Consider the following 72,089-nt stretch of genomic DNA (forward strand, 5'->3'; position numbering starts at 1 on the left):
GGAACTGTCATTCTTTCTTTTTTGGCCACTTGGGGGCAGCAGGGTTTCTAAGTGAGTGAGAGTTCCCTTCCTGTTCTTGAGTCCACTGAATTATCTTCAACTTTCACACCATTTCTACACTTTCATTTTTCCACCATCCAAGTTTCAATCCAAACACAGTAAACTTACCCACAGCAATAACTCAAAGTACACTGGAATACGTTTCAATTCCCACTGTTCAGGGGTCAGGTAAGAGCACGAGAAGAAAACAAAATAAAGGAAGATGATTTAAACGAAATTCTGAGACAAGTGGAAATTTAAAGTCATAAAAGCTTACATGAGGAAAGAGGAGGGAGACGTGATGTAACTTTACTTCTTCTTTTCGTTTTCCTCCTCGTCTTCTGCATACAAACATACTGTCACATGCCCAGAACCTTTGATCAATTCATCTGTATGAATATACATTTTCTTATCTAATTACATCTATGTATACATACCTGTTATATTGATGTTTCACAGAGAAAGAAAGTACACAAATGTATTATTTACATGTGAAATTATTTTGGACTCTAAAGACAATAAATTAAATGATAAGAAATTACGTTTAGTCGATGTCCCCACAGAGACAGTTACATCCCAGAAACCATTTTTTCCCATTGATACCCTTTGATTTTGAATTTGTTTTCCAGTCTATAAAAGCATAAATGATCCTTGATCATAATTGAACCACAACAGTGTTTGCATTTTGGCTCTAAATATTTTGGGTTGCCGCTCTTCCTTTCGGCCCTCTGCAGTCAGTGGTGGCATTGAAGAGGTTAAAAAATAGTATCTACTGCTAATATTCCAATAGGGCTAACCCTATTTATTTTGTAATGTTTCAAAAAGAGCTTAGCTTAAGTAATACTCCTGTAAATATTCCAGCTAATCATTGGCAGCATTATCATGAACAACTTTACCCTGAAACAGGCATGTTTGTTCCTGTTTAAATCTGCACACATTTCGATGGTAAGCTTCCTGTTTCTTTTACCAATAACTGCTGATTTCTTCTATTCTTACCCAACTGTTGCTCAGAGGGATCTTTGTTAAGAACAAAAGTTCAAAACATCAAAGACCATTCAGACATAAAGAGCAGTCCCCTCAGCCATTTGACTGTAACAAATCCAGCCTATGTGGCAGGCAATCCCTATTCTTTAAATGAAATTGCAGGAACTCAAGTTCAAGCTCATGTTCAGGTCAGACTCTGTGTATTGCTCTGCTTTGTGTGTGTACACACAATTATTTATATAACAATTCATTTTGTATGTGACTGACTCAACTTGCCGTGTTCTACTGTATTCTAGATTGTTACAGTATGAGATCCTGTCTAGTTCAGATACACTAGTGGACATGATGATGAAGCAAACAAAGTAACATAATATGCTTTGAGTGAGTCTTTGCTGAAAACTATAAATAAATAAATAAAACCAAAAACCAGGTTGTCTTTTAAGTATTTATTCTCTGTGCAGAGAAGGTTCAATCATCACAACAGAATGCGTACAGTCTCAGTGAGGAAGAACCAAGAACAAAGTGAACAAGCTTTCTTTATACAGAATGAGCAAAGGTGGGGGCCGATGGCCAATGTTACAGACATTTCAGTCTCAGACTTTTGGTCTCAGACTGATAGGAACATCAATGGAACATCAATGGAAATCGGCGAGCAACCAAAGCCAGTGGCCCAAAGGCCTTGGTGCTGGAACATTCTCATACAACACAGTTAGTTATCTTTGCGCGAGGCAAGGGAGAATTCTTCTTTTGCACAACAGAGACACAGTGAAGTTCAACAGAGTTCAGAACAAAATTACTTATGCATGAATACAATATACTGAGTAGAAATATATACTAAGTAGAAATATATACTATGTAGAAATTTGCTATTACAGTAACATTACAGTAAATAATATAGGGAACTTTATTTAATTTACTGATTTGCAAGGCCTTCTTGCATCCGTGGTTTGAGTAACAACTTCCTCATTCTACTCTACTGCATGGGTGAGCTGCTGAATTTTGGCCACCTCAGCTACAAATCAGATATAGTTACTTCCTCTCCTTCAATCCTTGAGTTCTTTCACAGGTTCTGTTGCAATCTGGGGTGAATTGTGTTTTCCCAACATCATGCACTGTGTGATATAAGAGTTCCTGAAGTAGGAAGTGAAGGTTATTCTGGACTCTAGAGAACATGGAGACATCAGTGGATCGGACAAGGGAGGGAGTCTCATTCACCCAGAGTAACCCGCTGTTTGACATGTCACACAGCAGGACTGATCTGTACAGTTTCCAGCCTGATGGTGAGTATCTCAAAACAAATAGATTGAGTTGCTATTGGCACTTGTGAGAGAAAACATGGTAACCCAATTCATAGGATTTTATTTCTAGGAACATGCAGACTTTAATTTACTACATGGACAGAACAACTCAATTCGCTGCACCATGTAGTTAGAACCTGATAGGTTGTAACTTGTGAATCATCTGCAGACGAGTATAACTCCTCAACAGGAGTATAATGAATTACAGTATGATGATGACACAAAAACATGGATTCATTTCTAAACACCAAATGATAAAATTGGTCTAATGTAATCTAGAAATGTTTAATTACCTTTTTTAAACTGGGTCTAATAATAAGAACATCTGGGTCTTATTCTATTTACATTTATATATATATGGTTACATGGTATGTGCCTTAAACTTGTCCACCAAATTAAGACATTTAGCCTCTCATACAAGTCAGGCATACATTAACTTAATTATATTGAGAAGGAGGAGAATATCCCATTCAAAAATATACTGTTTAGTTTCGTCCACATAAACGTGAAAAGAGATCTTAAAAGAAAGACTATTAAGATTATACATAGTGCATAAGATAGGGCGCTGAACTTATCCTTGAGGCACTCCATAGCCAATCAAAACAAAATCATTTGTTTCCTGTAAAGCTGTTTCAGTGCTTCCTCTTTTAGCCTTTCGATGATGCCAGCACCTGGGGCTCTGATTGGCCAGCTGCTTTATGCTGACAGGGCTCTGGCCAATCAGAGCTTTTAACACTGCTCTTTAGTATTTTGACAGTGACAAACATTGTTTATTTGTATTGATAAAACTTCAGTGTATGATAGTTGGCAGCAATTGACTTGCTTAAAGCTTCCAAACACAAGGCCTATGTTGTCAGTGGACTAACTGGTATAAACCATAAGTCCCACAGAACAATTTAGTAGATACGTTACTGTAAAGTAAGAAAAGGTTTCCAAATGTTTTCAACATCAAACAATATGTTAATTAAAAGCATCTCCCTCCATACAAAGAAAGTAATGAATTAGCAGGTGAGTTTAAATTCTCCTTCCACCTTCACAGCTTTTGGTATTTCTTTTTGGAAATGATACTTTGACAAACCAACCTTACAGCAAGTACAGCAGTGCAGCACTAAACAAACCTCTGTCACAGCAGATGTGTTAGTCGGTGGAACTAAGAAGATTAAACCTGCATTAACTGATTTGTTTGGCTACATGAGGTAGCATAGCAATAGACTTAAAGCTGACATATCAGCTCATGAAGCAAGCAGTTACCTATCCAGCAGACACAGACAAACATAAACATCTATTTGCAAATTGTCTGTTTGTGTCAACTTGATGAATTTAAGTCCAATATTGATGTTTTAGCTGCACCAACTCCTGAGAAACACCCACATTTAGCTCTCTTAATTGCTATGCTATACATTCACCAGCTACACTAACTTTGCATGGCATTAGGTGCTGGGCAGGTAGTGCGCAGTGGGTTTATTACAAATGGAACGGAGCAATAGTTAATATTATTATTAGTCAAGCCGGTGCTATTACTGTTTTGATAGGTCAACATGTCTGCTACAGAGTGAATTTTGCTCGCGGAGTGATGTAAAAGTGCTCGTGAAAGTTAAATACGCGCACGGCTGTTTGATTTTCGCGTGCGCATGGATCTCATTTGCGCTCTCGGATTTTGACAGTGATTTAGATAAGTACCAAAACCGGGAATTAAAAGGGCCCCAGTGCAAAATATTTAAAGACCGGAGTATTGATAAGCCGCAACCTTACTGGTGCTTTTTACTGATACTTTTTAATATTTTGGTGTCATTTATTATCACGTTGCAGCGTGCATCTCCTCTGCTCTCTCTGTCGGGGCAACACACACACACACACACACATAGACGCTAAAACACGCACATGGAGGTGAGCAGAGGTACAGTGCTGCGGTGGAGATATTAAAGTGAACCAGGTGAAGTGAAGATTATTGAAGTTGAAGACAACTATATTCACTGACACAAGCATGAACATGTTTACAAAAGTGAACGCTTGGAAAGGGAAAGGTGAGCGGATGGATGTGTTGTTGCTCGCTATCTGCAACCCCACCACTAGATGGCACTAAATCTCACACAATAAAAAGTTCAAAAGTGATCTTCAGGTTGAGCACAAAAAAGCTTGTCTCTATATTCCGTTCAATTCAATTAAATGTATTTCTATAGACCAATATCATAAATCACAAATTTGGCTCAGACGGCTTTATAAATTGTACAGCATATGACATCCTCTGTATGCATCAAAAACAGCTCTGCATAAAAGACACAAATATCTATATGATATAATACACATAGAACAATTTTTAACACATACAAACGCACTTGAAAAAACATAAGTAAACTAATAAGTAAACATCTTAAAAGTCTTTAAAAAGAAAGGTGGGTGCATGTGAAAATAAAATGTTAATAAGCACATTGTTTTAGTGGTGGTAAAGTGGTTGGCCGTGGTCATGGCGAAAAATACATGATATTGTGGTACATCTTCTTGTATATTATATTAGTTTGTGTATAATGTATTTGCAGTGTGTAAAATGTTTATGTTGCTCAGACTTTTTTCTTTAACTAATTAGCCTCTTGGACCCGAACGATGCCCAAAAGGTCTCCGTTCGGTTCAGAGGCTCGGTTCCAAATGTCATAGAATGGACTTTTCATAAAGAAATAAAAAAAAGTAATTCATTTATTTTAATTTATTTTTTCGAAAAAAGTCTCAGCAACTTAATCATGTAAACCATTTTAAACACTGCAAACGCCATTATAAACTATTATACTAAATAACGAAGAAGATCCGCCACAATATCATGTATTTTACGCCACAGCCGCCGGCGATCTAAGAACTCGGAGGATGTTTCCGAAATGCGGCTATTGCATCCCACCGGTCATATCACGCATCAGGAAGCATGAGAATTCGACACAGATTCCAGCGATAACATCCAAATTTCTCTCCGTCAAAGCATTCAAAAGTTACGTCCAAGAAGCCTCCACAAAGCACAACCCAACACTGCCAAGATTAGAACTGCAACATACCTTGAGACGGTTTTGAGGGCGAAAACGGAGAAATCCGAAATATATCAGAGATCTGTTCGTTTGCTCACTGTGAGTGTCTGGAACCTAAAATGGCGATTTTCCGTTCATCTGACACAAAATGGAGGTCAATATGCCGGCCGGCGAATCATATAGGGTCTTGGGGCTTGGGGGGGTTGAGCGGCACGGTTTTGGAGTTTTATTGGCTGAAAATTCTGTAAATCACTTCATGGAACATACGGGTGTGTTCGAAATAACCACCTGGTTCGAACGAGTGGTCACATGCTCAGATCCACCCACTATAGGCTTATCAAGGGCTCCATACACATAGACAGAGACAAGGAAATTGCATGGAGGAGAGATATGATGAACCCCAGAGAGGTCAAAATGGCTCAAAATGATGCCAAACAGCTCTGTTATGATAGATTGTACAATATGAGTGATAAACAAAGTGAAATATAGTGAAATATATAGTTATATAGTATATACAAGTACAATGGAACAGCTGCAACTCCTGGTTTGAAAATGAGAATTTGGCGTGTTTTTTGTACATAAACTTCTATAACTTATAACTTGGTTTGCTTCACTTTATTTACACCAAATCTTTTTGTGAGGCACCTGCACCGTTTTTGCTATGAATTGGGAATGTTTTTAGGCTAGCCAGGGCCTCATAAAAAAAAATATTAATAATAAAATTGCTTTTTTTTCAAGCGACCCTGACAATTTTCAATTTGAGCTGTGTGCCATCTTCATTTACTATTAATCAGTAACATATACACAATATTTACCCAGAACAGATCTCCCAAGTGTTTCTGTTATCAAAAAATATATTCAAACAGACCTTGTAGTTAGAGATTTACACTCTCTTGAGTATGGGTATGCAATTTTCGAGCAAAGGCCTACAAATAGGCCTAGGGTTCAAGAGGTGAGTATATAACATGTGTGTAACATCATTATATTCGTTTCTGAAAAGTGCTTTGTACGACACGCTGTACGCTAAACCTTTCTCGGTTAGGTATGGACAAGGTTAGGTTCTTCCATTGCCTTTTTTACATTTATATCTCGACTACACCTTTGAGCCACATGAGGGAGCCTAATTGTTCATAATGTTCTGGTAATTGTAGCCTACTTATAGGGTAGCATACATTCTGGTTGTATAACTGATGTGAGGAAATGAAAAGAATGAGATAGCCCGTTAACTCCGCCAAAATGCATTTAATGATGCGGAAATGGCAGTAAAAATGGCCAGGAATGTTCATTTCTACACAAATCTGCTCATCTCACAATTTATAGATAAGCCCAATGGTGAATTTTGTCAGGATGGTTTGCCATTTCTTAAATAGTGTGTCCCCAGATACAGGACAGTTGTTTACCTCTCACTCTTAATCCCTTTGGTTTTGTGTCACTTTCATGAAATTTCTGCCAACAAAAATAATTCTCACTAGGTTTTCATTGTGATTGATAGCTGACAATTTCCACTAGTTGTCCAAATATTTTATGCTCAGAGCGTAGCAAATTTATAAAAGCATTTGAACCAGCTGACACTTAAATGATCTTCCAAGGATACAAGTTTGCTGCAGGAGTTTGATCCCATTCTGGTGTGTTAAATGCAGTTTCCTGTATGTGTTTCAGATCTGAAGCCGGCAAGGCCCAGAAGACAGTGGTGTTTTATTATGATTGTTGTTTTCCTCATCTTGCAGACCGCCCTTAATGCTTTTCTCATTTATAAAGGTATGACTGCTTACAGATATTATTATTTGTTGACGCATATATTTAAATGTGATGTATTGAAGAGGAACAAGATTATTTCTATGGCAGTTTGTACTATGGATATTTTTTTCACTAACTTAAACTGATGTCATTATGTAGGCCTACTGATGAAACATGCTTGTTATTTTTTTCCTCTCTGTCCCAGTTATCATGTTGGAGTCTTCATTGTCTAATCCCAGGTTGGAAAAGCTGACATCCAATCCCATCCAATCTCTTGGTGAACAGGGTGATGACCACATTCAAACTCTCCTCTACAACAACAGTCAAGAAACCAAGACCCTGAAGGGCCATCTATGGGCCCTGAAGAGCCAGGTCCTCTTGCTGTTTATATGTAACATTTTACCGAACTTTTTACTTTTGTATATAGGTAGTATATGTTTAGTATATGTTTATTGTTTTATTTTGACTTTAACTGTTTATCCAGTTTTTCAATGTGATAACAAGTCTGTAGGCCTTGGAATAATTACCATGACTTACATCATTACAAATACTTCAAGCTCTCTTGGAGTATGCCCCAACACCCTGCAGAGGCTCCTCTCCCGTTGCGATGTAGGTTTGTGTGACGTCGTCATACGCTGCTTTGACAGAGCCACACCTTGCGAGTGGCTTCTGTAATGAACGAACAGCGGCTGCTTCCTTCTTATCTTTAACGTGTGTACAACATACTGAGATGAAGCAGAGTTGTGGGACACTTCTGCCTCATTCAGATAGTTACTCACTGTGAACTGCACAGAATTAGCAAGCGGCCTGCAGGATAAGTGCTAGCCCAACATCAACAGTGCTGAGGCATCTTTTGCAGCTCAGGTGAATGTCCGACATGGGACTGTAGCCCATCTGGCAGCCAGTACAAGGACGGACACCGCTAGACCTCTTCGTCTTCATTACTTCTTCTCCTGTGGACTGCTTGACGCTGAAGAAAAAATGTGAGCAGAATTATGGTTGCACGGCTGTTATATTTGCAGACGTAAGGGCTGCACAAGGGCACGGAAACATTCTTCACAACACCGCATGCGCAGGGGGAAAAACCCAATAGCAACAGCGTTGAGAAGGCGACGCCTGTTCGTTATCAGGGCTGCCTGTGGCTCAGTGGGTACAGTGCATCGTCCATTAATCACAAGGTTGGCAGTTCGTTGTGTATCTGTCACAGTTCAGCTCCACACCCTCCTCACTCTACTTGTCAGCCACTTCAATGCCAGACTTTCCAGCACTCTATCACAGACTGAATTCCTGTTATCGAACCTGTCTACTCCTGATCTACCCTTCCCGCCTGACTCCTGGTAAACCCACCAGCCTTCTGTTCCTGACTCGGATTAATTCTGCCCACTGTATCTGCCGCTCTGCCAAGGATTTTGTGTTAAGTTTATAATATAATAATATAAGCCAACGATTCCTGGAATCTTGTGTGCTGTATTTGGGTCCATATACAACCCGTCACAGTACTCAAAATTGTCCTTGAGTGAGACACCATGTTGCACCCCGGGGCGCTTCACAGCTGCCCACTGCTCCTAAATACTTAGGATGGGTTAAATACAGATTTCAAATTGTATGTATGATCATTGAAAAAAAGTTAGTTTCAACCAAAACGTGCTAACTGACTGTTTAGCCAGAGGTGCTGCACAGAAGTAGACTAATGGGCTGATGGATACACAGTGAATTGTCAAGAACAACGTCTGGCATCTAACTCCCCCAAAACTATAAATTGTTATTTTTCCATTTTTCCATTTGGGGCGAATTTAACAGGGTCAAATTTGTGTGATGACGCAAGAAAAAAAATATGTTTCGCTCTCTGTCTGAACACACTTTGTGGTGGTTAATGTATTTTGCAAATTTTCATTTAATTGATGAGATCATGGCTTACAGCATTAACATCACAGTCATGTTTCTGTTGGTTGCCATGATAACAGGTCAACAGCATGTGTGGAGAGGAGGGTCAGCTGGGTAGGCTGCTGTCTGACCTGAACTTGCTTAACACCAGCACCCACAACCTGGAGGGCAAACTGACAACCATCAGCCTCATACCAGGTATACACACATCTGTGTATGTATTGTATTGAATGTGTTGTAACTCTGTTATGTTGTTCATTCTGTACACATGACATCTATCACACTTCTGTCCATCCTGATAGAGGATCCTCCTCTGTTGCTCTCCCTAAGGTTTCTTCCTTTTTTGGAGGAAGTCTTTCCTGTTGTGATGTGAGGGTCCCGGGACAGAGGATGTCGCATGTGTACAGATTGTAAAGCCCTCTGAGGAAAATTTGTGATTTGTGATTTTGGGCTATACAAAAATAAATTTAATTTGATTGAATCTGTGTTTGTGTGCGAGAGTATATACTTGAAGTCACAATATCAGGAACATTTGCATTTTGTGGTTGTTCTCATATTGAGGATGGATTTTAGGTTTAAGGCTAACTGTTAAGGTTAAACTGCAAAGCATAAAACTGTAACAACCTGAACAGAATTGTAAGGGCAGAGTTTATCAACCTAACCATTATTTTGTGTGTGCCCTCAGGACCTCCTGGTATTCCGGGTACAGATGGGCATACAGGCACACCAGGAGAGAGGGGTTTCAAAGGTGAGTCAAGGAGAGAGGAGTTAAAGCTGAAGTTAAAATCATTTAAATATGAAAAGTGTGGTCAGCATTTCAAGAGAAATAAAATCTGTTAGAGCCTCTGAGCTAATAAAACCACACCAAACGAAAAGTTAATTTGGTTTTAGCTGATATAGCAAAGCTGTGTATATGTGTTCAGCAGGAATCATTAGCTTTCAGCTGCTATTCTGGCAATGATTCCGGCGTTGATGACCTGTCATCTCTTGTCAGACGTCTGATGAAAACTGGCTGATAAAGAGGCTGCAGCCATTATTTCGCACCCTCACAACCTAGTCAGTACGCTGACATTTACTATATGAAATCTCTATTAGGGCTGGACTTTAACCCTTGCTGACAAATTACCAAATATTTAGATAAATGAATAAAGATTCAGTATATCCCTACCAGATTGATTGTCTTGCAGTGTAGAGAAAGGTTTGCAATAATAGGCCATTTTGTGATTAACTTCCAGAAAATAAAATGAAACAGTTAACTGAATAACTAAAGGGTGTAGGGTTTGGTTTGCTTTGGGGGCACTGGAGTCATCACCGTATATTTCCAAAAATCCTGGCTATGGCCCTAGCTCTAGAAAAACTAGTATCAACCTTACTTTGTCCCCAAACTGCCTCAGATTGCCATGCACTTTATATATTTGTGATCCTCATACGATGAGTCTTAAGGATTTTGGAGACATCGCGACCTTTTCTTCTGCCATCAAGCCAAAATTCTATTGGTCTAAAAAACAGAATCTAAATCTAATCAGCAGATTTATTGAGCCACTTCCATACGGATAACTAATTTATCAATCTTTCCTCAAACCAAAGGGTAAAATGGGACTCAAAGGCCAAACTGGGGAGTAGGGAGTTGCTGGTGAAGTTGGTTGGTTTCATTATGATTATCTGTGGAATAATGTACTTGTTGTTATTATTAAAGCTGTAGATATGTTTTTTTGAAAAGGAGCTTAAAACCATCAGGATAAACCTTTCATTTCAGACTTTGAGAACAGCGTGTCAGTATAGTGGGATGTAATGAGCATTGTGGGCTCCAAGACCTAACATCGGAATTTTATTCTTTTACAATCTCGTTCAGCTGGATTTCCTAGGACGTGTGATTATTGTTATTCATATGTCGCACGTGTGTGTAGTCTAAAGAAGTTCACAAACTGTGGACTTGGGTAGTGACCCCTGACTGGTGTACAGCCTTATTCAACGTCACTATTTGTGAGCATGATTCAGCATGCTTCAGTAGTAGTGTTGAGCAGCAGAAGATACAGTCCATCAGTAGATCACATACCTGTAATTTTCTTTCAAGGTGACAGTGGTGTTGCTGGCCCTCCAGGACCAAAGGGTGAAATGGGACTCAAAGGCCAACCTGGGGCGCAGGGAGTTGCTGGTGAAGTTGGTTGGTTTCATTCCGATTATCTGTGGAATAATGTACTTGTTGTTATTATTACAGCTGTAGATATATTTTTTTGAAAAGTAGCTTAAAACACAAAATTAGGCTCCATCAGAAAAGGGTCTCCCATCCATAGTAAATGACATGCTGTAGGGCACTTCAGTGTCCACCAGAGCTGACACATGAAAAACAAGCTGCAACATCCAAACAAAGCTGGACTCACTTTAAAATCTGTTTAAGTCACCTGGACCCTAGTGGTATCTTTGGTTTATCACCACATACCTGCAAAACTAATGACTTTCCCATCACCACAGCTGTGCTTTGTGTTTTGTGTTAATTATCAAATGCTTTAATATTGCATTAAGGTTAGACTTACTCTTGCTAAAGATCTACATGTTAACAGCCACATTTATTGCCTAAGTTCGAGTTGTTTTGCTCTTATTGTCATCACCAGAGTGGCACGTTTCTCCGGTAAAAGCAGACCCAGTGAATAAAGATAGCATCGTGAGGAAAAGATAGGCGCATGAGATGCTGCATGGCAGTGAATTTTCTCCGGCAGCTGCTACGAGCAGAAATGTGATGCAGCCGAACACTGTTTACATTGGCCATTAGTCGTTTTTTTAATGAACATATTTGATGGATAAATACATTAAATAACAATTTTTTTAAAGTTCTCTTTCTATAAAAATAGCTTTATTATAACCAGGGCAGAGCTAAAGGGAAGAATGTGTGTTCAGGCAAAAAACCTTGAAAATATGTTCCAAATTACTTCACAGAGGCTCAGTTCCTCGATGGAAAATGTATCAGCAGATTGCAGTTATGAAATTATGAATTTCAGTTTCTCTTCCTCTTTTAACTTCTGGGTATCATCTGTTATATTGCTGACACAGCGCTGTTTCATGAAATGAATGAAACAATATGCACAGCTTGCATTTATGAAATATATTTGCACCAAAAAAACATAAATGTCAGTTCATAATCATATGTGTGTGTGTGTGTGTGTGTGTGTGTGTGTGTGTGTGTGTGTGTGTGTGTGTGTGTGTGTGTGTGTGTGTGTGTGCGTGTGCGTGTGTGAATACAGGTCCAAAGGGTTCACCTGGGCTCCCAGGGGCCCCTGGGAATCAAGGACCAGGTGCAAAGGGAGAGATGGGAGAACCCGTGGCCCAAGGTAAGGCTTTGGATATTTGTTAAAGAATTCACAGCACCACCGTGTAGTTTCTATCTACATGGTGGTGCTTGCCACTGAATAGGCATGGTGGGTCTCCCTCCATTCTGCTAACACAGAAATAAAACTACATGTATCCTGACATAATGAGCCAATATTTCCTCTTTATTCGGCCAGGAAGACCATGAGATTTGTCATGTGTGTGCGTGCATTCATGTGTGTGTGTGTGTCTGAGTGAGTGAGTGAGTGAGTTTGCAACTCTGAGTCTGTCCAAAGCTAATCCCTCGTTTTGGTTGTAGGCTTAAGGACCTCTCATGATTGCAGTGACAAACACTTTTATTGCCTGTTTTATCCTGCCATTGACTGCCTGCCTACTCTTCACTCACTGGCCCTGGCCGGTAGGGGCCACTAATGATAACATGGAGTGCATCTCCAGCTGCCCAATCTGATACTCTGTGCCCACAGTGTTCTTTGGTGACTGTGGCTGAGCCATCCTGTATTGCACGGGCGGAGGGGAAGGGCTGCTAAGTAGAGAGCCGAGATTCTGAAAGAATAAAACTTCAAATCACATTCTTGAGCCGCTTACTGGCAGGAGGAGAGCTCTGAGATTAAGCAACAGTGAGGGAACTGTATGTGTCTGGTTTTAAGTCATGTGACCGTGGTGTAGTTTCTTTATAGCCTAACATTAGCTTTTTACTTTTGGCGATTGCATTTATTTTTCAGAAATCATAGTGGTGCTAATTTGTAAAGATTGTGTTTCTTAACAAAACGTGTAAGTATCAATGTTTGTTTGCCACAGAGCTTTTTTACTGCAATAATCCAAATTGACAAGTAAGTAAGTAAGTAAGATTTATTCATAAAGCACTTTTTACAGACATAAGTCACAAAGTGCTTAACAGGGGCAGAATTACAAACATAAACAACACAATGTGAACATATAAGGGCCAATAATGTACATACACATAGAAAGAACAAATTAAAACATGGTTTAAAAGCAAAATTAAAACATGGTTTAAAAGCAGGCCTAGGACATGTGTTTTCAGTCAAATGCCAGTCTAAACAGATGTGTCTTGAGCTGATTCTGGAATGTGTTCACAGAATCTGTGAAACGTAGGGGTGCAGGCAGAGCATTCCATAACCTTAGTGCTACAGCCTCAAAAGCTCGGTCACCACAGGTTTTAAGGCGAGTGCGTGGGACAGACAGATAACCTAACACGTTTGACCTGAGAGCGCGGGCGGGTGAATAAAGGTGAAGTAAATCAGTCACATATGTAGGAGCCTGGCCGTGTAGTGCTCTGTAAGTGAGAGTGAGGATTTTGAAGTGGATCCTAAATGCTACAGGGAGCCAGTGGAGAGATCCGAGTACGGGGGTGATGTGAGAGCGTCGATTTGTCCTGGTGAGTAATCTGGCGGCAGCATTTTGGATTACCTGTCAACGGTTGAGAGCAGCTAACCTGAGTGATGAGAAAGGTGTGTTACAGTAGTCGATGCGTGAAGAGATAAAGGCGTCTATGATCATCTCTAGTTCAGCTGTTGATACTACCGATCTCAGTTTACTGATATTTCTTAGGTGGAAGAAACAGGATCTGGACAGCTGCTTAACATCGGGGTCAAACGACATGGATCGATCAAAAATAATCCCTAGATTGCGCAGGTTGAAGTGGGCAGCAGAGGAGAGTGGACCAATACTCTGCTTGATCAGAAGGACAAACTCATCTGGTGCAATAACCAGGACCTCCGTCTTGGTGTCGTTAACTTGTAAGCAGTTTTCTGCCGTCCACTCTCCAATAGCCACAGTCCAGGAGCGAAAGCCTCACTGGGTTTGAATGACAGATGGAGTTGGATATCATCTGCATATAAATGATAGGCAACATTATAACTTTTTATAATCGGTCCCAAAGGTAACAAATATAGGGAAAATAACAGAGGCCCCAGAACCGAGCCCTGTGGTACACCAAAAGACAGTGGAGAGGTGACAGACACAAAATCACCCACAGAGACATTAAAGCTTCTGTCAGCGAAGTAAGATGTAAACCAGTCTAATGCTATGCCAGATATGCCAACCCAATCACGTAGCCTCATAATCAAGATGTTATGGTCTACAGTGTCGAATGCAGAACTGAGGTCCAGAAGTACTAACACAGAGCAGTAACCTGCATCAGAGGACATGAGAATATGAATTTGAAACCCTCAGGAGAGCGGTTTCAATAGAGGGTTTTTTACAGAACCCAGACTGGAATTTGTCATACATGTTGTGCCTCTCCAGTGCAGCAGTAAGTTGGCCACCACTTTCTCTAAGATTTTTGAAAGGAAAGGTAGTTTTGATATGGGCTTATAGTTCATAGGCAATTCCGGATCTAAGTTGGGTTTCTTTAATATAGGCTGAATAGTGGCATGCTTAAAATAGGACGGGACAATTCCTGCAGACAATGAGGAATTAACAATAGATGTTACACTAGGGCCAATAATTGGCAGAACCTTCTGAAATGGAGAGGATGGTAAAACATCCAGAGGGCAAGATGATGGCTTTGTTTTGTTAATTAAGTGCATCAGGTCTTGAAGGCTGCTAGGCTCGAAAGTGTCCAGAACAGCAGGAGATTGAGAGGAGCTACATGTAGAAGAACAAATCCCAGGCTGAATACCAAACCTAATAGCTATTACCTTATCAATAAAATAGGTAAGGAACTTGTTACAATTGTCAACAGAAGAGCATGGTAATGTAGAGACAGACGGTGAAACAATTCTATTAATTGTGTCAAACTAAATCTTGGGATTTTTTTTTGAGGAAGAAATTAAGTTGGCAAAATAAGCAGTTCTAGCTTCCTTTACTCCAGCATTAAAAGAAACTCTGAGGTCTTTGAGATATGAGCGATGCACTTCGAGCCCAGTGGCTTTCCAGAGCCGCTCTGTCCGGCAACACTTCCGTCTCAGGCTGCAGACAGCGTCTGTCATCCACGGAGAAGTGTTGTAGGCAGCCCTAGTCCTTTCCTTAAGAGGTGACACTTTATCCAGCAAAGTGGTGCAATATTCATTAAAAGATTGTATTAAAAATTCGACATCATTGTGATTTTTTATCACAGCAAAAGTGCATTGAGAACTGATCAGCTGTACTCTGAGTACGAATGCGGGAGTTGACTGTTCGTCAGCATTTACAGAAAGATCAAAGAAAATACATTTATGATCACTGATCAGTAGGTCCTCACAACGGGTATGATCAATATCAAGACCCAGAGAGAACACAGGTCCAAGGTGTGACCACCCTTTCGAGTGGCGCCAGAAACATGTTGCGTGAAATTAAAAGATTCAGTAATATTAAGAAACTCAGTGGCTATACAATCTGTGGCATCATTGATATGCAGATTAAAATCACCATCCAGAAGCACTTTGTCTAGCTTGATAATAGAGGTCAGAAAGTCTGTGATCTCTGATAAAAACTGACCTGCTGGACCCGGAGGTCGGTAAATTAAAACACAGTAAAACGGCTTTAGCCGACCCACTTTAGTCAGCTGCAGTTCAAAAGTAGTATAGGATTCTGTGCTCCCCAATTGGCAGGAAAACTGATTCTTCCAGACCACGGCGAGACCTCCACTGCGGCCTGTCAAACGCGGAGTAACATCACTTGAGGATATTTATCATTATCTATGGAGACACTTAAGGCTTTATAGTACTCCTTTTGCGCCACATCACCTGTTAAACAGACTTTCATGTGTAAAATTGGTGGAGATCCCCTTCCAGGCACCTCACTGGTAGGGCTATGTGTTGTGCCTTCTAGCAGGTTACCAGCTGGATTAGATTTTTGAAAGCAGTTATTTTGTGTAAACTTTGAGTCAGCACAGTTATTAAACCAACCTGGCTGGTGCACATGGACATCACTCCAGTTTACTGAAGGAGATCCCTCGTTTTTAAGCCAAGATTTAAGAAAACCAACAAAAACTATAAACTAATCCGTCACATGCATTCATGTAAAAGGCTGATTTAGTTGTGTACCAGTTTGCCAGACTTTGTGATCTTTGCTGACTGATGAATATCAGGTCCTGTATAACAGTACCATATTCAGTATGGTGTTTGGCAGCTGTGTCTTAGTCATGATTCAAGTTTGATACATGATACAGTTCTGGGGTTGGTTTCATTCTCTAGTGAGCAACTTGCTGTTGTTCATATGTTGTTGGGTTTCATTTTCTGTTAGCCCACAGCTGATATATACTGTAGACCAGTGGCGGGCCGTGTGTTTTATACCTGGGCCTTCAGTGCTGTCCTACTACAGTTGAACCACCTCCTAATAACCTCATTATGACGCCACAGCTACGGTTATTATTTGTTTCTAGGGGTGTAACAATACACGTATTCATATTAAACTGTTTGGTACGAGGCTTACAAACTGAACAATACGTGAATAATACTAGTGCATTTGGAAAATGCAGAAGCTTAAATTGTGGGAAATATAATGTTTTCGGTGGAGCCACTACGCCCAACCTGGCAACCCCCATGACGTAACAGAAAGCTGTCTGACACTCCGACCCCGGAAGAAAAACATTCTACACGCGACGCTAAACTAGCTTAGCAGGAAAATAACAGCAGCACACAAGCTACATTCATTAACAGACAATGCATATAGTCAAAATCAACATAATTAAAACAATGACAAGAACAAACTCACAAAAACCAGTCACATATATTTATTTGACAACAAAGCATGACAAATCAATCCAGCAACAGCAAACACGTATTCCGCCACACACTGAAGAGCACGAGCCATTCAAATATTCACATCAGAGGGAACAATATTACCTATATCATAAAAACGACACCATAGACAAATTAACACAGTAGTAACGCTACTGTAGATGTAAAAACACAAAAGCAGTTCACTTACCAAAGCTTCACTTAAAGACAAAGTCCATCCTTCTTTCTTTGATTACAAAGAGTTTAATACCGCGGTTGTAAAGTACATCGGTGCGGTTCAGTTCCAGCCAGAGGTCCTGCGAACTTGTTCGTTGAGTTGTCGATCCACTCGGGTCTCAGCAAAAGTTTTCAAAATAACCGTAGCTTGTATGTGTCCCAACGCAAACGCATTCTTAGCCATAAAGTGTGCAACGCATCTCCGACGCTGTCAGCCAGAAATACAGTTCGTACAAATCCTTTTGCTGGCTAGGTCTGGACTACCTCGGTAGCTCTGGCACGTCAAAGAATACGCCCAACATGTCAAACTAAAGATTTGATTGGTTGAACACTATGACAATCAACACTATCGTCCCCATATACTTTAATCTGCAAAGTCTACCTAGAGGGCATCGGGCCTCTCTTCTTACCTAGAGACACAGAGGTGAAATCTGATTGGATAAAAGCTCTACTTAAAACAAGCTGCACTGAAGCAGAGCAATTGAGGAAGACAGTAGCTGTGCAATGAGAAAATAAGATAATGGGAAAAATAATTAGAATACATGTAGTGTATTTGTGAAAAATTATTAAATTATAAAATAGCTTTAACTTTGTGATTCTGTTTAGACCAGCAGAGAAGGCTTTGCTGGCCCTGACGGCCCACCACTGGTGTAGACTGATTTAACTGTCATGGACTCCGGGTGCTTAAGAGTGAAACTTTGTCCCATGATTAATTTGCTTCAAAGCTGCAGGGATTTCATTAAACTGTACATACTGAGTGTCATATGTTGTTAATCCATGCTTGTTGTGTTTTTATTGCAGTGTGCTTCAGTTGGCACCGACTCAACTGACGCAACTGCTGCAAGCATATGGACGTTATGGTCCAGTGATTAAAAAAATGTTTTGGTTGATATCAAAGCTGTAAACATGACTTAACTTTAAACTATAGACTTAATCTACTCACGTTTAGTTATTGGGTATATATCAGTGATGTCCAGCAAATGTCTTTAAAGAGATATCATTTTGTTGTCATCAGGTATAAGAGGACCCCCTGGTTTCAATGGAACTGAAGGTGAGTGTGTACTAACGTGACAGGTTTCTTCCATATGTGATTTATTGTGCAAAGCATTTGAAATTACAGAAAACATCAAATAACAACTAGGTGTAAAAAAAATGTTTCCTCCCAAACATCCACACACCAGGGGCCAGATGTATAAAATATATGTAAGCACAAAAACCATGCAGACGCCTAATACCCACACATGAACTAGTGTACTGTTTATAAAAGAAGATTGAGGTACACTTCAATACTTCAGTGCACATAGTTTTAGTGAAATGATATATATAAATGTCTGTGTTGTTAACGTATGTCTCATTCTGCAATGCTCCATCATAAGACTCAGACCTGCTGAATGTGCAGTGGGAGGCTGCTGGAACACTGTGGGCAGAAGGAGTCGCTGTCCAGTCCATTTTTGTTTCATTCCACAAATCGACACATTTTGGTGAAGCCGTTGTAAATTACATTTTTAAGTGTATCCAGAGATATACCAGACTTCAGTTTGACTCTTGGTATACTGTTGAACAAAACCTGGTCCCTTGAGCTTGATTAACCCGGCTAATTATGCTGAACCAACCAGCATACTGCAGCATACCTCAACTGGTGTGCTGCCAAAACCTTTCAGGTAAAACTCACGCTTCAGAATTTTGCGAGTAGTAGACATGGATAGCTGTTTATGTCCCAGGGTTAAACTACAACATAAGCATCAGAATCGGAAGGTCTGTGGTTCAACTCCAGGTTGCTCCAGTCCACATGTCGAAGCGTCCTTGGGCAAGATACTGAAAATAATGCGTATGAATATATTTCTCTCATGTACACACAGTTTTAGTGGTGAATCTATACAAACACCTAAGCATCTGGCCCCAGGTCTGTATTTCACTGTGAAAGAGGAATGAGTTAATTCACCAATTCCAAAAATCTTTTTTATGTTACAAGTTCACCTAGGTAACTAGTATTGCACCTGTAGAATAGATTAGAATAAATGTTGCCCGTTGAGTTACAGAAAATAAAGACAATGAGCCTTCTCGCCACCTCCTGCACTGAATCATTTAATAGTCCAGTTTGTTTTGTAGCCAGTTCTGTAATGTATAACATATTCAGGTGATGGATTAAGTTCATACCAGTTCATGTAAACCGTCAGTTTGGTTGGAAGATGTATTTGAACATTTTTCCTCCACAGGTCATCCTGGTCCCAAAGGAGACAAGGGAGACCAAGGAAATCCACCAGAGTGTAATTCATCACATGACTGACCTGAGAGCAGTGTTGAGAACAAGAGATATTTTCAAAAGCTACTACTAACGAAAACAAACTGCTAAAATTCCACTTTCAATATAGAATAACTTTGAGCTACCAGGAACTTTAAACAGCTGTAACTTTGTGTCACCACAGTAACTGTGCGTCTTGTGCCGGGGAGAAACCGAGGGCGAGTGGAGGTGAAGCACAATGGAGTCTGGGGCACCGTGTGTGATGACAGCTTTGATACTGTGGATGGCAAGGTGATCTGTAAAATGCTGGGCTTCCAAACTGCCATTTCCACCTTCACTGCCAGCCCGGGTAAGAAGTCTCCATCACATCATGTCAAATGAGGAGGGATCTGTTTCCCATAGCAGATATAGAAAGAGAACGATTATTACAAATAATGATGACAGCAGCAGTGATATAATATAATGACAATAATAGTGGTAATAGTAGCCGTTATAGTTGATGATAATAATACTAATAATATAATATAATAATAATACCCTACCCTAAATCCTTTGTTTCTGCATGAGCACACTGTGACGCTGACCCTCCCACTACTTTCTCTCATTTGTGGGCCAAACAAAACAAGACAAGTTGTAAACAATCCAGCAGTTTATCCAGACTACCTAAATCACTTTATTTGAATGAAAAAGTGAGAAAATGAGCGCACCTAAAATGTTGGTTATAACCCCTCATTGCAGAGGAGATTGGTTTTGCACTTTAGCTACAGTAAGTGAGGTGGATTGGGTTGAAATAGTTCTGCATAACAGCATCAGCAATGGTTGTTATTGAGCATCATGCCATGATTATTGTCCAATATATTGGGAAATGCGCTAATTATTTTTCAAAGAGTGAGATGAAAAGATAGGTACCAATCTCAATCTGTACACTGAAGGACAAGTTCACATTTTTTCAAATGAGCTTTCAAACAATAGTCAAAAGGCGATATGTACATTGAAAGAGTTATTAGTCTCTGTAAGCATTCCTCCTGTCTATACTGGCCATTGTGAGACCAAAACCAGTGCTCATCAATAGTACCTATGTGTGCTGCACAATGTAAGTACTGGACAGATGGATAAACTGCTGTTTAACTTTTCCTAAAATAACGTTTTTCAAACATTATTTATTGAGACAGATAACAGTACTATAGACTCTTTTACAGACAGCGTCGTCAAAAATATTTGTGTGCATTTTGGCAATGGAAGTGACAACCATTCAGACGAGTTAGCAGGCTTATGCTAAGTGAAAACTGTTACCAGCATTAAAATGTCTGGTTGCTGCATGTTTGGTTGTCAGAATCAAACAGCTCACTCAATTTCTACAGAATTCCCACAGAACTGTTTCAGAGCATCAGGTGTGTGACCTTCAGTCAAATCCATCCGTTGTTGCTCGTAACTGGTTGGTGTAGATAATAAACATAGATGAGTCTGTATTTTAAAAGGATTGAGGGCTTTTATGAGGACACCTTCATGTTCTGTTTGTGTTTTCAACGGCTCCCTTCACTACGTGCGACCACCAATGCATCCGGCTGAGTCAGCAGTTAACACCGTCGCTCGTTAAACCAATAACGGAGTTGGAAGTATATATATAAGTGACTTCTATGCTTGTAATTTTTCGCTGGGTGTAACATTACATGCTATGTTACTCCATCAAATACATGTATATATCTGGCCACTATATGGCCACTTGCTTGTGTATTCTACCCACTCACTAAAAGCATCACTGAAGGGTTCCTTTCATGATGTTTGGTGGTTAATGCCCTTGCGTAGCTTCATAAGCTATTGCACTCGTACTTCCGTTGCCAAACTGATATTTGTAAGTGTGCGCACACATTGTTTTGAACTTTAAAATGGTCTACACTGAGTTTAATATTAGTAAATAAGTAATTACAAAATAAAATATAAAAAGGATGAAAAAATAAAGAACACCTGTATGAAAATACAAAATATCAATAAACCAACAAATTATTATGTAATATATTAAATTAAGCTACCCAGCAGTATATACTCTCAGTATATATACCTTTACCAGTACTATCTTCTAGTTTTACTTACATAAGATTTTGAATGCAAGATTTAACTTTTAACAGTAACTGTACCTTGTGGTTTTACTATTTTTACTTAAGTAAAAGATCAAAGTACTTGCTCCACCACTGCTAACACCAAAGGAAAATGTAACCTTTGTTATTGCACTTTAATATAGAGAAAAGCATCTGATGAATACATGTTTTGTTCTCACTGCTGTCCTTCTGTAGGCTCTGGTAGGATCTGGCTGGATGAGCTCAAATGTTTAGGAACAGAGCCTGACATCTTTAGCTGCCGACACAAAGGAGTTGGTGTTAACAACTGCCAACACAATGAGGATGCCGGAGTGCACTGTGTCTAGACTGACACCACACCGAAGACCAACAAGAAAAATGTGTTTCAAGCGTTGTACACAGTTTAATAAGCATGATGTGACAAGTTTACTGGCAGGGATCAGAGACACATAAACACATACACACACACACACATACAAATATATACAGTGCCACTACTAATGATGTTCACAGCTGTATCTCATTACATATTCATAAAACAGCATAAAATTGCATTCAGTTCCAAGTTTCACAATATTACTGTCATAGAATATTTCTATGTTAATCGGGAGAAGAGAATGTTATTCGCAAATCAAAATAATACAATGATTTTCAAATCATTCAAAGTTGTCCTGTTCCATTTATTCTCTTGCAAGAGGGAGAATATCCAACACAGCTCTTCACACAGAGTCTGCTGGAAGCATTCTTCAACATCCGTTCAAATCTTCACAAACTATATACTAAAGCAGAAACAGTCTCCGCCTTTAGATAGGTCAAGGATGTCTTACGCTGGCTTATCTAGTCTTCCATTTTCCCTTGATCTCATTGCCAGATACATTTACGTGACCCTAAACATCCCCAGAATAGGAAGAACCCCCAGTGTGAACCCTTGCTCACCTTCCTGTGTCTGTCTTTATGGCCCTCTAAAGTAAAACAGTAACACTCAGTATATGGTCTGTTTCTAAACCATGTTTACACAGAGCTAAATGTCTCTAACTCTGTTCTTCTAAGCTGTAAAATGTTTCTAAACATTTCATGATACTGATATATATTTTTCACCATTACATTACTTAACACATTAGCCTAAATGACAGTGTACTGTAAACACAAAATCATGCTAATATAACTTAACTGGAATAAAATTTCCAGGCATCATTTCTTCACTAACATTTCCCAAATGAGCCTGCGCTGCCTCCGTGTTGCACTGTCCTCATTAATCCCCATCCTCCTCCACTAGGCCTCTCTTCCTTTCAGTGACATGTTTGCCATCACCTTCCATCCATCACGCAACACATGATTTTGCAAAGGTCAGCAAAGATGAAGAGGTCGGACAGGAGTCGTGCTGAGAAATGGTTTCTGACACAGCTCGTTCACGTTTTCCAAGATGTCTCAGGGAACATATTGATACTAATGTCGAGTTCACATCACAGATGATAGACTTAAAGTAGTAATCACTTGGATTGTTTAAGAAGTTACCTTTTATGTCTGATGTCACCTTTATCACTTTTATAAGGAAGCCCTGAGAGGCAAGTGAGAAAATATTCTGATCTAAATCATTTTCTCTCCTGTGTTTATGAAACAAAACAGCTGAAAAAAGATGTCATGCCATTTAAGTTTCTTATTTTTGGCTATATTTTGCCAGGTGAAATCTTTTTTTTGTTTCTGAGGATCATTTGTTGTTGTAAGTGTTGTTGTACTTGCCCATATTCTTAATGAGACTTAAAGATTAATGTTTTCTTTCATGTGGGTTTTAATTCCTCCATACACTCTAAACCAGGGGTCTCAAACTCAAGGCCCGCCACATCACTTTATGTGGCCCACGAATCCGCCAGCAAAAAAAAAGAAAAAATTAAAAGTTAGACTTGATAATAAAAATATCCCCATGGTCGAAGTTATGAGATAGAAAGTCAAAATGATGAGATACTTAAACACAGTCAGCTCTTTGGCTGGTTACTCTACATTTAAGATAAATGGATTGTGAGTACATTGAAGACTACTTTAACGTGTCTTTAAAACACATGAAATACTTCATGTGGGATTGTGCAAACGCACCCTTGAAAGGATTTTAAGCATTGAACAAAGTTATTGTAATAACTTGTTTGATATTTGTCTTTGCTATTTTCTTTAAACGTTTGATAGAGTAATGTGGGTTTCTTAACACTAAATTAAAAGGATTTAAGTTATAATAACAGAAATGTGCTTAAATGTATTTTTACATTTATATAACTGCATGTACAATATTTTTACACTTGAATAAACAATAATCAAATGCAGAGACAGTTATTTACCAATATGTTAGGAGTAGTTACATTTACACAGTCTAACATTTACAACCGGCCCTTTGAGGACGACCGTGATGCTGATGTGGCCCAGAGTGAAAATGAGTTTGACACCCCTGAGTTAGACAGTCAAATTGTGCAGGAGAGAGAGAGTTGATGGAGGACAGTGCTGATGTATTCTGACAGCCCAGTGAAAGTTGTGTCACCTCTGAGTCAAAGACCATACTATTCTTTTGCATTTTGGTTTGGTTTTAGCCAATTCTCAGTAGTGAATTGTTGGAAAATCATGCATTATTGAGCCTGACTTTTCATCTAGTTACACCAGCAGATTGATATTTGTGGTTCTGAAAAACCTTTGTGGCAACTATTGGATGTAAGACTCACATTTGTCTCCCCCACAGGATACACTGCAGTAACTTTAATAATAACTTTTAATTTGTCCTTTACTTTGGTTTAAAACCAAATACCTGCTAAATTAATGACATGACATTATTTTAGTAGAATTTACTTTCAATATATTTACCAAACTCTTATCGCTATTCATTTTTGCACTGGTGTCAGGATTACTTGTACTACAGTTAATTGTTCATATATGTTTATATTTTTCCTTTATTGTTTTTTTCTTATTTTTCTGCTGTAATCTTTGATCAAACTTCTTTACAGATTAATAAAGTTGTATCTTTTGTCATCCTATTTTATCTTACTTTACATCCATTGTAGAAATGGTGAGATTGTAAGATTGTTTCATCTCAATACGCTCTCATTTAATATAAAAAAGTCATATTTGTGGGAAGGTGGTTTGTTTGGGATTTTGAAAGGTTGAAAAGAAATTTCTCACGTCTCTCACATTTGTGTCTTAGCCCTTTTAGTTAATGAGAAATGAAATTGGAAACACTTTCCTGAATTCATCATATAATACTGGACAGGTAACCTTCCCTTTTTAAAAAACAAACATGGCAGTACTCCCTCAGATACCGTAGTGTAAAGATATGGAAGAGCAAAGTATTCTTAGAAAAATGTTAAAAGGAAATTGCCATCACATTTAATTCATGAAGACTAATTCTTTTTTGATGTCTGTGTGTGTCTGTGTATATTTTTTTCATGCATTTGTTTTTACTGGATTGTTGTTTTTCTGTGTATGTTGTGTGCTTCTTGTTGTCATTTTTTTTTCTTTTCTAAATTATTATTATTATTTTTTCATTTTGGGGATTTAAAGACATCTTATCTGTGAGCTAACAAAAAACCCGTTCCTAAAAACACATTTTGTATTTTTTAATCTTGATCCCCACCAGACTTTTATCAAGCATGGCATCATGTGTGTCGGAAGCATTCAAAATGTAAAAATGAGAAGATGAGTAGATGTAATTTCCTGTACTATGTTGCCTTTTAACAGGTAGTTTGATACTTTCTGGCTGTATTGGCATTACAAATATTGCCGATACATTTTGTAAATCCATCCAGAGGAAGTGGTTGGCCCCAGATCACATTGAAGATATTGAAAAGCTAAAAGTACAGAAATTATTTTTTTATTTAAAAGTGAGGATCTCTATGCTTGCATGCAATTGTAATTTCTGGTAAATTAATTTCTTCATTGAATCAATAAATATAGTGCAGAGGACAATTGTAGTCAAATTGCCCCGATGTAAATGAAACAGAACATAATTAGGTATAAACAAACACTATTTAGTGAATTTAATATTTTCCATACACATTAAATATGAGTGAATATTAACAATAACATGAATAATAAATTGTACAAATTATAAAATGAAGAACATAATAAAATATAAGAGCTTTAGATCTGCTGCCTGATAATTAGTCCAGTTCCCCATATACTAATATAGTCTATGGTTCATATTTTCTGAGCGATCTGGATCCATATTGCCCAGTATGCCCAGCTAATTAAACATTACATGTTTAATGGGCTGGTCCGCAAGATGCTGCTGCTGGACAGCCAGGTTTCATTTTGTGTATGTGCATATGAGTGCATGTTCACACGCGATGTGGTTATCCTTTCTGAGCTGCAGTTCATAAATATTGTGGCTTGTGAGCATTCATCAAATGTAATGAATAGTTATTACTCTCAGACACAAAGTTTCAGAACACACAGTGAGGGTATAGAGCCGCTCTCCTGTCTGTGTGCATATATGAACATCTGCCTGGGTGCGAGGCAGCAGTGAAAACATGGTGTGGAATTTTATTGATTTAGGCATTCTCTCAATAAGTAAGCGGAATTGATTTGATAATGATATTTTCTTGAGCCAGATGATTCAATGTTAATTTAAATTAACCTTCTGCTACTGTCGAGGGGAGAGCTTTTCAGGGGAGAGCCAGGCCACTAGACTTCTGCTGCTGCTAACTTTCTGAAGCGAAGTCACACCAAAAATGAACTGGATCCGGCTTACAATCAAAAAGTATTTAATTAACACGAGAAGCTAGAACAGTTGCAAACTGAATTACTCTATCGATATCAATATGTCCCTTGGGGCTGAGTCCTCACTTGCCCCACCTAATCGGCCAGCCCAGCTGGTCAACTCCAGAGTGGTAACGGCGCGAACAGAACCCAAAACTCTCTGGAACTCTCCTATATTTAAAAGTCTCTGTCCGAATGTTTAAATGTCCAGTATCAGCCTCTGTGATTGGCCGAAATACAATAAACCCCTAATGGCTTTGGCCAGTTATCAGCTCAGTGTTTGGTTGAAGTCGTCCGGACTCCTCCTGCTCTGTTGGTCATCTGTCCAGCTCCTCTGTGTCCATGGTGATGTCTCTGGTTCTTGACCTATTCCCTTATATGGTCGTGAAGAGCCTGTCCTCTGCATTCCTCACTGACCCTATCTCCCCTGATCTCTCTGCCTCATGGCTCAGAACCCCCTAACCTATGTGACTGTACTTTGGTTCAATACTTCCAATGATTATGTTTAAGACTCCGACAAGTAAACTTATTGCAAACATATAATATCTTCTATAAGTAAACATCCTGTAAACCTATATTACATTCCATAAGTAAATATATTGTGACTCTTAACATAATTTACATTCTTATCATTGTGACAATTTTATTCACCACTAGGGGTGTTATTAATTCTACTAAATAATGCGTCTAATACTTAATATTTCTTCACACTACCGACCGAGGACCATTTGGTCCTCCAGCGAGACAGTTTAGCGAAGAGTTTCGTAGAATGCACTTTTCAGAAAAGAATATAATGAATGCTACACACGTTATATACCGACTTAACCTCTTCCACTCCCCCCCTATTTTGGAGCAACAACACCTAAAATGACATACCCAAATTAAATTGGCTGTATCTTCTGAACCACTCTGACTATATGCATCAATGAGGTCTTTCTTGAAACCTGTAGGTCATACAGAAACAGAGCAGTGGGCCTTAGAAGTCAGTAAAAATTAAGATTTGTGTCCGCCTAAAATAAAAAAGTAGCTTTCAGTATAAATAACTGCCTTTGGCTGAATCTTTACCGGTAGAGGGCAGCATAGGGCTGTAACTACACTATCAGTAAACACCTGCCTCAAATTTGAAGAAGATTGGACAAAGTATGACCATTCTACAGTGTTCCTCCATGAAGAGATCCAGGCGGAGCTCTAAAGGATATTTGGAGATCCAAATGGACACATGATAACCAAATGATATTCTGACATACTAAAGGTGTTTTTTCCTTTACATTTCGCTATTATATTATTTCCCTTTTATTTTTAGCCATAGCAAATTGCAAAAACTAAGTATATATGGTGGAAGACGTGGTATGTAAGTAGCAGACTTGCTGTGCGTAATAGCCACGACCGAGCGCACGACCGAGTATGCGGGCAGCTCCGTTACGCGAGACTGTTTACACCCCCAGCACAGCTCAATGTGCACATGCAATACATGGTTAGAAAGCCTGAAGTCTCCTCTAGACGAAGGGCTTGACAAGCCTAAACGTATCGCTAGCTGTTACTCATGAAATGCAGTCAAACAAAAACGGAGCAAATCCACGTTTTCAGGGCAGGTAAAGATAGCTCGGTCTCCTGGCTTCAATACATTACTGTCAGTGAACACACAATGCTGAGCCAGATGCTAACATAGTGCAGTGTTGAAAACCGGCGTCATTATGATCGCCAAAGTCATTTTTAGACACAGACACACCATAATGAAGCATCAGAAAAGAGCCGAAAATAAAAAGTGAAAAGTAATGACTGCGTTGGCTGACTGCATGTATCAACAATGGGCTCGGTTTGTCTTATATATACCAGCGTCTTCTCCATCCGCTAGCTCCATGGTAGCATCCGCTAGCACATTTACTCGTAAAATCGGGTCTGTACTGTATCTTTCGCCGTCGAAATGCTGCAAGACCCGACTTGCAGCGGTCATGGCAACTTTGGACACTGTGTGTTTGGGCTCCTTTTGTGAAAAATCCGTCAGGAATAAAAGAAAATCGATGCTTTCTTCACAAAGATGAGAATCTTTTGCATGCTGGGATACTAAACACGGCCATGTTTTGTGACGTAATTTTCGTAAGCAAGCCGTAAGAACGGAAAGGCAGGGGATCGCGGACGCCGGCGTCCTCGCAGAGTTGAAGAGGTTTTAACGAAGATATTCTGGGTACAAATATCATCAAAGCCATTTACTCACTGCAAACACAATTATACACACACTAATATAATCCACTAGAAGATTTTTTTGGGGGGGGAGTTTTTCCTGTTCCGATGTGAGGGTCCTGGACTTGCACTTTTGAGCATCTACAATGACAACAATGGATTCGAGGGTGCAAAAAAAATAGTAATGTGAATGGTCCCTAAAGGTTGATCAGGCAGCTGCAGCTGATTCAAAATATGATCTTTACACAGTCTGCATTGTGCTAATGAATGTTTCCACCTACACTTACATTAGTCACAGCAGTGAATCCCTCTGTACGATTGATGAAGTTCTGTCTGTCAATTCAAATATGGATCCAATTATGTGCCAATATCACATTTGTTGCTGCCAATAAAGCTTCATATGTTTTTATTTTCTAGTTCACACCCTTATATTCTCATCTTTTCTTTCACTTGATTCTGTCAGTATTAAAGTTCAAAGAGTTTACTCACGCTATATAAATCTGATGTACTACTATAACTACCTTGTAACTCAGATCCTTTACTGCAGTAGGAGGATATTTCAGACCGTCGTTTTACAGTTAATTGTTCCCTTTTAATAAAGAAACAATTCTTTTAAACATTTTTGATTAGGTCATCATAAGATAAACAACTACCGATAAATAGTGGACTGACATAGGAGTGTGTAAGGAGGGACACTGGAACTAAGCAACTTTGTAAAAAAGTCTGAAGAACTCTCAGCTAGGAACTTTAAGCTTTGTTTAGACCTGTAAGATAGTTCCTTAAAATACCCTGGAAGATGAAGATATTCACCTAGCCACCATTCAATCCACTGTAAATCATTTCTGATCTCTGCATGACATGATGTAAATAATACAGACAGAATATGTGAAACTGGAACATAAATAAAATCCACCAAAATCAACACTGAAAGAGTAGAACAATTTAATATTGAAATGACAGGATTCTATGCAGATACACATGGTTAAAATAATTAATCAAAATATGATGGTACTCTGGTGGAGGCCAGTTCATGATCATACATCAGTGGTTATTCAGGCCAATGTAATCTCATCTGGACCACAAGTGCTCCACAAGACACACGTGTGCTGTATAAGGACACATTTGTTGGGTTTGAAGGCGTTTTACAGCATGAGGATTAGAGCCTACTGGTGGTGCCATTCATCCAGCAGTTTGGTCCTGTGAGGTTACATTCCATACTTCTCCTTCAACTGCTTCACCAGGTTGATGTACTCGTTCATGGCATCCTCTTTGCTCTTGCCTGATAGTAAATCAAAATGAATTTTAGGAAACACATGAATAAATGAATAAAGAAATGAGCACTATACCTACTTTAAACATTGACTTCATCCTTGTTGCATGCAATGTGTAGTCCTGAGGACACAGGACACATGAAGCTTAATCACTGGGTTTGATAATTAAATTGGATCTTCTAATCTGGCCTGGTCCTTGCAAATACTAGGTTTAGTGAGAGCAAATAACTTTAAGGATAATTGTGGATAGACAATACAAGTTTTAAAGAACATTTCTTGTTTCTTACTACTTGTATTGTATTTGTTTAGGTTTGGCTGTTTCTATGGGTAATACACTTGACAGAGTAAATACTAAAGGTTACATTGAAACAAGAGTAAGTGCAGAGATCTGCAAACAAAGTCTTGATAATCAGGGCTACAGCAGCTATGGAGACCACAAGAACCAGACTATAAGTGCAACCAGTTTACAGGACTTGTGACAACTGGTGGCTTATGGAGTCACAGGAGTGCCATAATGAAGAAAATATATGTAAAGGATCGTGAAAATAAATGTGGAAATATAAAGACGATTTATGAAAGAATGAATAAGAATAATATGGATATATAAGGAGAAACGAATAAAAGAAATATAAAGACAAATAAAAGAATAATTATGAGGATTTTCATTTATCTTACATTCACTTGTTGATTAATTTCTGTGTATATTTATATATATATTTATTTATTTAATTTGCATATAAAATTACAGAATTTCTTTGTTTTTATTTTTTTGAGTCATTTCTATTCTTAAATTTTTTCTTTCATTATTGCTTTTGCTTTTTCCTTGTTGCTATTCCTTGAAGGGCCAAGCTGCCAATCAATTGGCTTTGAGAAGGCCTCCTTGTCCAGGCTGAGTAGTCAATTCCTGCACATATGGGCTGAATGCTCTCTCAAGACACAGTTCAAGCATCGATTCATGTGTACAGGAATTGACTATTTAACCTGGACAGGAATTATTATTATTATTCATTTTATATGCAATAAAAAATAAACATATCTTTAAAAAAAATTGAAAATAGTATAAAATACAAAATGCATACTTGAATCAATGAACAAATACATGAAAATGCTTAGAATTATTCTTTATATTTTGTTAATTAGGGTCCGAGCACCGATGTCGGGCCGCGAGGTCCCTATTGAAACTGTAGGAATTATTATTCTCTCGAATGAAACGCCTTTTTGGGGGCTTTATCATGTCCCCAACCTCCCCATATTTGGCGAGCATATCAGGACTGCGGGAATAATTGATATTTTATGGGTCCTATGCTCGAGCAAGACAAAATTGCTCGCTAGCGCCCCCTAGAAGTTGGAAAGGCAAGCACCGATAGCCTGTATGTCCAAATGACATAACATTTTATGGACATGAGCAACTGAATGAGTTCTACAAAAAATCCTCTTGGAACCCTAAGCTCCGCCTACCAAAACTTTCCGCCATTTTTATTTTGTAATAAAAAAAAGAATTCACTTCTCCTAGACCCTGGGTCTGATTGGTACCAAATTCGCTGTGAATCATTATTGGATATATATCATCAAAAGTTATGAAAAGCTTGTTGATATCTTATTGCATCAAGAACATATGGACCAATGAATTTCATAGGGGCGTGGCCTTCTACAGCAATATATACAACTTCAAAACCATGTGGCTTATCATCACGAAATCTGTAGCATATGTTCACATTGTGTCCTATAACATAACCTCACATTTTTATTTCACACAACCGCTAGGGGGAGATGCAGTAATACTCCTATTTATTTGCATTTTTCAATGTTTTCAGGCATTGTACTTTGATGAACTCCTCCCACAGAATTTATACAATCAACTTCAAATTTGGTCAAGATGATCTAAAAGCATTAATGATGAAAAGTTGCTAAAATGGTGTACTGACATTGAATGACCTTCGTTTTATGTGGCGCCCATGTCACGCACATTTCGTGCCGTTCGCCATGAAAGAGGAAGTTATTGTAACTCCAAGGTACTTTATTCAATCTGCCCAAAACTTGTTATGCATGATGGTGGTCCAGGCCTGAGCACATGTCCATGCCAACATTTTCACAAAGTTATAGCACCACCTACTGGCAAAAGGAAATGACAAGTTTTATACTTGGATGTACTTCGACTAGGAAGTTCCCCAGATCAGTCTCAAATTTGGTAAGGTAAGCCGTAAGACAATGATGATGCTTCATCATGAATATTGTGAGTTGTCTTTAAACACTGTTGCCGTGGCAATGTGTCATTCGCCATGAAAAATGAAGCTTATTTTTCTGTGGCTTAGGATGCTCAACAGTCAGTATAATCTAAAGACCTTTGCTATTAAATGTTACTCAAAGTTTTATGTTTGACGGAATGGCGTAGCCATGGCCGCCATTTTATGTGATTCGCCGTTAAACAGCGACCTGATGTAACTCCACAAAACGCAGCCCCAGCACTACTTTTGACCTACATGTATGAAATTTGGTATGATCATGTATCACAAAGACTTAAAAAAAAGTGTCTTGGGACCATCCTCTAAAACTAACAAGAAGTTAGTCATTTAGTTTTTTTGGTCAATTTCCCTTTGATTTCTAGTCGCTATACTGTAACGAACTCCTCCTAGAGACTTTGTCAGATCCACTTCATATTTGGTCCGTACAATCTAAAGACCTTTACAATTAAAAGTTACTCAAAGCTTTACGTTTGATGGAATGGCAAAGCCGTGGCATGGTGGCCATTTTACGTGACTCACCGTTAAACAAGCTGATGTAACATTACATTACAGTCATTTAGCAGACGCTTTTATCCAAAGCGACTTACAATAAGTGTATTCAACATAGGTATTCAAGAGAACTACTAGTCACCAGAAGTCATAAGTGCATCTCCTTTTTTAAACAAGCATCTAAGAGCATAAACCAGAGCAAACGTACAGTGCAGAAACAAACTAATACAATAAGTGCTGAGTGGAAGGCTCAGGGTAGCACTTTTTGAAGAGGTGGGTTTTCAGCCTGTGCAGCAACTCCGCTGTCCTGACATCAGAAGGGAGTTCATTCCACCATTGTGGGGCCAGGACAGAAAAAAGCCGTGACCGGGTCGATCGGCTGCAGGGACCTCTGAGCAAGGGGGCAACCAATCGCCCCGTGGCAGGAGAGTGAAGTGGTCGGGCGGGGGTGTAGGGCTTGACCATGGCCTGGAGATAGGAAGGAGCTGTTCCTTTCACTGCCCTGTAGGCTAGCACCAGAGTCTTAAACTGGATGCAAGCTCTTACAGGTAGCCAGTGTAGAGCACGGAGAAGGGAAGTTGTGTGGGAGAACTTGGGGCGATTGAACACCAGGCGAGCTGCAGCTTTCTGGACAAGCTCCAGAGGTCTGATGGCCAACGCCAGGGCTCCGGCAGTAGAGAGTTGCAGTAGTCCATGCGGGAGATGACCAGAGCCTGGATTAGCACCTGCACCGTCTCCTCAGGGGGGAAGGGGCGAATCCTCCTGATGTTGTAGAGCAGGAATCTGCAGGAGCGTGTAACCAATGAGATGTTTGCTGAGAACGACAGTTGGTCATCCAGGGTCACACCCAGGTTCCTCGCAGTCCAAGTTGGCGTCACCACGGTATTGTCAATGGTGATGGACAGCTCTGGAACAGTAGCTCGGTTTTGTCCAGGTTGAGCTTGAGGTGGTGCGTCGTCATCCACTTCGAGATGTCAGCCAAGCACGCAGCTATGCGTACCTCCACTTGAGTGTCACCGGTGGGAAATGACAAGACCAACTGGGTGTCATCGGCATAACAATGGTAGGAGAAGTCATGCGTGCGAATAACAGAACCCAGAGATGTTGTGTAGAGCGAGAAGAGAAGGGGGCCCAGGACTGAACCTTGTGGAACCCCTGTAGTCAGCAAGCGTGGTTCCGACATGGCCCCCCCCTCCGTGTCACCTGGTAGGATCGACCTGTCAGGTAGGATGCAAACAGGGAGAGTGCAGAGCCTGAGACGCCCATCCCCTCGAGGGTGGAGAGGAGGATCTGATGGTTCACAGTGTCAAACGCTGCAGACAGGTCCAGGAGAATCAGGACAGAGGAGAGAGAGTTAGCTCTCGCGGCGTGAAGCGACTCCGTCACCGCAAGGAGGGCTGTCTCAGTCGAGTGACCCACTTTGAACCCGGACTGGTGGGGGTCCAAGAGGCTGTTCTGATCGAGATAGGAAGACAGTTGGTTAAAGACAGCACGTTCAAGTATTTTGGATAGAAAGGGTAGAAGAGAAACCGGTCTGAAGTTTTTGACATCAGAGGGGTCATGTGACGGTTTCTTGAGAAGGGGAGTGACTCTGGCAGTCTTGAAAGCTGTGGGAAAGCATCCTGAAACAAGAGATGTGTTGATGAGGTGGGTGGGGAAAGGAAGGAGTTCAGTCGCAATAGACTGAAGAAGAGGGGAGGGGATCGGGTCAAGAGAGCACATGGTTGGGAGGTTAGATGTAACAAGTTTGAGGACCTCGTTAGGGGAGAGGGGAGCAAGATAGGGTAAGATGGGGTATGGAGAAAGAGCTGTGGGGGAAGGGCTGAACAGGGTAGAGAGGGAGAGGGTGGATAGGGAGAGGGGGGCTGAGAGAAGGAGGATCTGATAGCGTTTACCTTCTTGTCAAAGAAATTGGCGAAATCGTCAGGGCGATCGTCAGGGGGTGGTGGTTGGAGGAGTGAAGAGAAAGTTTGGAAGAGTTTTTTAGGATTGGAAGCAGAGGTTAGGATTTTAGAGCGGAAGAAAGCAGCTTTAGCAGTAGATAGAGACGATGAAAAAGTGGAAAGAAGAGCTTGGAAGTTAAGAAGGTCCTCCGGGAGTTTGCCTTTTCTCCATTTACGCTCAGCCTCTCTTAGGCTCCGTCTATCAGTATGCACAGAGTCCGATAGCCATGGGGCAGGTGGAGTTGGCCGTGCAGGCCTGGAGGTGAAGGGACAGAGGTTGTCCAACAAAGAGGAAAGGGTGCTGAGGAGAAGATTAGTAGCATTATCAGGGGATAGGAGAGAGAAGGATTCAGGGTCAGGAAGAGCAGAGGTAACAGAAGAGGAAAGATCACCCGGGGAGAGGGATCGAAGATGACTACGGGTAGAGACCATGTGGGTAGGTGGCGGACGTAAGGGGGGAGAGGAGAGGGAATAGGCCATGAAGTAGTGGTCAGACAGCTGGAGAGGAGTGACGGAGAGGTTGGCAGTAGAACAGTGTCTAGTGAAGATAAGATCCAACTGGTTGCTGCCGGCCTTGTGGGTAGGAGGAGAAGAGGAGTGGTAAAGGTCAAAGGAGGAGAGGAAAGAAAGAAGAGGTTCTAACTTATCAGTTTGGATGTTGAAGTTGCCGAGCAGGATGAGTGCGGAGCCATCATCATGGAAGTGCGAGACTAATGTGTCAAGCTCCTCCAGGAACTCACCAAGAGGGCCTGGTGGGCGATACACAACAGCAATGGTGAGCTTGACTGGATAAGTGACAGTAACAGCATGACATTCGAAAGAGGACGGGGAGAACTGTGGAACGGACAAGTGAGTATTTCCATTTAGGGGAAATTAGCAGGCCAGTACCACCACCTCGCCTCGCAGCTCTGGGAGTGTGAGAGAAAGAGTACACATCTGACAGAGCTGCAGGTGTGGTGGTGTTTTCTGGTGTGATCCAGGTCTCAGTTAGAGCAAGAAAGTTGAGGGAGAGCAAGGAAGCATAGCCCGAGATGAACTCAGCTTTCGGAACTGCCGACTGGCAATTCCATAGCCCCCCCGCCACCACTTGCTCGCCATGAGCTGAGAGAGTAGGATAGATGAGGTTAGTGGGTTCACGGCACCTGGGAGTGACCCAATGTCTACGTGACCACCGAGCAGAGGAGTGGACAGAAATAGGATGCAAACACATGGTAGAGAAATAGAAACTCCCTAAGTACACGCTTGAGAAGTCTTAGCTTGACGAAGTCGGGCTTGAAAAAGTCGCTCTGTTGCCTTCGTTTGCCTGACGCTCGAAAGCTGACGCTTCCGGCCTACAGAAGTGCTTAAGGACAGCAATCTACTGATTGCTCATTGTCTGCCAGGAGTGTAGGCTCCTCCCCTTGCAATCAGCAAAGCTATTCAGCTGCTGAGACTAAATCACACCTCATCAGACAGCAGAAACTCACACAGCTCTCACAACTGAAGAAACCCTAAGTACAGATATAAAGACAACTAGTAAAAGCAAGAATAAGATACTTATTATGTTCCAAGTGAGTCAGAAGTTCAGTTGTTTCTCCAGAAGATGAATACACTCCACTGGACTGCTCAAATCTGTCCCAAACTTGCCATACTTGATAACAGTCATGGCCAGAGGATGTCTACAAGCCAATTTTCACTCATAGTCATAGCGCCATCTACTGGCAACAGGAAGACAGCGTCATGTGACAAACTGCATCCGATTTAGATGATGTGGTCTGCACTTGATGTAGAGCAAGACTATGTATGTTTGCACGTGTTCTCTAGCGCCACATAGTGGATACAGTAAGTTGTGTAATATTTGCACTACATAATTTCCAGCGTGACACAGTCCACGCTGGAAAAATACGTTGAACTCCGGGACGCGTTGTCCGATGGTCAAAGACATTCACGCCCGCATCTGCCAGCGTCCCGCCAGTACCCCCGAGACGCGGGAAGGTGTGAGGGCCCGTACATCACTGCTTGCAGCTTTAATTATCTTTATATTTCCACATTTATTTATTTCTCTTAATATTTCACATTATTTAAATTGACTTAATTATTCTTTTATTTATTCTTCTTTATATTTCCACAGTTATTTTTTAACTATGCCGATCCCAAACATTAAAAAGGACTTGGATCAGGGACATCCCTACCATAAACCAATGCTCACTCCTACATTTATGATAAAAAAAATCTGCTTGGTGTGCTGAACTTTTAACTGATGTGACAACATGCACACAAATGCATTGGAAGTCAGGAGCTTGGCTGTGGCTACATCAGCAAAGCTTTAGCTCTGCCTGATATAACCCTGAAATCTTTTCATTTAGGCTTTCAATCTGAAAATAAATGCAGTGTAATTGAGAAGAAGCAAAATCGTGTACAACAAACTCATTTGGTATACAGAAGTAATGGAAATTGTTTCAGAGAAGGTTTGCCGGGGTTGAGACATTAAAAATACACATTTTTCAGAGCGGTACCATCTACAGGAATGATGGTTTACCTTTCTGGTTATCCCAGGCATCCCATTTCGCTTTACCAGTGAAATCAAACATCCCTGGGCGACCTTCAGAGACAAGAAAGACATAAACAGATGTAAGTGAAGAGGTTAAAGGAAATCAAACAAGTAAGCAAAATAATATATTTGAGGTCAAAAGGCCTATAGTGAGCCACGTGGCTAGCCTGCTACTCTCCACAGTAGCCTACAAGTTAAAAGGGAAAGGCCTCTGGATGGCTTGTCACTCGATATATTTAAACCAGTGGTCCCAAAGTGGGTCGCTTAAGAAAAGGCAAACGGCACTGCAAACATTTTTTAATTTATTTTTCTATTACAGATGTGGTGCCCTTGATGCTGCAACAAAAACTGGTGCGAATAGCTCATGGTTGCCAGTTGTTATAGTAACACAATATGCTTTCTGGCACACACGTTATTCAGGAGCACAACCGTCAGAATTGGGGTCTGTCAGAGCACATGATGGAAGATTTGTCTAACCCTAACCCAGATATCAAGGATATGCTCTTACTATACTATGAATGAATGAATGAATGAATGAATGAATTACTATGAAAGGCTCTGTGGTTTCAAAAAGTTAAATAGTGACCACTGCTTTTGGGACCTTTTCACACCTACCTTGTTTGGTCGCCACTTTTAGGTTTGATCCAAACCAAAGTTCCAGGTGTGAAACCACCCCAAATCACAGACCAGACAGTAGAACTGTAGTCCAACAAAGGGAGGCAGTCTCGGTCCAGATCAAATTAAACCATGGTTTGGTTTGTTTCTTGTGTGAAAACATTTTTTTTTTTGGGACCTATTAGAGGAAGTTCGTCACAACCGGAAAGGGGAAAAACATCCCAGAGGAGACCAAATGTTTAACTGACAGTTTGTCCGACACCTTTATAGAGAGTCAGTTCATAAATTCTTCTCCATTCATTCAAACTAGGATAGAAGCCTATCAGGCAAATTGACAACATAATGACGTCAGATGCACATAGGGCTGTCCTAGACCAAAGAAATTCTTAGTCAATGAGCACTTGTCGGCTAATCGAATCGTTGATTTTCTCCGCGAAGATTTACACAAAAACACTTACCCGGGATGTGTTCTTAAGTTTCTTGGACATAAGTCATTCAGCATGAAAAAAGCATAAAGAATGGCTAATCAACCATAGAAATCAGTCGATTAAGATGGGGCAAGCCTATTATCCACAAAGAATCACACAAAGGTTGCACTTTAAATCTTATGTTTGCCAGAGATGTGCTCATAAGTTACTTGGCAATAAGGCTTTCAGCATGAAAAAAAGCATCAAAACGACTACAGATTCGTCGACTAATCCTTTTATGGAGGAGCAGCACTAGCGTTGAGTGCTGCAGTGCATCTATAGCATGAGGCAGAGAGTGCTTTCTCACCTGTGTTGACATCACCCACAGAGGCCTGCTTGAACAGTGAGTAGACCTGCAGCATTTCTTCATCCGCCGGCTTTGCCTTCAGTTGCTTCACCTCAGCTGCTGCATCATCAAATTTAGCCTACAGAGGAGAGGACACAAACTTCAAAACAATACCAATGTGATTAATTAACGAGCTGTTGATGATGATTCCCGTGGACGACAGTAGGTCAGAGATCAGGATCGCCTACACAGCAGCACCACTACTTTGCAATTACATGGATATAGTCCTTGTGAAGTTTTAAAACCTGGATCTGAAGAGCTGCATTAAGTGCTTGCTGTGTCTTGCCTCGCCCTTGGGAAAATCTAAAAATATTTAAAACTTACTTTGGCCTCTATTTTTTTGCTTTAATTTCATCAAAGCATTCTGATAGACAAATGCAAGATATGTGTTCCAGTGAATTGTCTGCATTTACGATCACATATGTGACGTGTTCTATTAAATTCAGTCAGATGTTGCAGCGGCTCACTAACTTGACTACCTTTTGTCTGTGCAACTTGTGATCACAGAAAAGAAAAGAACTATTCGTCCTCTACATACTTGCTGAGAAATTATACGTTATTTTGTAATTTGCCCTCATTTATGTACTTTCTTATGATTTTTTTTTCATCTCAAAAGGCTCAGGCACACACACACGCCGTTCTTCCATACATGGACTATATGATGTTTGCTGGCTTGTATCTCACTGTTCTTGTCGTCCTCTTGTTGTTATGTTTATGTATTGTCTCTTGTCTTGCAAGAACATTAAAAACAATAAGTATATTAAAAAAAAAAAGTGAAATGAAGGCACAGAAAATAAATGTAAGAGCCCAATATGACCAGAATCCTGATGTTAACAGAGAGGAATAAAGCTGAAACAAGAGGTTTTAATAACCACAGATAAAGTCCCTGCACACAAATTTCTCTTTTTAGATGAGAAGAATATAACATTGTGGCTTTTTTGATTCACATTATGTAACACCTGAATGTACTGAAGTCCTTGTCTTTGGAATTTTCTCAGTCCAAAGGTCATACATGTAAATGCGCCCACGTGCACTTGAGTGCCTTTGTTCCATGATTTGATGTGTGGCAGTGACAAAGATAACAGTACAGTTTGTGTGTGTATGTGTTTGGCTTAACGTGTCTTGATGAATTTGTTTCAGGGTTCATTTGAATAAATAACTAAAAATGTACTGCAAACTTTGAGGATCTTTTTCTCAAAATGATGGCTGTTTGACAGTCATTATGTAAAATGACGTATGTTGCTTGATATTTGAAGAACAGAAACGATACTGATATCATTAGAAAGCTAACAGTGTGTTTGAGGGTCAATGTGACTGATAATGATAGAGCACATCACATATGTGAACGGTAGCCTAACGTATGTAAACCAATGACGCATGTGATGACTTTGACAGTACTGAGGGGCTGCACTTTAGAGGAAACACTGTCACTGCGTTCCATATCGCATACTTCTTCCTTTTACTTTTAGTACATAATGTCGCTGCCCTTACAAAGGTTGCACTGTTGCATGCAGTATACATTCAATTGGGACACACTACTTCCTCATAACATTTCACTTTAAACTTTGACCCTCATGCTTATATATCCGCAGCGCAGAGGATTGTGGGTCAGACTGGCTAGAATATCATGTTGGCTTGCATACTGCAAAATGTGACTGGATGCAGTCGGACATTCTGGTATTTTTGTCATACTGCATTTGACATACTTAACCTTTTTCTGGCATACTAAAAAGAAGGGTACTATGGGTATTGGACTACACAGTGTGTTTCAGTCCCGCAGCTTGATTGTCACACTGGTTACACCTGAGGTAAAGCAAAGACAATCCAGTCATGTGATCACTGGTCTAAACCTTTGTATGGAACCAACTGTTTTCTAACAATGACATTATGCCATGTATATTTGTATGACATTTGTTCTTCCTGCCCAGGGAGTGCAGATGTTAATTAGCTAACTCTGGCTCAACAGTAATGAACTAATAAGTAAATGGAAAACTATCCTGACCAGGACCGGACTAGCCAGGTAAGACTGGCCAGACTTTTCTAAACCTGCGCCGTCCTGAATACATGCACATGCATATTAATGTTTTACATTAACAATATGATATGATATTTAAACCTGCATCAAGCTCAGCTGCTGCTGACTCTGTCAAAACTGCCAAACTGGAAAGAAAAGAATCGTAAACATACAGACAACCAACATCACAGGCTGACACTAGAACAGGAACACTATAGTATTACTGTTGTCCCTACAGCACCACACTAATGCATTCAGACTGTGAATCTGCAGATAAATGCAGTGTTACTGAAAATCTTACAAGTACAATGCATTGTACTTGTAAGATGTTGTGTATGGAGGGGTCCAACTGAATAAATAAGCACATGAGCTTACTTATTCATTTGGACCCCTCCATACACAACAAAAGCCCCACTAGCTGTCCACTCTGCGCTTGTCAGGATGTTGTCTGTGAAGAAATCTAGTAAATCTAGCAAAAAACTAAATGGAGCAAAGGTCGGGTTACTGGAACAATGTGAGCAGGTGTCTCTGGTCGGTCAAAGGTCAGGGAATAAGGTCTGAATGCATGCACATGTTCAACGCTCTCACAATCTCTTCTATTGGTCAGCTGACATGTATGATGCGAGGCAGGACACTGAAGTTTATGGACTTTCCTTTATATACATACGTTAAGTAATCCTAGCATGCAGAACTATGTATGTCCATTTTAAGTTTCCAATCTTACTAATCGATACACATGTTACAAGTTAAGATCTTCAGTATGGCCCGTTCAAAGTACCATCCAAGATATTACCAACAAAAGGCAGAAATGTTGGCAACACTTGGCAGAAACTGCAAAGACGTCCTAGCGGAGACAATTATAACGGTGAATTGCAAGTCCCATTATAGCCCACTGTCACGTCTTAATCAACGGCTAATGGAGACAGACAATCCAAAAGCCAACAGCTCACTCTGTTGCAATAATAATTGCAATGTCAGAGTGTCGGTTAGCGACGATACTCTTGTCTAATTAGCATAGGCTCGGAAGACAAGGAATCAAGCCCCGAGGCTCGCTATTGTTCTAGTTAATTAACTGTAATACCAGCCAACGGCTTCCTCTATCGCGCATTGCACTGGAGCAGCTCTAAAATGCTGCCATGTAGCGGACTAATTCCATACACACCTGGAGGTCAGCCATTGTTAGTTGAGAATCCGACTGCAGTCAACCAACTTGACGGATCGTCACAGCAAAGTCCACTGAAGCGGCCAGCATGCAACTACTGGCGCACCAGGCGACAGCGCTTCTTCTTCTTCTTCTTCTTCTTCTTCTAAAATGTATTGACGGACTACAAACCAACCTTAAACGTGCATGCCGCCACCTACTGTACCGGAGTGTGTAGCTATACGACTTTATGACAGTTTTGTCATTTAAAGACAACCGTATTATTATTATTATTATAAATAATAATTCTGACTTCATAAATAAGCTATATTTTGGATATTAAACCCATTTCCTAGTCAGGATTCGTAGTAGTGTATCTGGTATCTTAGTAGTTTGGAAGGGTGAGATGAAGCTGGAGTGATGAGGAGGAAGATTTTTGAAAATGAGGGATTCAAAGATAATATGAGATTTCAAGGGAGGACATAATATAATATAATATATATATATATATAATCGCAAGGACAAAAGAGAAAAAGCAATGACAGTTGAAATGGACAAAGCCAAGAAGACAAGTGGTGGGCCCTTTGTGAGAGGTGTTATATATATATATCCCAGAGGAGGAAATGGTGGAGAATTTGACATCAAGCATTAGAGGTAAAATGTTTATGTCACAAGCAAGAAGAGGAGGAGAGAGGGTTGATCGTTTACCATTGTTGCTGAATTTCCAAGAGAAGGTGTTGTTTGATAAAGTGATAGTGGTATATATAAGTTACACTGTAACTGTCCCACCGCCTTTGGTGTGTTTCAAATGCCAAAAATATAATATAGACATATGCAGCAAGGTGTGGGAGATGTGGAGGGAACATAAGTATGGGAAAGGTGAGGACGGGACTGAGCTGAAATGTGAAAATTGCACATGGTGGATGTGAAGTGAGAAACTTGTGACAAAGAGTTTGATGGGAGATAGAAATATATTTACATTGCTGATAAGGAGAGTTTTGTGTATTTCATGGCTGAAGTACACATTCCAAGCAAAGGGGAAAACTGAGAAGATTGAAATAATCGTAAAGTGTGCAGCAGCATGATATTTAATATTCATGGATTGACTGGAATGGCTGTTCAGGGAGAACAGTTAAAGAAAAAATCATGTTCACAAGATTAGTGTTACTCATGTTAATTCTGCAGTGCAATGCAAGGATTCTGCTGGCCAATCATTAAAGGGTGTCTTAATAGTTTAGAATATAAACTGGATAAAGTATGGGATGAAGAGACATGGCTCAAACCAAACTTAGATTTTGTGATTCAGGTGTACGTATGTGTGCACAGGAAGGGATAGAGAAGGTGGTAATGGGGGAGGATGTGCTACCTTTGGCCACTTACCACAAATGTATTCTTGCTGTTGTCCTATTTAAATGTAAATTCAATCATTTCAAAATTTGTAATGTAGCCGAGTGGAATTTACATAAAAGTATAAAAATGATATGACATATATGAACATTTTTATTTTTTATTTGTATTTATTATATTCAAGTATTCTAAACACAAACCTTAAAACAAAACAAATATCTGGAAGCTATCTGCCCAATGTAATTTTACAAGACATCCCAATAAATTCATTTCATGCATTTTTTTTAAATCCCTAAAAACTGATGATCAAAATGTGTTTTTGTGTCTCATAGTCATAAACTAACATGATTCATGTTGATGAATATGAATAAACAGTGACGACCATTATATTTCATTTTATTTGTATTTCTTTACTTTGAACAATACAAAAACAATACAAAATAAAATGACCAGTAAATATAGCAAACTATCAACAAACAAACTCTTAAGGTGTGTCCACACCAAACACGATGAACGCGGCGCGAATCGCGTTCATCGCGTCATTCGCGCCGCCGGTATCGCCGGGGACTATTTGTGTTCATTCGCTTGCATCGCGCTGGACGCGCCAGAGAGGGGGCGCGGCTTATCGGCCTGAAAGCCGTTCAACTGTCCGCCATCAACCGTAGAAAAATAACCTCTATTTCTGCTCAGTACGTGTTGTGGAAGTCCCAGATATCACGGGGAACTAAACGCCGTCATGTCTGGTTCATAACATAGTCCGGAGGAGCTCCGTGGATTTCATCGAGCTCACTGTGTCTAGCGAGCCACACGTCGGCTGTTTACTACAGCTGTATGAACACACTATAAACTGATTTGGCTGTGATTTAACGGCAATAAACCGACAAAAAGGGACTCCGAAATAACTACGTAATGATGTCGATTTGTACTTGTTTTCTCAATGGAGCTCGGATCGATCGGTGCTAGGCTATGCTAACATTATAGCAGCTCCATCAACACTCACGATAACGTCATATAGACGTAAATACGGCAGCGTCTATTTATTTCATTGTTTGTACCATATGGTTTACACACACACACACATGTATACACATAGTTTGGTCCGGTCTCTACTGATATGAGGTATCGTAGAGCTCTGGGTGAACATATGTTACAGCATTTATTTCCTGATTCAACAACAGCAGGACTTCACTGATGACAGGGGGAGCAACTCAACGCTGATTGGCTATCGCGCTGGAGCACCATCGCGTTCATCGCGTCTGTACATAGACTTTGTATGTAATCTCGCCGCGTTCATCGCGTTTGGTGTGAACACACCTTTATTCTCAATAACAAGAAGCATCAGTAAAAATAAAACAAGCTAGGCCTATGATAGATTATTAAACTGTTAAAAAGCTAAATATAACCGAACCGTTGAATCTACATTATTGAACAAAGGAAATATTGATATTGAACAGTTTCATTCAATATTGCACGAGTGAATTGTCAGTTTCTTCTGGACGCAGTGTTGATTGTTAAGTGTGACAGCAGCAGGAAGGAAGGAGCTCCAGTTTCTCTTCTTCACACCACATGTGAAGCAGCTTCTCACAAAAGAAGCTCTTTATATATTCTGCATGCAATAGTGTGATATATTTCATGGCGTCATGTATGGGTTGCACTTTTTGTCGTTGTAGTTTCGCCATGGTAAACCTATGTGAGTGACATCCGCCGTCGCATCCTACAGTGTCCTTGAGCAAGACACTTAACCCCAAAATTGCTCCCGTAGCTGTGCCTACAGTGTGTGAATGTGATAGAATCTGAATTGTAAATCGCTTTGGATAAAAGCGTCTGCTAAATGACTGTAATGTAATCCTAATTATGTATCTTAGTGAAAGAGGAGTTGATTTTTAAGTAATCATTTTTGGACTTTTCGACCACAGTCCTGGTCTTTGTTCCCCAACCTAAGTTATGGAACTTCCTTAGTTGTGATCATCAATAGTTTTTACATCACAGTATATTTTTTTATATCCACCAGTAACCATAATCATTGGTCCTTCTCACCCTGCAGCACTCCTGACATGAAGCTAATATATTACATATTCAGTATGATTACTTATATGATAAATATAAATAATAAGTATGAATATGGCAATATAATATACACTTAGCATGATTCTTTATTGTCATATTCGAAACATACCGTGTTGAGTTTTCACTCTTAACTCAGCACTCCTGACCTGCAGCATCAGTGATGCTCCTAAAGTAGGTTACTAATATACACTAACAAGATTCCCTACATAATAGAGTGACATGTTTATGATATATTATTTTCATAATACAGTAGTAGTACCTTTTCTATTTAGTATTATTCACCAGTTAGTTTAGTATGATTTATTTTTCAAACCTGCTGGCCTAAAGTCCTCCATCTTCCCTCTCCCATATCCATCAACAAATGATCAGCTGAGCAGCAACATAATGTAGACAGGTAATAGTCAACAGAATCACAAAAACTGAAATAATTCAACCCATAGGTCAGGATTTTGTTTAGTGTTTAGAAGTCTCAAATTTGCAATCTAAATCCATAGCAATAGCAGTTGGGAACAAAAAGGAGCGTGTTTGAGTTATCAGCATATATAACAAATATTGACATCAATAGAATTATTAATGTCAGTAAGATTAACAATTATAAATAACGAGGCACCACCCTACGAACAGGGACCAATAACCAAACTATAAACTAAGTCTCATAATTAGTGTTCACTCACAATGTTAATAGTCAAAGTACTATTCCACATTCAGAGTGAACAGTGAAGGTGTTGAGTACGAGCAAGAGACCACATATCCAGCTATTACCACAATACACATGCACAAAGTAATCACAGACTCTTTAAAGTATAACAGAGTTTATTAAGTTCTAATAATGATCTAATCAACTAATATCTAAAACTAACAACAAAACTATACATTCATGAACACGCTATCTAAAATCAAGAAACAATCTGTGGTTGGAGTGTGTGTGTGTTAGTGAAAGTGGATGAAAAAAAGAAAAGGGAGGGGCAGTTTCACTCAAAGCAGGGCAGAACCTCAATGCAGCCGTGGAAGACGGAAACTGTTATCAGAATCAGAATCAGCTTTATTGGCCACGTACGCATACAAGGAATTTGACTCCGGTTTTACATTGCTCTCCATGTACATACACAGAATTTACAAATAAACAGGAAAAAATAAAGTAAAATATAAAAAAACAAAAACAAAACAGGAACAGGGACAACAAAAAGCAAAAAAAAAAAAGTAGAACAGATGTAAGCATAAACATGTACAATATAAATATATATCCAAAAAGTGTATATATAAAAATATACATATATACAGTATATATGAACATACAACAGTGTCCATGGAATTAAGGTGATAGTGCAGAATGGAGGTAGTAGTGCAATATGACTGATTAATTGTTCATCAGAGTGACGGCCAGTGGAAAGAAGCTGTTCCTGTGTCTGGTGGTTTTGGGGTACAGAGCTCTGTAGCGCCTACCAGAGGGGAGGAGTTGGAACAGCTTGTGTCCAGGGTGTGATGGGTCTGCAGTGATCTTTCCTGCCTGTTTCCTGACTCTGGGAGGAGTACAAGTCCAGGATGGAGGGCAGGCTGGAACCAATGATTCTCTCTACAGACCTGATAATCCGTTATAGTCTGTTTCTGTCCTGTTTAGTGGCGGATCCAAACCACACAGTGATAGAGGAGAGAGAACAGACTGGATGATAGCCGAGTAAAACAACATCAGCAGCTCCTGGGGCATGTTGAACCTCCTGAGCTGGCGCAGGAAGTAAAACCATTGTGGATCCCAGAAACCTGAAGGTCTCCACCGCAGACACAGTGCTGTTGAGTATGGTGAGGGAGGGCAGTGTTGGGGGGCTCTTCCTGAAGTCCATTGTCATCTCCACATTTGAGCTTGTTCAGCTCCAGGTTGTTCTGACCACACAGCTGTTCAACCTCCCATCGATATGCAGACTCATCACCGTCCCTGATGAGGCCGATGATCATTGTGTCGTCTGTGAACTTCAGGAGTTTAACAGACTTCACAAGACAGAAAGAAGAGCAGTGGGGAGAGCACAGATCCCTGGGGGGCGCCACTGCTGATGGTCCGGGTGCTGGATGTTATTTTTCCCAGCCTCACCTGCTGCATCCTGTCTGTCAGGAAGTTTGTGATCCACTGACAGGTGGAGGCTGGCACAGTGAGCTGGGAGAGTTTAGGTTGAAGTACCTCTGGGATGACGTTGTTGAACGCGGAGCTAAAAGTCCACAAACAGAACCCTTGCATATGACCCTGGGGAGTCGAGGTGTTGCAGCATGTAGTGAAGTCCCATATTGACTGCATCATCCACCGACCTGTTTGCACGGTAGGCAAACTGCAGGGGGTCCAGCAGGGGCCCTGTGATGTCCTTCAGGTGGGTCAACACTAGTATCTCAAAGGATTTTATGACCACAGACATCAGGGCAACGGGCCTGTAGTCATTTAATCCTGTGATGGAGGATTTCTTGGGGACCGGGATGATTGTGGCGCGTTTGAAGCAGGAGGGGACCTCACACAGCTCCAGTGATCGGTTGAAGATCTGCGTGAAGATGGGGGCCAGTAGTTTGTAAGTACTTCCAGGCCTCTCCAAACTGACGAGGGGTCGTTGGCTGAACATTTTTTTTTCAGCTTTTCAGTGTACAGCTGGAAAAAAGGTTTATCACGCAGAACCCGGTAGTTCTGTTCTTTTAAATGATAGTCACAGTTATAACAATACAGTAACTTAGGCAAGGCAAGTTTATTTGTATTGCACATTTCAACAACAAGGCAATTCAAAGTGCTTCACATAAAACCATTAAAAGCGTCAAAACATAAGGCAAAAGAAAAGGAGATTTAAAAACAATTATGAACATTCAATAAAACACTAAAAAGCATTGTAGGACATCAAATACAGTAGTAAAATGCAGAAAATTGATTAATATCCTTGAATCTGGTTCAATGAATGGCAGCAGCAAACAGAAAAGTCTTCAATCTTGATTTAAAGGAGCCGAGGGTCTCAGCAAAACTGCGGTACTAAAACACGCCACACACTCAAGAGCACGGGCCATTCAAATATTATTCACATCAGAGGGTACAATATTAACCATATCATAAAAATGACACGATAGACGAATGAACACAGTAGTAACGCTACTGCAAATGTAAAACAAATGCAGTTCACTTACCAAAGCTGCTGTTCACGCGCTTGTACAGAACATCGGTGCGGTTCAGTTCCAGCTAGAGGTCCTCCTGCGAACATGTTCGTTGAGTTGTAGATCCACTCGGTTTTCAGCAAAAGTTTTTAAAAGCACCGTAGCTTGTAAGTGTTCCATCGTGCTATGGTGTCTTGTTGCTCTCATGGTTAGCAAATCTAGCGTAGCTCCAAACACCAAGACGCTCAGTCGAAAATAAAACTCATTCTTAGCCATAAAATGTGCAACGGTTCTAGGACGCTGTTAGCCAGGAATACCGTTTGTACAAATCCTTTTCCTGGCTGGGTCAGGGCCGCTAGCTGTGGGGTTGGTCGACCCTTTCTTACGATGTCCAGCTTTTCTGGAAATGTCCTCCTCCAGAAAGGCGTTGCAAGTAACTACCAAATCCATTTCTCCTCCTCATTCAGCCATTGAGTGTTAAAAAAACAAAGCTACACCAAGCAAAAAGCTAAAAATGTCATGTCAATGTCATAACTTCTTACATATCTTTCAACTTGAACCCTTACTACTAGCTAGCTTTCAGCTTCACAACAGTCATGCTAGCCTACTGACCAATCACGCTGCACGTTAATGCTGACGTACTTGGCTAGGCCACCTACACAGCTGACATGTCAAAGGATTCGCCCAACATGTCAAACGGAAAATCTGATTGGTTGAAGACTATGACAATCAACAATATCGTCCCCATTTACTTACACTGCAAAGGCTTCCTAGCAGGCATCGGGCCTCTCTTCTTACCTAGAGACATAGGGGCGAAATCTGATTGGATAAAAGCTCTACTTAAAACAAGCTGCACTGGAAGCAGAGCAACTGAGGAAGACAGTAGCTGTGCAATGAGAAAATAAGCTAATGGAAAAAAAAAATGTAATACATGTAGTGTATTTATGAAAAATTATAAAATAGCTTTAACTTTGTGATTCTGTTAAGGCCAGCAGAGCTTGACTCTCCTTCATTGTGTCTTTGTCACAGGGTGAAAGGACCAGACCAAAGTTGAAAATGTCACAGAGAAGTAGCCAGAAAGAAGGTGGTCCAGCTTTTTCCTATTGATGTCTAATTAGCAAATGTGAAGTTAACCCAATCCATAATTCTAGTTTAATATGTTTAAAAATGTTACTCCCTAACACCAGCCTAAATCAATTCAAAGGCAGGAAATGTAAGCTTTAAAGTCAGGATGAAGTGATGTCAACCAAAAAAAAAAAAAATGTTCTCATCTAAAAAGAGAAATTTGTGTGCAGGGACTTTTATCTGTGGTTATTACAATTTCTTGTTTCAGCTCTATTCCTCTGTTAACATCATTGTTGGACACTGAATTAGTGTGTTAGGATTCTTATCATATTGGGCTCTTAGATTGTTTATTATATGTGACTTCATTTCAGATGTGAGTGGGTATGTTTGCTCAAAAGAGTTGTGCTATGCTCGTAGTGGCGCTTCACATTATTGCTTTTAATAATCGTCACGGTCTCTGAACACATGAGACAAACTGTTTTTAAACTGCCCGTGGGAAGAATTATAAGAGTGTCCATTCTTGGTTAAAGACTCTGGTCCCTCCGACCACATTTCTCTTTTTGGAGAACGCCATGTGAAATAACTTCTCAGACTCACGTAATTCTCCTACTCTTCGTTCCCTTTCTCGTCTCTCCTGTGTGTGTAAATCTCACTCGAGTTGGGAAAGTTGTCAGAATACACATTTGATTGGCTGAGCAGCATCACGTGATGTGATTTACAACGCATGTAATTGGTCGGTGTGTTTTCTGGACCGCTGAACAAGTGCCGTAAAGGCTAGAAAAGCTGCCCTGGTTAAAATAGAAGCGCTCCTTCAAATATTTTATAATTCTCAATTATCTATCGGTTGTAGGTCCAGGGTCCGGATAAAACGAGTCCAGATTCGGTCCGCGGTCCACCTATTAGTGACCCCTGGCGTAGAACATTATGATGTATGACATTCCCGTGCTATATGTTTCAAGTACATTTTTGGATAGACACCTTTTGATACACAGATTTGGTACAAACCATTTTTGACAACTCAAGAATTTATATAAATGGCAAGAATCACTCATACCACATTAAAACAAGCTCTTGAAGAACACCATAGAAAGTGTTTTGGTAACACTTTACTCACTGAGTCAAAGTGGGGACAATTAACATGTATTTTGAAGTATAGTGCAGTACATTTTATTCTGTTAATTATAAGCAACATTCAAAAAACTTTGAAATGCATTTTCTTTTCTAAAAACAACACTGAAAATGAATGTCCATGATCGCAACTACCAGAAAAAAAGGCATACCAGTTTGGTGGATAATACACTTTGGTTTTTAAAAACAACCCCAGAAATTAAAACTGTGATGTTAACATTATGGTATAATTCTTGTTTACCTATTGTTTCTGGCATGCTAGATCTTAAGAACCCCCTCTATTTTAGTAAGTAAAAGTTAAGTAATTAAAATAGTGGTCACCAAGCAATTTTGGGATTTGCTTTATAGACACTGTAGTCTTCTTTCCTGAAGAAGGCCACTTCTGTTTCATTTGCTGAAAAAAAAACAACCCACAAATGTTAATAAAATAAAGTTGACAGCAGATCATCAGTATTGAGCACTTAATATTATTCATAGACATTGCTTAGAAATTATTCACACACACACACACACACACACACACACACACACCACACACACACACACACACACACACACACACACACACACACACACACACACACACACACACACACACACACACACACACACACACACACACACACACACACACACACACACACACACACACACACACACACACACACCTTCTGTGCTGTTCCAACAGACCCTGAAAAGGAGCCCAACATGTCTAAGGGATAGAACCGTATGAACGGACTAGGAGTCTCCTTCAAACAACTGGATGTATTCAAGTCTCTCACCAACACACAGGCATTTCACGAGATCACATGTAAAAATATCATAACGTTAACATTTACATTGGCTCAATACTCATTTTCACTGAAAAGAGCCTGAACACATCATATTGTAACTGAACGGAACCTTCGTTCGTTAGGGGTGCTACGATAGTTAGTAGCTCTCCTCCTGTTAATTTAAACACCTGTTAGTTGTTTACAATGCAACATTATCAGAGATTGGCGAACAGAAAAGCAAAAATGCCGATGTCCTGATCGCATATTTTACTGAATATTGGCGGATAACAATCGTCAGTCAAATTTCATTTCATATTGTGATGACTAATGTTAAACTGTTTAACTAATCCATGGTTCACATACATGCCAAACTGCGAGGGGGGAGGCATACGGATCACGGATCGACAGTGGTCCGTTACACCACTAATTTGAACACATCATGATAACGTTATAATTTACATTAGTCTACTACTAATTTTTACTGATTGAAGCTTGAATGCACCATAATGTACCTCAATGGAACGTCTTTATAGCTCTGTGCCGTACTTAACAACAGCTGTTGCTGTCAACGTTACTGACGTAACTAGCTGTCCTTTTAATTACAACACTAATTTCTTGTTCACAGTTTATCATTATCAGACGAGCGACTAGAAAGCATCAATGCTGATTGGTAGTAAAACATTTCTGTTTTTATACTATGGTGGTTAACTGTGTAATTAATCAGATGTTCACATGAATCCTTGGTCATTTCCTATATCCAAAATGCTCGCACACTGCAGATTTAATACTATTTTTGGCAAATACAAGGCTGGAGGGTTGGTTCCCTCAGAATTGTTTAAAGCAAGCATTCAAGTGAGTGTCGAGACTCTCAAACACACAAAACAAATACATGTTATGTGACTCACTCAAGAGGAGATTTCACCGCCCACACACATCAGGACACCATCGATATCGTAGCTTTTTCAATTCTTATGGTTATGAAGCCGTGTCTTATATGACCGCAGTTACAGCCAAATCGGTTACTCCCGACATCCCCAATTGCAATATTTAAACCCTAGCCCAATTTTTTAGGCCTCTACTCAAAAATGACATACCCATATGCAAAAGAGTGTATCTCTCTAACTACAAGGTCTATTTGAATAATTTGTATGTCATAATAACAGAAACACTTGTGAGATTTGTTCAGATGTGTAAATATCCGTGTATATCTTACTGGTTAATACTAAATGAAGTTTAACTGCCATCAAGTTATTTATGTCATTGTTTGGTATGTTTGTTTACATGTTTGCATAAAGCAAACTGTGTTTTTATGTAATGTAAATGTCTGATTGTTTTGTATGTCTAAATGTAATTTAAACAGTTTGACGGTGGACGGAGAAGTTGGAGGAGGAATAAACCCATCAGTAGAAAGAACTAAAGGTGTTGTGTATTTCCTGGAGGGAGTGATAGTCGAACTCAGATCTGCATGAATTTCCCGGACCTGCTCGTGCCTGACAGCTCGTTAAGACGGAATCACAGATAAGACACTGTTGAGCGTTAAAGGACACACAAGTTCATCTGTTTTTTCATGAAGACGTCCATAAGTCAGACACTTAAGTTTGTGTTCTGAAAGGTGACATAAGGATCGAAAAAAATAAAAGGACTATAAGGGGCTGTGTGTAGCCTATTAACATAACAGTGTTCCATAAGATATTAAGAGGCATTAATGTAAGTGATTTATTGTTACTGTTGATCATTTAAAAAAGAGGTAATTAATTTACTTAAGAAAAAGAAGGGTTTGTGTATGTGAATATAAGAAACCTAGCATTAGGAGAGAAGGTTTCTGTTAATGGTTTAATATCTTTCAATGCAAACTCATTTAAGTGTTGCACTAAGGACCTTTACAATTCCTACTTTATTTTAAGGGGTCTATTTAAGAGAAAGTGACTTAATATCCTCTTGAGTGCTTTTTGTAAAATGTTTTTGTGAACTACACTACTTATTTGGGACAACTTTATCTGTGTACAGTTCATGTTAAAATAATTTAAAATGTCACAAACAAGTAAAGGGAGTCAGTATGTAGGTGCACTCATAGAACAATTGGCAGAAACCGAGCAGGTAGATGAGTCTAGTGTTGTAGCACAGACCGCACAGCCTGAAGAGCCTCGACGAAGTGAGAGAGTCCGCATAATTAACAGAAAAAGGAAAAGAATTTCAGAAGACGATGCAGAAGGGAATCAAAAGCAGCTCACTTGACAGTGATGAGGACCTGGACAACGCTACAAAAGACCTGCTCAAGACAAAAGAGCTACTACTTCACTTTGACAGCATCTACGAACGCTGGAAAGCTTTAACTAAAGTGGCTAAACAATCTTTAACTAAACGGGATCCCAGTAACATCCTACAAGAACACACGAGTACTATTCAAAGAGAGTTATCTGAACTGAATAGTGTTTATGATGAACATCGAAGGATTGCCAGCCCAGCTCACGAAATGCGCCGCAAGCTGGACAAATGCATATCAGTCACCAAGATTGTTGAGCGTTATGCTCAGTCTCAAATTCAAGGAACAGAGGAGGAGCTGATTTGGCCAGATGCAAGTTCTGTATTTGCATCTACGATTTCCAGTGTTTCATTTCCAGACTCCAAGTGTTCTAAGGTTATTTCCACTCGCTCTTGTATGTATCCTCAGTTAAAAGACAAGAAGCTGCAGCCGAGTATGCAGCCACCAAAGCTGTGTTGAAGATTATGGCTGAGCAAGAGTGCCACCAAGAGAACCTGCAAAGACTTGAAGTTGAGAACAAGCGGATAGTTGCAGACCAAGAAGCAGCTGCATTAACTTGCCGTCTTCAAGGAGAAAGGGAAGAGACTGAGCGTAGGATAGAAAAGGAGAGACAAGAAGCTACTCTCTTAAGGAAACAGCAAGAAGAAAATGCTGCAAGAAAAAAAGTCTGAAGAGGACTTGAAAAGAGAGCTTGTGCGTTTGGAAGAGCTAAAAAGACTGAATGCAGCCAGAGCAAGGCTTCACGTCTATGATGAAGAAGACTTCTTTCCAGACCAAAGGCTTACACCACATAAGTCTGAGCTGCCTCCGCTTGAGAAAGCAAGTAATCAGGTGAACCCTGTGTATCAGTACCCACAACCACTAAGAGATGTGTCCCCAAGAGGTGTGCTTCAAAACAACATGCAAGAGCTTGTGAAAGTACTGGCTGAGGCTATATCAGCAAATAGGCTGCCCATTCCAGAGCCTACGCTCTTCAGTGGGGATCCACTCAAGTTTAATCATTGGAAGTCTTCCTTCCAGACACTAATTGAGAGGAAAAACATTCCAACGTCAGAGAAAATCTTCTTCCTTCAGAAGTACGTGGGAGGAGCAGCTAAAAAGGCCATAGAAGGTCATTTTCTGATTGATTTAGAAGATTCATATCACACAGCATGGGACCTGCTCAATGAACGATATGGCGAGCCTTTCGAAATTGCCAAAGCCTTCCGAGACAAATTACATGCTTGGCCAAAGATAGCCTCTAGGGAAGAAAGAGGGCTATTCTAAGAGGGCTATTCTCCTCTAAGAAGATCACAGTGCCAACGACCTGCAAATAAGAGGGCTATTCTCCTCTAAGAAGATCACAGTGCCAACAACTTACACTCGTGAATTTATCCCTGCTAATCGGACACATATTCCAACTCCAGAGACCGCTAAGGCATGGCCTCATTTGGAGCATCTTGCAGAACAAATTGCGCAGCCAAAAGAGTGTGACATTGGTCTGCTGATTGGGTACAATTGCCCACAAGCAATAATGCCACGAGAAGTTGTGTGTGGGGAAGAAAACCAACCCTTTGCTCAGAAAACGGATCTAGGTTGGAGCATCGTGAGTTATGGTGAACCACAAGAGCACTACAGCGATGCAATTGGAGTAAGTCACCGCATCATTGTAAGGCAAGTAACGCCTGAACCCAAACCAACAGTCAAGCTTAAAAGTGAAGTTCACTATGTTTGCAAGACCCAGATCAAAGAAATGATCAGTCCTGATGATGTAATTAAGGTGTTAGAATCTGATTTCAGTGAAAGAGTTGAAGAGTTGAAGAAGAGGCAACCCAGAGAGGGTTCCAGAAGAAGAACTCAACAATCAACCAGTCTGGTATATTCCCCACCACGGGGTGTACCACCCTCAAAAGCCGGGGAAGATACGTGTCGTCTTCGATTGTTCAGCAAGGTTCCGAGACACATCACTGAATGACCACCTTCTTACTGGGCCAGAGCTCACAAACACCTTGGTGGGAGTTCTTTGTAGGTTTCGCAAGGGCCCGATTGCTATTATGTGTGATGTGGAGCGAATGTTCCATCAGTTCCATGCAAGGCCTGAAGACCAAGACTACCTGAGGTTCTTATGGTGGGAGAACGGTGTACCCTAGCACTGATGGAAGAGTCAGAAAGGTGAAACTCTTAATGAGTGACTCAACCTTAGATAACCAGGGTGTTGTAAATTGTTTTATTAATGTGATTTACTTTGACTGATTGTACTGAAACAGGAAGTGCTTTTATATTGAAACCGGAAGTGCTTTTACTTTGAAGCCAGGAAGTTGTTTTGATACGAGTTTCTTGATGCTAATGAAACAATGATAGTGTAAAAAACGTGGTTATGTCGAGTTCTGTTCACTTCCAACAGTTGTTATACTGCAGAGACAATTAAAGTGTCCCGTTCGAATCGCAGATGTGTCTCGGTCATCTTTAGAAGCTCCACTTCACTACATTTTGGTGCCGAAACCCGGGAAGTCAAGACTGTGAGACTTTAAACTTCGACGAAGTTGGAAGCTAACGCTGGCTAACGCTAACGCTGTCGCTAGCTGGAGAGATGGCGACACAATTCGAACGGATGAAAAAGAAGCGTAAAACAATACGCACCTCGACAACGAAGCTGTTAACTCACATTGAAGAAGAGGTGAGCGAAGATGTGCCAGACTGTGAGAGACTCCGTGAGCTGTTATCACTATTGTCGACAAGAGAAGAAAGTTTATTCGACTTAGACAAAGGCATTGAAGACGGAACGGAGACGGATGTGCTTGAGTCAGAGATTGCAACCGCTCAGGAATACCAGGACCGCATCCTCACACTGAAAACCCGCGCCAAAAGATCCATTCAGAGGGCAGAGGAAGCTGTGAGTGTGCGGGTGAGCGATGCAAATTCAAGTACAGTCGGATCGCTAAATAAGCGGACGGTCAAACTGCCTAAATTGGTGATAGAAAAATACAGTGGAGAAATAAGCCAGTGGCAAGAATTCTGGTCACAATATGAAACAGCTATCCACGACAACGACACACTGTGTAAAAGGGAAAGGTTCACTTACCTGAGATCCTATCTGACTGGAGCTGCTGCAAGATCTGTGGCAGGACTAACTATGACTGATGATAATTATGATGCAGCAGTGCAACTGCTGCAGAGCCGTTTTGGAAGAAAGGACATTGTAATAAGCGCACATATGTCCAGACTGCTAAACTTGGCTCCTGTGAAAAGATCATCAGATGTTGTAGCTCTCAGGCACCTGTACGATGAATGTGAAATACAGATCCGAAGTCTAGAATCCTTAGGGGTTCACAGCGACATATATGGCTGCCTGCTATGCCCAGTACTGCTACAGCTCATACCAGAAGATATTGCACTAGACTACACCCGCAAGTCAGACTCCAGTGGTGAATGGAAAGTGCTTGAGCTTGTCCAGTTCCTGCAAAAGGAAGTCCAAAGCAGAGAGAGAGCTCTTCATCTCACCAGACCAGGTAACACACAAAGAGACTTTCCACCAAATAACAGATCATTTGGTAAGCCAGACCCTGTTTATAAAAACAAACCTAAAAGATGGAACGTGCCTTCAGCAACAGCTTTGCACACAGCAAGTAATGTTTGTCAGACCTGTGTGTATTGTGACGGTGCCAACCATAAACCTGAAAACTGTCCAGACAGTTCTGTGGCTGCTCGCAAGGAGAAACTGAGAAAACTGGGAAGATGCTACGTGTGCCTTGGTCCAAAACACATAGCAAAATTCTGCAGAGTCAAGGGTGTTTCGTGTGCCTTGTGCCATCGCAGACATCACCAGTCAGTTTGTGATCAAAGTGAAGCTAAGCCAGATGCTGACAGTGGTGGTACGGATGCTGTGGTATCCTCTGTGTCCAGCACAGTGAAACCGAGAGCTGACGTTCAGAACACAGTGTTGCTCCAGACAGCCAAGGCGTGGGCAGTAGCCCCAGTGGGGAGGAAAATGGTAAGCTGCTTGTTAGATGGAGGTAGCCAGAAAAGCTTCATTCACGAAGATGTAGTTAAAGTACTAAAACTGCCAGTGGTCAGACAAGAGACGCTGAACATCCACACCTTTGGGTCCACTTCTCCTGTCACTGCACGTCGCAACATCGTGAGAGTGTCACTGGAAAACGTGTGGAATACACAGCAAAAAATTGAGATTGAAGCAGTGGAAACCCCTCAAGTGTGCACGGCTGTGATAAAGGTCCCCAGCGAACCGATCCAAGAGGAGTTAAAGAGAAAAGGTCTTCAACTTGCTGATTTTCCACCAGAGGGCACTGAGGATCCAGAAGTGTCAGTGTTAATAGGAGCAGACTATTACTGGCGAATAGTGACTGGCAAAGTTCAGAGGATAACAGAATCACTAGTAGCCATTGAAAGCAGCTTCGGGTGGGTTCTGCAGGGTCCAGTTACCACCTCCAGTGTCACCGATGCCACTTGCATGCACATCTGCCTAGAGGAGGACACTCAAATAGCCAAACAACTACATGCTTTCTGGGAAGCAGAGTCACTGGGCATTGTTCATGAAAAAACCCAGAGCCCAGAAGAAACAGAAGCTCTTCAGAACTTTGAGAAGACTATAAAGTACAAGGATGGCCGCTACAGAGTTGAGTTGCCGTGGCAACCTGACAGACCAGATCTCCCAAACAACTTCAGAGTTGCAAGGAGACGATTTGAAGGTCTCAAGAGGAGACTGAACATGGATGCAACGCGGTACACAAGGTACAATGATATCATACAAGATTATCTGCAGCAAGGCATCTGCGAGGATGTACCAGAGCACACCTCAGCGGCAGAGCAAACTGAGGCTGTGACGTACTACATGCCACATCATGCTGTTCTTCGAGAAGATAAGGCGACAACTAAACTGAGGGTTGTATTTGATGCATCATCACACGAAGAGAGTTGCCCCTCCCTTAATGACTGTTTACTGACTGGGCCCAACCTGAACCCAAATCTGTTAGATGTGCTGATAAAATTCAGACTCCACCAGATAGCCTATACGGCAGACATCACCAAGGCTTTCTTGCAGATAGAACTAGCTGAAAGAGACAAGGATGCTGTGAGGTTCCTGTGGCTACATGGACCTCCAACCAAAGACTGTGAAAATGAGCTGCGCATCATGAGAATGAGTAGAGTGGTTTTTGGAGTGTCACCTAGCCCGTTCCTGTTAGCTGCAACAATAAGAAAACATATTAAGCAGTATGAAGCGGAACAGCCTAAGACAGTGGAGGCACTGAGAGAGTCCCTCTACGTGGATGATTTTATCTCCAGCTCATGTGATGTGGATGAAGCACTTCTAGTTACCACAACAGCAAAGGAGATTCTGTCTCACGCCGGCATGAACCTGTGCAAATGGGTGACAAATTCACCAGACCTGAGCGAAAAGTGGACAGACAGGGGAGTGGAGCACACAACAGACACAGCCATTTGTGGAAATGTACTGAAGGTGTTGGGGTTGGTATGGAGATCAGAGAAGGACAGTTTCGTTTTTGATTTAAAGGGATTACTGGACATTGTAAAGGACAAAGAAAACACAAAGAGAAGTGTGCTAAAGACATCAGCCAGAGTCTTCGACCCCATCGGGTTCCTCACTCCATTCACTATTCGAGTTAAATGTTTGTTTTAAGAACTATGGGAGAGGGGAATTGGTTGGGATGAGCAGCTTCCACCAGACTTGACTGAAAAATGGGATCAGTGGTGTGCAGAGCTGCCACAGCTCCACCTTGTGGACATTCCAAGATGGTACCAGATCGAGATTCGACCAGACTCGCGGATCAAACTGCACGTCTTCTGCGACGCCAGTGAGAAGGCATACAGTGCTGTTGCCTATCTACAAGGACAGAACAAGGAAGGAGATGTTGTAACAAGCTTTGTGGCCTCCAAGTCAAAGGTAGCCCCACTAAAGAAAATGACTTTACCACGCTTGGAACTCATGGGTGCACTGATTGGAGCAAGCACAGCACAAAGGTGGAAGCCATTTGTGGCCAACAGAGTGACTGAAATACAAGGACTCACAAATCCAGATTTGTGGTGTCACTGCAATGGCAAAACTAATCCTGCGGATTTACCTACCAGAGGCCAGAGCGTCGAAAACCTCATCCAAAGCCAGCTGTGGTGGAGCGGACCTGCTTCACTGTTATCAACTGATGGGGGAAAAGGACATGGATGAGGACTGTGTTGAAGATGAGGTGAATACTGAGCTTAGGTCTAAGTTTCAGGTTGTAGTACAGCTGACCAGCACTGAACAAGCTGAGCCACTTTTGGACCTGGAGAAGTACAGTAGGTTAAAAACTGCATTAAGAATAACTGCATGGGTGAAAAGATTCATAGCTAATGCCCGTTGTAGTCAAAGGATTCAGGGAGAGCTAACTTCAGAGGAGCTCACTGCAGCAGAAGTGTATTGGGTGAAGATGACCCAAGAGCAGAGCTTCAGCCAAGAAATTGTCCAGCTGAAGTCTGGACAGGACATCAAGAGAGATTCAAGAATCAAAGACTTGAAACCATTCTTAGATGAGAATAGCCTTATTAGTGTAGGAGGCAGGCTACAGTACTCTGATTTCAGTTTTAGACAGCAACACCCATGGGTGCTACCTAGAAATCACAGATACTCTGAGTTACTTGTTCAGGACTGTCATGAGAGAGTGATGCATTCTGGAGTCAGAGACACACTAGTACAAGTGAGAGAGAGGTATTGGATTCCAAAGGGGAGACAGCTAGTCAAGAAGATGGTGTCACATTGCTACATCTGCAGGAGATTGAAGGTGAAACCAGCACAGCAGTCCACGGCTCCATTACCCAGAGACAGAGTGACCGAGTCCCCTCCCTTTGAAGTTATTGGGGTGGATTTTGCAGGGCCATTATATGTGAAGGCTAGTGGTCAGTCTAAGAAGGCATATATTGCACTTTTCACTTGCGCTGTCACCAGAGCAGTGCATTTAGAGCTGGTTTCTGATCAGACTACAGAAAACCTTCTGTTGGCTTTAAAGAGGTTTATCGCAAGGCGAGGACTGTGCAAGGTTGTTTATTCAGACAATGCCAAAACGTTCAAAAGAGCAGAACAAGATCTAAAGGAACTATGGAAGTCATTCAGAGGATCAGAGCTCACAGAGTTTTTCACTGACAAGGGGATCACCTGGAAGTTTATTGCAGAGCGAGCTGCTTGGTGGGGTGGCTTCTGGGAAAGACTTGTGAGATCCGTGAAAACCTGCTTAAAGAGGGTTCTGGGGAAGGCATCACTGAACTTTGAGGAGCTGACAACCATGCTCACAGAGATAGAGGCTGTGTTGAACTCAAGACCGCTAACTTATGTACACGAGGATGCATCAGAGCCACAACCACTCACACCCTCTCATTTCTTGGTTGGGAAAAGACAAACTTCTCTACCACCAAAGACTATGCTGCCACCGTCTCAGGCAACTAACGTGAGCAGAGAGGACATGGGCCGGAGATGGAGGTACCGGCAGAGACTGTTAACCAGCTTTTGGAACCGCTGGAGAAAAGACTACCTGATGGACTTGAAATCAGCTCACAAGTGTGAGACACCCACACCCACTGTGCTGAAGGTGGGAGATGTCATTCTGATTGGAGAGGACAACACGCCCAGGCAGAACTGGAAGATGGGCAGGATAAAAGAACTGTTCCCTGGAAGGGATGGACTCATTCGTTCCTGTACTGTTCATACCTCTACAGGCAGTTTGCTGAGGAGACCTGTTCAGTTGATACATCCTTTAGAGATAAGTTAAAGTAATGGGCTGAGTAGTAATGAACAACTGTTCATCGGGCGGGAGAATGTTGTAAATTGTTTTATTAATGTGATTTGCTTTGACTGATTGTAATGAAACAGGAAGTGCTTTTATATTGAAACCGGAAGTGCTTTTACTTTGAAGCCAGGAAGTTGTTTTGATACGAGTTTCTTGATGCTAATGAAACAATGATAGTGTAAAAAACGTGGTTATGTCGAGTTCTGTTCACTTCCAACAGTTGTTATACTGCAGAGACAATTAAAGTGTCCCGTTCGAATCGCAGATGTGTCTCGGTCATCTTTAGAAGCTCCACTTCACTACACAGGGTAAACGCACCACTAAGCCAGTCTATCTTCATAGACCTGTACAAAAGATAGTTTACTATTTGAAGCAGAATAGATTTGATAGTTATTTTGTGAGGTTAAATCCCAAAAAGAATTGTGATTTGGTGGGAGTTTAACTGCCATAAAGTTATTTATGTCATTGTTTGGTACGTTTGTTTACATGTTGTCATTTGTAAGGTTTGTTTTTAATGCAAATGGGTTTTTTGTTTTGTATAAAAAGGGGGGGGGGGGGGGGGGGACGGACGGACTATTGTTGCGGGCTGTGTTCTACTGGGACGTGTTTGACCGTGGCACAGTGACAGCAGGAGCGCGGGAAGCGCCATAAGTCAGTCAGTAAATGAAGTCAAAGTAAAGTAAGTTAACCAAGTTTTCGGTTCAAGTTTCAAGTGATCATCTTTGATCGTGTTTCAAGTGGACTCATTTCCCTCTCGGTTGTGTGCAGCCAGTGTGGTTCGTTATTCATGTACATTCGCCATTGCGTATATTCGCACGCAAACTGTGTTTTTATGTAATGTAAACGTCTGATTGTTTTGTATGTCTAAATGTAATTTAAACAGTTCGAAGGTGGACGGAGAAGTTGAAGGAGGAATAAATCCATCAGTAGAAAGAACTAAAGGTGTTGTGTATTTCCTGGAGGGAGTGATATGAAGAGTATTAACTTAAATTGAACATTTTCAGGTTCGCCTGTCTTTGAAATAATTTAGGAATTTGCCTAAAAATACTTCACAATCATAGCACATGTCAGAAGTCTCTACACATTTTTTTACTTTGATAAAGTGAAGCACGCCAAAGTTATAGAGGCTTCAGTACGGAGAGGTCATGCAGAGTCAAGCCAAATTCTCATTTTGGAACCAGATGTTGCAGTTGTTCTATTCTAATTTTATATACTATATAACTATATATTTCACTTTTTTTTATCACTAATAGTGTTCAATCTATCCTAATACAGCAGTTTGGCATCATTTCTGAGCCATTTTGAGGTCTCTGGGGGTGCTCATATCTCTCCTCCATGGAATTTTCTCGTCTGTGTTTATGTAGACCTTTCTAAGCCTATGATTGGCGGATTTCAGCATATGACACCTTGTTCGAGTCGGAAGAGTCTCAGGAATGCAGTAGGAGGTCCTTGAGTTGATTGACAGAATTTTTAGTCACTAAAAATCCAAAACCGTGCCGCGCCACCCCTAAGCGTAAAATGATTCGCCAAACAGTAAAATGACGACCATCTCGTCATACTTGCACCCAAAAGCACAATTTTTTCACAGACACACAGACACGGCGAGCACATGTCTGAAACGGATTACTGTCAATTGCCAGCGTTTTTCTTCCAGAAAATCATCTCAAGGTACGATGCTTTCAATCTTCTTTTTTTTTTGCTGTGGAGCGGTTTGTTGTTCGGTGGCTTTCTGGCTGTAACTTTAATGGTTTCAAAGAGAGAAATTTGGAAGATATGGATGGATTCTGTGTCGAATCCTCGTGCTTTCTGATCTATGGGTCGGCCATGATAGCATTTAGCTTTGTGATTTTATCTCCAAACGGGAGTACGTAGCTCGCCGTGTCCTGGCGAAAAATACGTGATATTTTGATACATCTTCTAGTTTATTGTATTAGTTTGTGTATAACTGTGTTTTGAGTGAGTAAAATGGCTTCCATGGTATTTTCTCCCAGAATCTCTTCGTTACGTAGGTATATGATATATCATAAAATATCATTTTATTCATTTCTCAGAAGTGAATTGTATTACGTGTGTACTCTGTCGCCAACCCCTAGCCCCCTCCAAAGGGGTAAAGAGGTTAAATGTAATAAAAGATAGATACTTGCCATTTGTGTATCCATACAATATTGCCACCCAAAACATCGCAATACTATGCCGTATCAATTCTTTCCTCCACCCATACTGTTCATATTCAGGAATGACTTGTCCACAGTCTGCATGGGTGATAGGTGATGTTAGCTCTGCAGCAGGTGAGGCAATGGGGGCAGACTGAGCAGGATGCCAGTTCAGTGGTTGAAGTGCATGTGAATGACTCCGCTGTGTCTGTTTGTATGTAAACGGAAACACATATCACCTAATTGCCTGCAACCATAGAGGTGTGTTGCGTTGCATCTACAGCGGTCAAAGGGACAGTCATTTTTGGTATGTTTTGTTTCTTGTTTATATTCAATTATCCAGTCATAATGATCAATTTCCAGAGCCCACCTTGCCCTGCGACCTGTAGAATCACAACCCAGAGCCATCTCCCTCAAGAAATGTGTGATCTGTGATGATGCAAATGGGATGGCCGGTCAAATACTGGCGAAAGTGGCGGATGGCCCATATGATAGCCCACAGTTCCCTATCATTTGGAGGCCAACTCTTCTCTGTTTTTGTCAAACTGTGGCCGCCATAAGCAAAGACATTTTCCAGTTAGAGAACACATCCTTTGGTGTTACTGGATGCATCTGTGAAGCGCAGAAACTCATAGAACAGGATGGGTGTGTCACAGAGCATGACTGAGGCTTTGAAATGCACTCCATTCAACCGCATTCCATAAAAATGTATTTCCTTTTTGAGTGAGAGCATATAGGGCAGGGGTATTCAATTAAAATTACGAAAGGTCCAGATTGAGAAAATCTCGTCGTGCAAAGGTCCGGAACATTACAATAATATCTAACTTGCGCTATTTAGTGCAATATATATATTCAAGAAGCGTAGTAGTAACATAGTCTCTGTGTTTTCTTTATTTGATTTGACAACTGTCAAATCAAATAAAGAAAGTACACATCAATTATATTTTAATATATAATTACGTTTTCAAATTTAACTGGATGATTATAAATAATACATAGAAATACAAAAATAAATGTTCTTCTCTCATTTCAAGTAAAATAAGGGCTCCATCTAAAAATAAAATACACAGAAATGAATCTTTGAAAAGCTTGCATCTTAAAAGAAATTGCTTGATTTTTGAAAAATGTATGAAAAGGTAAAAAGGAAAGCGTAGCTGGAGTGAACTGTTTTCTTCTCTTTGTTAAATCCATTTCACATCATAACTGTCTCAGTCAACTTTATAATAAACAATCTCTACACATTTCAACATCTTGCCCTCAGTTCAGACTGGAGTGTTTGGTCTAAAGATGTGTGTTTGGTCTCGTAGTGGCGTTTCACATTGGCGCATTTAATAATGGCCACGGTATCTGAACATACGAGTCGTTTAGTAGCGCCAGCAGGAAGAATGAACAAATAAGAGTTCGTCCATTCTTTGTTAAAAGCTCTGTTTTCGTGGTCCACTTCTCTTTTTAGAGCACGCCATGTAAAATTATCCGACTTACTTCTCCCACTGCTCTCTCTCCGTCTCCCGTGTCTGTGTGCAAATCTCACTCTGCTCACGAACGATGCGTTTCAGAATACAGATATTCGATTGGCTGAGTAGCATCACGTGAGATGATTTACAACGTATGTGATTGGTCGGTGTATTTCCTGGACTGCTGAACGAGTGCCGTAAAAGCTGGAAAAGCTGTGCAGGTTAAAATAGAAGCGCTGCACCAAAATGTATAATTCTCAATTATCCATCAGTTATAAGTCCGGGTCCGGATCCGGACCGCGGTCCGCCTATTGGTGACCCCTGATATAGGGGCTCTGACATTTTATTATTCTTTATTTTAATCATCAAAGTGTGAAATACAATTTTACTGCCGCTCATACGTCTTTAAATATCTATGCAGAGTTGCAGTGAAAAGATATAAAGCAGTAGTGTGTTCACATGAACGGAGCGGGTTAAAAGCATTTGACGGTGAAAGTCTTGGCAAGCGGAGGAACTTCAGAAGTCCCCGGCAGACAGACAGAGGGTGGTGATGCTGGTCTGAATGTAACTCTCACGAGACGGTGCGAGATCCAAGATGGCGGCCCCCAATTGCTAGACTACTGTTGAAACAAACTTTTCTCATCGGACTTAAAACCTTTTATATTCCCCTTCACCGATTATCTATTTCCCTCAAAACTGGACTACAATATCAATCGAACTGGACCATCTGGAAGAATATATTGACGAGTGCTTCAACCGAATCTGCATCATGGACAAGAACAATACAGGAGACACTGAAAAGACCTCCACTCCATACAGCAAAAGATCCGGTCCTGATTCACACTCCAGCACAGGTACAACTCTATCCACTTCAGCAAAAAGATCATGTTGCTCCGAGGTAAGTCACATACTCGTGCCCATTGACAATAAACTTTGCGGCTTTGACTCCAGACTCTCCCTCAACGAAGTTTTACACCGGGAATTCCAGGCTCTGCGCCACAGCCTGGAACTAAGTCAGGACCAAATCGACACACTCACTAAGGACAACAAGTCACTACAACATTATGTCAACACGATAACCACCCAGCTCACCTCTGTTACCGCAGACAACAAAGCTATGAAACAAACCATCCTGGATTTACAAGCACACAGTATATAAGACAATTTCCGAACAAACCACAAAAGACCCCGAAAAAAACAATCAAAGAATTCATGTCCAAACAGCTCAAACTACCCGCAGAGACCGTCAACAACATCACATTCCACCACGTACACCGTCTGGGATAAAGGAACAACAATAACCGACCACGGCCAATCATCGCTAAATTTGAACACTACAAACAAAACGAACAGGTCAGACAACAAGGCAGGCAAGTCAAAGGAACAGACTATGGACTCAACAAACAATATCCAAAAGAAATCATACAATGACGCAAAGATCTGTTTCCAATCCGAAAACACATGATGAAAGAAAGCAATAATATCACTGGACAAACTATACATAGATGGACAATTGTACCGTGATAAGGACGTAACCCCCTGGCTCTTCTAGACCCCCCCCCACACCCTCGCTCTCTTTTTCTCTCTCGCCCCTACAGCCACACACACACACACACACACACACACACACACACACACACACACACACACACACACACACACACACACACACACACACACACACACACACACACACACACACACACAGCTTTTAGGGCGCACTCAATAAACAGCAATGACAAACTTACCAACGCCAGCAGCTCTAAGGGTTTGGTTGTCCTGCAGAATGAGATTTTCATCATCTTCTAAACTCATCACCAACTCGTTAGTCTGCCAAGTAAAAGGTTTCCACTTGAATGATAACATAGGTTTTCAGAAGATCACAGAATTTCTTAACTTAACTTTTGCTAGCAGCTCCACAAAATGTGACAGTAAAAACTAAAGAAATATAGTGTACTGCTTAATTTTGAACATTCATCCCATTCAAGGGTGTGTTTTGGTTCACTCACTAATTTGTGCTTTTGTTATAAGCACACTTTCATTAGTTTGTTTTAAATCCGGCCATTATGGCAGCATCCTTCATTACAGCCACAATTTTGAGTGACCATGACATCAACCCCTGTGGCTAGTGGTATGACACTTATTTTAGTATGAAGATTCAACATGTAAATTACATTTTGATTGGCTGTATGTGGGAGAGACCCTTACGACCCGCGCCTACTCTGCGTCTGAGCCGATCTGGCAGGCCGAGCACATCTTGTACCTACTCTGGCAGTGACAGTGTTGAGGTGCGTACACACCAAATGCGGTGCGAATTATTCTTTAATTATTATCAGTTAATCGCATCATTCGCGCCGCGTTACTCGCAGGGGACCATTTGTGGTCATTCGCGTTAGATGTGCTGGAGAGGGAGCGTGGCTTATCCCCCTGGAAGCCGTTAGTAACTTAAGCCATTTATTTCTGCCATCAACCATGGAAAAAATAACTACTTGTTGTGGGAGTCGGTTTGGGTTAGGGTTAAAGTGATTAAAGTGTGATCATGTTCAGCCATTAAACATGCCAATAATTATACTATTTGGTTGGTTGGCTCAAAAGTTCTATTATGGATGTGTCAGATTGGCTACGGTACAGCTAACAAAAGCCATGTCAGCTGAGGCTATATTTTGCTCTAATATTAGCTTCAAGATATATTGGCAAGTCATTACAAAAGCATTGAATATATCCAAACAACAACAACAACAAAAAATAGATACATTTCATTTTTTAGTCGTGCAACAAGCTAATTTGCACTATGCATCAGGTATCATACTGTTGTGCCAGTCTGACAATGGCCTTCCACTTTCAAGCGGCACCTGCCGGTGGAACAAGAGTGCATACCATGGACCACTTTTCAATCTGGGCGCTGCTGGCTGAAATTGAGAACACTTGGCCTTCAGGTACACACCTAATTTCTGGCCCAAGAAAGTGACACATTCTTTAGAGAGATACCTTTGCTCCATGTGCTTGGTGGATAATCTTCATTGTGTCTAAAAATACAAGAGAACAGAATAAGATGCAATGCATGTATCTGAACACCTAATCACAACTTTCTCGGATTTTTTGTTTTATTCAGATGTGTCGTGAAACAGACATATGACATGTCCTTTGATTTAGCTGCCTTTAGCTGCCTAATCTCAGTGAGCACCAAGCGGGATTACAACAGTTGTAGTTGAAAACCAAGTGATATTCGGTGTGAAGACCTATTTTCGCCCTCTTTTCAGTCGGCTAAATTGTGGTTACAACATCAACGCGTCACAAAACTACAATATGTTTGAAAATGTTAATGATTTGTTCAAATGTAGGTTGAACGAGAGATGATATTGGTTACTGTGAATGTACTTAAACAAAGTCAATGTGGTCTAGCCTGCTAGCTTGTAGCGTTAGCATGTTAGCTTGTATCATACTGCAGCATGGACCAACAGTAAACATAAACTTGTGTGTAATGTTCGCGACTGTCTTTATGGGCTGTCACCATAGCCCGACGTTCTAAAATGGAATTTTAAGCCATTTCACATCTAAAATACACTTCAGAAAGCATGTAGGGTTAAATCCAGTTTAGATGGAGATGGAATACAACAAAGGGATGTGCAAACAAGAGGATCATTGTTGTTGGGCAAATAGCAACATACAGAAAGTGTACAGTATTATACTCTGTAATATCCCAGTGAGCATCTTTTGGTCGAAAAGACATAAAAAAAAACAACTTCACTGATAAAAAGACGTTCAAAACTGGTTAAAAAGTGAATATTCCTTTTTAATACTTCTTTTAATTGCAGATGTCCACCTAAAATCTGGCAGACCATCTGAATCCGGCTTCTGGGTGGCTTTGACAAGAACTTTTACAGAAGGAAAGGAGATTTTGTTATTGTTTAAACCAGTGATTCTCACTGAAAACGGGTCCACGACCCAGTTTTGGGTCGGGACCCGTTTTCATTGGGTCGCGGGCTTTTGCCTGGGCCAAGAAAATGTTGATGGGGATTTTTTATGCAGTAGAGTCTATTCACAGTCCTTAACAGTATTTGGCATTAATGCCTTGTAATGCTAATAGAAATCCGCCATTACACAGCATAGAAGAACACCCACAGAGTTTGTTTTCATATGCTAATTGAGCATGGCCAGAGATGGGCAAAAATACATCAAAATGTATTTTGATACAAAATACAAAATACCCCCAAATAAATGTATTACAACAAAATACAAAATACTGGTGCCAGAAAATGTAACAAAATACATGTATTTTGTATTTAAAATATAGGAAATACTTTTTTCTGGATTTTCTGTTTACTCACAATTTGGTATAGCAGAGCATTCCGATTTGGGTTATAATGTACACAAAGCTCTAGTGAACCCCACAAAAAGGAAGAACAGTCACAGAATGTTAGTGTAACTAAGCAAAGCTATTGAAAGACAACAACTTGATTATGTATATATATATATTTTTATTAATGTGACCTAACAGCCCATAAACTTTGGTTTGTATCAACAAGAAAATATTCATCACATATGACATACAAGCTCCCAATCTCCCTCTTCCTATAGCTAGCTACTCGACTGATAAGCTAACTTGCTAAACACTGGCTATGCACTAGCCTAGACAGCATGCTAGCGTCATTAGCATGTTAGCATCGATCGCTAGCTTGATATTATAACCATCACCATGTATATACAATAGGCTATGTAGCCAGACCCAGACATAAGTTATACATCAAGCTAGTTGACATCTGTCACACTCAGATACAATATTTAACTTGACAGATAATCCGTTGAACTTGAAGATCTGAAGACTGAACTCGTGAACTATTTTTTGATTCTGGAGAAAGTATTTTGAGTATTTTAAATACAAAATTACTCCATTCTAAAGTATTTTGTTACAAATTACGTTAGCTTTTTAATCGGCCTTATCAAATACAAATTACAAAATACTCAAAAGTAATTGAAATACGTATTTCAAATACAAGTAATAGAAATACTGCCCATCTCTGAGCATGGCGAAATGTTAGACAGACTACATGAGATATGAATTTTCTTACATTGAGGACAAAAGAGGGCAACAAGACAACATGAAGCCGTCAAAACTGAAGCGGCATTTGGAAACAAAACACCCTTCTCTCAAAGAAGCCTGTTGAGTACTTTCGAAGACGACTTCAAGACCTGAGGACATCACAAAAATGTCTTACTTCTTCGTGCTCGAAGCAAGAAAAGGCACTCCGTGCATCTTACCAGGTGGCACCTCGTATCTATTCAGTGTGGCACAAAGGCCTGTGCCAAAGCACACTGACTGTAATCCTGCGGGCTTAATTGTTGTTTAAGCCCAACTATTGTTATCCTGTTTCTTTATTGTTGGAATGCTGTTAAGCATTCATATATTTTTTTTAGTTTTTACAGTAGCTAATCCTGTAAAAAAAAAAAAAAAAAAAAAAAAAAAAAAAGTAGCTAACAGTAGCTAATCCTCATCCGGTCTGCATTGCACCCGACCCCGATGCTTGCACAGGGACAAGCATCGGGGTCGGGTGCAATGCAGACCGGGCGGCAGGTCAGGCCGGAGGCCTGGGCGAGCCGATCGCCGGCAGCATAGACTAGCTCTAGGGACGTGGAACGTGACCTCGCTAGCGGGGAAAGAGCCGGAGCTGGTGCAGGAGGTGGAGCGATACCAGCTAGATATAGTTGGACTCACCTCCACACACAGCACTGGCTCTGGAACCAAGCTCCTGGAGAGGGGTTGGACTTTGTCCTTTTCCGGAGTTGCCCAAGGTGAGAGGCGCCGGGCGGGAGTGGGGATACTCACGAGCCCCCGGCTGAGCGCCGCTGTGTTGGAGTTCTCCCCGGAGAACGAGAGGGTCGCCTCCATGCGCCTACGGGTTGCGGGGAGCAAGGCTCTGACTGTGGTTTGTGCTTATGCACCAAACAGCAGTTCGGAGTATCCGGCCTTCTTGGAGTCGGTGGGAGGGGTCCTGGAAAGGGCGCCGCCTGCCGACTCCATAGTTCTCCTGGGGGACTTCAACGCTCACGTGGGCAATGACGGAGAAACCTGGCGTGGGGTGATTGGGAGGAACGGCTTGCCCGATCTGAACCCGAGTGGTGTCTTGTTATTGGACTTCTGTGCTAGCCATGGTTTGGCCATAACGAACACCATGTTCGAACATAAGGTGGCTCATAAGTGTACCTGGTACCAGAACACCTTAGGCCGGAGATCAATGATCGACTTTGTAATCGTATCATCTGATCTGCGGCCGTATGTCTTGGACACTCGGGTGAAGAGAGGAGCAGAGCTGTCAACTGATCACCACCTGGTGGTGAGTTGGATCAGATGGCAGGGGAACCGGTTGGAAAGACCCGGCAAGCCCAAACGTATAGTGAGGGTGAACTGGGAACGTCTGGCAGAGGACCCTGTCCGGGAGGTCTTTAACTCCCACCTCCGGAAGAACTTCTCACACATCCCGAGGGAGGCTGGGAACATGGAATCCGAATGGACCATGTTCAAAGCCTCTATTGTGGACGCGGCCGCTAGGAGCTGTGGCCGGAAGGTCATCGGTGCCTGTCGTGGCGGCAACCCGAGAACCCGGTGGTGGACACCGGAGGTGAGGGAAGCCGTCAAGCTGAAGAAGGAGGCCTTCAGGGCCTGTTTGGCCCAGGGGTCTCCTGAAGCAGCTGAGAGGTACCGGCAGGCCAGAAGGACTGCAGCTGCGGTGGTCGCGGGTGCTAAAACTCGGGCATGGGAGGAGTTCGGGGAGGCCATGGAGAAGGACTTTCGGTTGGCCTCAAAGAGGTTCTGGCAAACCATCCGACGCCTCAGGAAGGGAAAGCAGGGCCTACCCCAGGCTGTTCTCAGCAGGGGGGGGGAACTGTTGACCCGGACGGGGGATATTGTCGGGCGGTGGAAAGAACACTTTGAGGAACTCCTAAACCCGACCAACATGTCCTCTGCAGAGGAGGCAGCGCCTGAAGACCTGGGGGGCTCACCCATATCCCTGGCAGAGGTCGCTAAGGTAGTCAAAAAGCTCCTTGGTGGCAAGGCGCCGGGGGTGGATGAGATCCGCCCTGAGATGCTGAAGGCGCTGGACACTGTTGGGCTGTCTTGGCTGACACGCCTCTTCAGTGTCGCATGGGGGTCGGGATCAGTGCCCATGGACTGGCAGACCGGGGTGGTGGTTCCCATTTTCAAAAAGGGGGACCGGAGAGTGTGCTCGAATTATCGGGGTATCACACTACTCAGCCTCCCGGGGAAAGCTTATGCCAGGGTGCTGGAAAGGAGGCTCCGACCGTTTGTCGAACCTCGGATTCAAGAGGAGCAGTGCGGATTCCGTCCCGGCCGTGGAACAGTGGACCCGCTCTTTACCCTCGCAAGACTACTGGAGGGGTTCTGGGAGTTTGCCCAACCAGTCTACATGTGTTTTGTGGACTTGGAGAAGGCTTTCGACCGGGTCCCTCGGGGGTTCTTGTGGGGGGTGCTGCGGGAGTAT

General features: G+C 41.1%; 3 protein-coding genes across 4 annotated transcripts in view; 1 reads left to right on the forward strand and 2 right to left on the reverse strand.

The window, feature by feature from the left end:
• Window positions 1–2,186: 2,186 nt before the first annotated feature.
• Window positions 2,187–24,454, forward strand: marco (macrophage receptor with collagenous structure). Of its 2 annotated transcripts, none has more exons than XM_079169804.1 (11): window positions 2,187–2,303; window positions 6,989–7,087; window positions 7,272–7,438; window positions 9,031–9,148; window positions 9,636–9,698; window positions 11,025–11,114; window positions 12,190–12,276; window positions 18,188–18,223; window positions 19,389–19,439; window positions 19,599–19,763; window positions 21,706–24,454. In XM_079169804.1, exons 1-11 carry the CDS (start codon window positions 2,195–2,197, stop codon window positions 21,834–21,836), a joined length of 1,116 nt encoding a protein of 371 aa, XP_079025930.1. In that variant the 5' UTR covers window positions 2,187–2,194; the 3' UTR covers window positions 21,837–24,454. The 2 variants fall into 2 exon arrangements, with proteins under 2 accessions (XP_079025930.1, XP_079025931.1); XM_079169805.1 differs by having other exon boundaries at window positions 11,025–11,105.
• Window positions 24,455–29,326: 4,872 nt separating this feature from the next.
• LOC306703740 (acyl-CoA-binding protein-like) lies at window positions 29,327–41,612 on the reverse strand. The gene is made up of 4 exons (XM_079169802.1): window positions 41,482–41,612; window positions 38,267–38,384; window positions 36,866–36,928; window positions 29,327–29,680 (listed from the first exon to the last, which is right to left on the reverse strand). Exons 1-4 carry the CDS (start codon window positions 41,494–41,496, stop codon window positions 29,607–29,609), a joined length of 270 nt encoding a protein of 89 aa, XP_079025928.1. The 5' UTR covers window positions 41,497–41,612; the 3' UTR covers window positions 29,327–29,606.
• An 8,562-nt stretch (window positions 41,613–50,174) lies between these two features.
• cUnh2orf76 (chromosome Un C2orf76 homolog) overlaps window positions 50,175–72,089 on the reverse strand; it is a 32,545-nt gene continuing 10,630 nt past the window's right edge. The window contains exons 3-5 of the mRNA XM_079170590.1: window positions 67,579–67,616; window positions 66,339–66,420; window positions 50,175–50,572 (exon numbers count right to left, since the gene is read on the reverse strand). Coding sequence (XP_079026716.1) covers window positions 50,496–50,572; window positions 66,339–66,420; window positions 67,579–67,616 — 197 coding nt within the window. The 3' untranslated portion in view covers window positions 50,175–50,495. The remainder of the gene's footprint in view (window positions 50,573–66,338; window positions 66,421–67,578; window positions 67,617–72,089) is intronic.

This window comes from Pholis gunnellus (genome assembly GCF_910591455.1).
Source record: "Pholis gunnellus genome assembly, chromosome: 12".
Taxonomy (NCBI): domain Eukaryota; kingdom Metazoa; phylum Chordata; class Actinopteri; order Perciformes; family Pholidae; genus Pholis; species Pholis gunnellus.

Coding starts and splice junctions, on each gene's coding strand:
- LOC306703740 (XM_079169802.1), bottom strand. Junction 36,929..38,266: donor TGTGGGTGATGTCAACACAG/GTGAGAAAGCAC, acceptor TTGTCTCTGAAG/GTCGCCCAGGGATGTTTGAT. Junction 29,681..36,865: donor TGCCTGGGATAACCAGAAAG/GTAAACCATCAT, acceptor ATTTACTATCAG/GCAAGAGCAAAGAGGATGCC.
- marco (XM_079169804.1), top strand. CDS start 2,195: ATGGAGACATCAGTGGATCGGACAAGGGAGGGAGTCTCATTCACCCAG. Junction 7,439..9,030: donor TATGGGCCCTGAAGAGCCAG/GTCCTCTTGCTG, acceptor CCATGATAACAG/GTCAACAGCATGTGTGGAGA. Junction 12,277..18,187: donor GGGAGAACCCGTGGCCCAAG/GTAAGGCTTTGG, acceptor TGTTGTCATCAG/GTATAAGAGGACCCCCTGGT.